The sequence below is a fragment of the Benincasa hispida genome, chromosome 8 (genome assembly GCF_009727055.1).
Source record: "Benincasa hispida cultivar B227 chromosome 8, ASM972705v1, whole genome shotgun sequence".
Taxonomy (NCBI): Eukaryota; Viridiplantae; Streptophyta; class Magnoliopsida; order Cucurbitales; family Cucurbitaceae; genus Benincasa; species Benincasa hispida.
The window spans coordinates 45,730,525-45,802,613 of NC_052356.1; the positions used below are offsets into that span (position 1 = coordinate 45,730,525).

General features: G+C 33.9%; 3 pseudogenes; all 3 read left to right on the top strand.

Annotated features, from left to right (window-relative positions):
- Nucleotides 1-6,864: 6,864 nt before the first annotated feature.
- LOC120084083 lies at nt 6,865-8,585 on the top strand (annotated as a pseudogene).
- A 480-nt stretch (nt 8,586-9,065) lies between these two features.
- LOC120084084 lies at nt 9,066-18,941 on the top strand (annotated as a pseudogene).
- A 3,981-nt stretch (nt 18,942-22,922) lies between these two features.
- LOC120084085 lies at nt 22,923-54,227 on the top strand (annotated as a pseudogene).
- Nucleotides 54,228-72,089: the final 17,862 nt, after the last annotated feature.

Consider the following 72,089-nt stretch of genomic DNA (forward strand, 5'->3'; position numbering starts at 1 on the left):
TGAGTTATGATTCAAAACATCGTATCCATAGCCTCCATCGTTCAGTCTTCCTCTTGTCCATGTGTCCACATGCCTATTAACTATTGCATAGTGTGGCCCTAACCATCGCATGTTCTTGGCCGTCCTCTATCAAGCAATAGGCCCATGCCATCAACGCATAGCCTTGTCATATGCTATAGCTTTGCTGTGCATCATAGACGCATGCCTTCATCTGTCGACGCATACTTCCATTGCCGTAAACCCCTTCGCCGCACACCTTGGTCCATATTGACGCATAAGCGCTTGACTGCATCAACTTACCATGGCTCTTTCGGCCGCATCGATGCATAGGCGCTTGGCATGAGCGCTTGCATCGACGCATGGTCGCTTGGAATGGGCGCTAGGCATCGACGCATGCCACCCTCCAGCGCTTGCCTTGACTCACGTTCTAGGTTACCTTGTGCATGCCCACGTGCCTTTACGTCAGTGCACGTCCTTGCGTCAACTACTCACGCGTGCAAGCCTATGGCCACTGCCCACGCACACTTTGTGTCCAACGATCAACAGAACTTGAAGTCAGCCCACACGCACTGTCCATAGTCAAAACATTTGTTTCACTTGGCCACCTTTTGATCCTCTCCATTTCCACACAACATCTAGAAACTTAGCACTAACACATAAACAATACTTACCATTTTGTCTTGATCCACTACATATTTCATTTAGGAATATTTCTTTAACATTTTACTACTTAGAATTTTTTCCTTCTCTTAGTCATCCACTACCCTGGATTTAGGATTAGGGTCTTAAAAATATACTCTGACTCAGTAGTAGACAGGGCAACAACCGACTGTAGAGCAACCTTCCAACTGACCACATTACCAAACAAACGAAAAATGTGACCTGATAGAGACCTTCTTTTGTCAAGGTCTACAGCATAATCTGCATCTGTGAAGTCTTCCAACAATGCTGATTTATCACAATCCCTGCTAAAACATTATGATACACTGGCACTACCTTTCAAATATCGAAGCACCCATTTAACTGCATTCCAATTCTTCTTCCCAGGATTTGATATAAACCTACTTATCATACTCATAGCATATCCCAAGTCAGGCCTAGTACAAATCATCAAATACATAATAATCAATAGCATTACAATAGGGAATATTAGCCATCTCTAACCTTTCTTGTTCAGTAACAGGACACTGAGATGAAGAAAGCCTAAAATGAGACATACTATACTTCTCAAGCAGTTTATGCATATAACTCTCCTGCGAAATGGTTAACACACCTTTCTCCCTATCTCTTTTCACATCCATGCCTAGGATTCTTTTCAGTTCACCTAAATCTTTCATCTCAAATTCACTACTCAATCATTTCTTGAGATTACAGATTTCAGAATAATCCTTAGACACCAGAATCATATCATCTACATACAGAAGTAAATAAGTATATGTACCTTTCTGAGATAGTTTTCAGTACGCGCAGGCATCATATGAGCTCCTGTGAAACCCCTGCTTCAGAATAAAGGTGTAAAACCTGATATACCATTGTCTCGGCGATTGCTTTAGTCCATAGATGAACCTGTGAAGACGACAAACCATGTCTTCCTTTCCTTTCACCTCATAGCCCTTAGGTTGAGCCATGTAGATCACTTTCTCCAATTCACCATGAAGGAAAGCCGTGGTGACGTCCATCTGTTCTACAAACATATCAAAGTGAACAGCAATAGATAAAATTAATCGAATGGACGAATGCCTCATCACTGGAGAGAAAATCTCATGAAAGTCAACTCTCTTCTTTTGAGTGTAGTCCTTGGCTACCAGTCTAGCCTTATATTTAGACTTGCTGTCACCTCCTGTACCTGGCTTGATTTTATAAATCCACTTTGACTGAATGAGTTTCTGATAAGGAGGCTTTGGAACCAATGACGATGTCTGATTCTTCTGCAACGAGAACAACTCTGCTTCCATAGCATCCTTCCATTGTTCCTTCGAATCAGATATAATAGCCTCCTAAAAAATAAGAGGCTCTGCTTCAATACTGTCAGCTGCACAAGTAAGAGCATAAGCAACTAAATCAGCATAACCATACCTCATAGGAGCTTGCCTCACCCGCTGAGGCCTGTCACGTGTAAGCTGATAGTTCTGTAGGTCACTGCTACTTGAACTTTCTTCACCAAAAGCTCTCTCTTCAATCAAAGTCCTCTACAGTTGAGGATGTCTACCATCAGAACTGGATGACTGATCACTGGAATCACCTGAACTAACTGATGGTCGTGCTTTAGAATCTACCTCAACCTGATCAACTGTCTGCTGTTTCTGTTGCTCTTTGACATGAAATAGTATCTCTGTTTCATTAAAGGTCGCATCTCTGCTGATAATACATTTATTTCTGCCCTCTTCTAAGCACCAAAGTTTATATCCTTTAACACCCTGAGGATAGTCAATAAACATACATTTCAGTGTCCTCTTATTCAGCTTCCCTTCCTTAACATGAGCATAAGCTGAGATGATCCAAGCTTGGAGCTTTTCCTATCCATATCTCCTGAGGAGTCTTTAGGCCTAAAGCAGAAGACAGACTCCTATTAATAAGATAACAGGTTGTTTGGGCAGCTTCCCCCCAAAATTTCAAGGGTAATTAAGCATTTGTCAAGAGACATCTTGTACGCTCCATAATTGTTTTGTTGAACCTCTCAGCTAAACCATTCTGCTGTGGAGTGTACGTAACAGTGAAATGCCTCGTAATTCCTTCAGATTTGCAAAATTTATCAAATTTGTGATTCACAAATTCCAAACCATTGTTTGTCCTCAGATACTTACCTTCTTGCCTGGTTCTCAACTTGCTTTTTCCATTCAAGAAATTTCCCAAAAGCTTCATCCTTCTGTTTCAGTGGATACATCCACACCTTTCTTGAAAAGTCATCAATGATGACATAAAGTATCTCGAACCTCCCATAGAAGGTACATGTATAGGACCCCACAAATCTGAATGAACATAATCCAAAATTTCTTTAGTAGAATGCTTTTGTTTCCTAAATTTCACTCTGGTAGACTTTCCCATTATGCAATGTTCACAAAATGGGAGTTCAATGTCTTTAACTCCTCCAAGCAAACCTTGTTGTGAAAGAGCTTGCAGACCTCTTTCACTCACATGAGCTAATCTATTATGCCATAACATAGATTTATCTGTTTCTTTTCAAGATGTAACAGCAGCACTACTTGAAACTGCAGTACCCTCCAACATATAAAGACCATTCCTCAAGGTCCCCTTCAGCTTAACCAAAGAACCCTTGATTACCTTCAGAACTCCATTCCTAGGTTTATAGGAATAACCTGCTTTATCTAATTCTCCTAAAGAAATTAGATTTCGTTTGAGTTCTAGAACATACCTTACATTTGTAAGAATTCTGATCATACCATCATATGTTGCAATTCGAACTGACCCAATTTCTTTTACATCACAAGCACCATTATCACCAAGCAAAACTGATCCTCCATCATCTTCCTAAAAGTCAATCAAGAAATCTCGATTAGAAGTCATATGAAACGTGCACCCTGAATCCACGATCCATCTGTTGGACACCATCAAAATCTCTGCTGAATCATACCCATCAGTAATATTTGCTGCACTAGAATTATCTGTATGCTTGCTACTTGATGCTTCCTTGCTCTTATTCAAAGGGCAATTTTTTCTAAAGCGTCTTTCTTTATGACATAGGAAACACTTTTTGCTTTTCCTTATTGACTTTGACCTGGATGTTGACTCTTTTCCTTTTCCATTCTTTTTCTCATTTCTGCCTCTGGCCAAGAGTAACTCTCCATCCTTGCGTTCCTTTTTAATCTCAAGATTTCTTGTTCTTAAGGCAATCAACACTGTATCCATGGACAATGAATCCCATCCATATTTAATAGCTGCCTTAACTTCTCGATACGATTCTGGCAAAGAATTCAAAAGAATAACTACTTGATTTTCATCCGACATCTTCTCACCGATGTTATAGAGATCAACTATAATCTTCTTGAATTAATCTAGGTTCTCTTCTAAACCTTTACTTGAGTCCATCTTATATCCAAAGAATTTCTCCTTTAGATATATTTATTTAGCAAGGACTTAGTCAAATAAAGACTTTCCAGTTTCTTTCACAACTTCGCTGTAGTAGTGGCCCCATCTACTAGCCTAAGCACTCCATTACAGAATTGTCGTCGAATAGGTCATCTCATCCATATCCCTTTTTCAGCTTCTGTATTGTTGGTGGAAGGTTATCTTCGTCTAAGATTTTGGCTACCTTTTGTTGTATTAGAATAGCCCTAATCTTTTTCCTCCATAACCCAAAATCACCTTTTCCATCAAATTTAACAACTTCGAACTGTGTAGACATTGAAGCCATCTATCAAATTAATTCCAACAAAAATAATCCCTGAACAAAGAATATGCCAGCACACACTACCACACGATCAACTGAAGCTCTGATACCATTGTGAGAGTTCCTGAACCTAACTTAGATGGCCAAATAGAACGCAAACAATTAGCAGAAATAAATCGAAAGTAGTAAAGAAGATATATAGTGGTTCGACCAGTTTGGTCTATATCCACTTTGAAAACCAGCTTGAATTAATTTATTAATGAACAATAAAGGAATTTATAAATTACAGATAATCAATGAATTCACTGTAATTTCAGTACCCACTGATACCGATAGATCCGCACACATCGTCGTCCCTGAAAACTGAGAACAGCCCGTTGCAAAACAGCTCAAAATAGTGTGCTACCCACCTCTGACTGGCGAACCACTCGCAGACCCACGCGTCTCTCTCGCTGACAAGGGTCGAACCAACCGCTGTCGGACGCAACCACCATGGCGAAATCAAACCGGCAAGACCACGCTCGAACTGGCCGCTGACTGAAACCCACGCCCATTGATCACACGTGTTCACCGGACGACAGTCAAACCCACGCCGACTGCTTCTCTTCTTCGCGCAAAAAAGCCGACCGCTACGGTTTTATGGTTTAAGTCGGCTGTTTCTCTCGAACGGCTTTCGACTCTCCCTCTGTCCATTTGGCCTTCCGATCTGCCCCCAGCGGCTACTGCCGAATCCTTCTACCAGCTGCGACGGCTTCAACACCACACCCAAAAGGAGAGCACAATTTTCTGCCTATTTTGGAGAAGAAGAGAAAATTACAAAATTGCCATGTCATTGCTCATAAATTACAATAATGTCATTGAGCCTTTAATTTTTCCAAAAAATCCAATAAAACTCACTTAAATACCTTGTTATTTTCTACAGATTGGTAAGAAAACATAGAAATCAGAACAAAAAATGGGTGAGGGAATAAGAAACATATCTTTTCTTCAAAAAAAAAAAAAATCAATTTTTGGCTGATATTTTGTGACTCTAAATACACAGATATATAGGTATAAATCAAAGATATCTCATAAGGAAACATAAACCATATATTTTAAAAAAATAAAAAAATAAAAAAAGATTGTTTACAAATAAAAAAAAGTCAACTTATTTACAAATATAGCAAAATGTCACTGTCTACTGATAGACAGTGATAGATTTTCTATCAGTGTCTGATATTGATAGATGTCTATTAATGTATATCGTTGATATATAGTGACATTTTGCTATATTTGAAAATATTTTCAATAATTTTACCATTTAAAATAATTACCCTGAAAAATTGAAAGAGATACAAGAATAAAAACATATTTTTTCCCTTTAAAAAAAGATATGTTAATTTTTGGTCGAAATGGTTTGACGGTAAAGTGCAAATACATTTGATATACTAAAGATATAAATGGGAAGAAATTTTTTTAACTCTCCTCTCCTAATTTTCTATAATCATTTTTGCAAATACTTCAAGTACTAACTTGTATTTTTCATTGGTAGGGTAATTTTTTAGCTATACATCGCAATTACTTCTAAATTTTATGTGTTTAGATTCGGGTTCGTACATGTGATCTTAAAGTTATCAAATTGTTGAAACAATTTAGTGACACTAAGATGGTAGTGTATATTTATTTTAAAAAGTTAAAAAAAAAGAAAAAGAAAAACTTAATGAATAATAATAATGTCAAAGTTAAAATGATATACATGGTACATGGTAAGTATCAAGAACTATATACATAACATTTTGATCTTTTATTGTTTTGTTATCTATGAAATGTCAAGTGTAATATTTAGAAAAACTTGACACATGTTGAGTCCCTTAAAAAGTATATATCCACAAAAAAATAAAAAAGTAAAAAATAAAACGTAACATGGCATTTGTGCAGTTAAATTAATTTTGGCTAACATTGTTTTTATAGTAGGCTAGTAGACGTTCTAAAAGGCGTCAAGTTTTGATACCAACTTGACATTTTATAAATATTTTTAAGCAATTTTTTTTTTTTAAAAAAAAGTTTTAGCCAAAACATAGTTAAATTTGTTAAGTAGTTGTTTCTCTATTGTCTAATGAACTATTATCTAATTACCTGTGATGTAATCCATTAAATTAATCTACAAGATTTTACCATCTAAGATTGATTCTAATCCCTAAAGTATCTCGTTTAAATATTGAAATGTTACAATGCATTAGAGAATTTCTAAAATTAGACTCCTAACAACCTCAACATAAGAAATAGTCATCATTTATCCAAGTTAACGTGAAACTAATTAACGTTCTTTCACTCTCGTTACACATATAATATATATACATCCATAAAGCTTATCATTTTCATTAGAAATCTAGTATTTTTTTTTAATCTTTTTTTAAACCCCTCAACAAAAAGGAAAAAAGAACGACAAGAATGTGTTCCTTCTCTTTTTCTCTCATATCTCTAATATTCAAGTTTTTCAAAAAATTCTTTACTACTAAACGAAGAAGGGTTACACAATGGTGAGTGCAGAGGCAGCAAGAACAATCATTGGCATTATAGGTAAGAAATATAATTAAATCATTGATGAATTAAGGTTTGGATCATAATCTATTTGATGAATTATAACAACAAATTGATTGCCTTTTTTTTTTTTTTTCAGGAAATGTCATATCTTTTGGTTTATTTATGTCACCAAGGTAAGATTCTATATTATCTATATTCTTTGTTTCTCAAAAGTTTATTGGTAAGATTGTTAAATTTTGAAATGAGCAAAAAAATTTGTAGCCTCACATTTAGTCAGATTGTGATGCGCAAAGCAGTGGAAGATTTCAAACCAGATCCTTACTTAACCACAATCCTCAATTACGCCATGTGTGTGTTCTATGGAATGCCCTTTGTTCATCCCGACAGTATACTCGTCGTTACCATCAATGACATCAGATTTTTCATTGAGATCATCTACGTTTCCATTTTTTTATCTACTCTCCATGGGTCAAGAGAGTAAGTTAAGAGAACAAAGTTTTCAAACTCGAAAAGCAGTCAATTTTGTTTTAAATAAAATTTAGAGTTCAATTTCTTGTGTGAATTTGTTCTTTTTTCAGAAGAAGATGTTGATCATTATTCTCATCGAAATTATCTTCTTCGCGGTCGTTGTCTTCATTACGCTCTTGGTTTTTCACACCACCACAAGTAGATCTTACTTTGTTGGCATCTTATATATTATCTTCAACATAGGAATGTATACTTCTCCATTGACCGTCATGGTATTTCACCATCCTATTAAAGTCAACATCTATAATTAAGAGCTAATTTTAAACAGAAGAAGATTGGTTGCTTTTTTTCAGCACCAAGTCATCAAAACAAAGAGTGTGAAGTACATGTCATTTACTCTCTCCCTCGCCAACTTTTACAATGGTGTTGTCTGGGCCATTTACGATGTTCCGAAATCAACAATTAAAGAAACAAAAAAAGGAACATAGAGTAGGGAAGATCGATACACAGATATACGTGGTTCACTAACAGTGTGTTAGTTACGTCCACGGGCAGAGGAAGAACAATATTATTTCGATATAATGTTTTCAGAATTACATAAAAAAACGGCACCTCTAGGTTAGAGAGTTTATATATTGCACTGCTTTATAAACCCTAGGGTCAAAATCGTAAATAACCATAAATAAATAAATATGCTGAATACAAAAACTGAATAGGTTGTTCGAAGCGCCAGCAAATAGATTCAAGGCATTTCAAAATACGCTATTCTCAAATTTGATCCTAATGTCTTGGTAAGCTTACAACGATCTTATAAAACCTAATTTCATAATCATTTGTTTTCTTTTGTTTGATAATATTGTGCTATTTTCTTATAACTTCTTTATCATGGTTTTCCTTTTTTCTAAGTAAAGATTTGAATCGTTAGCCAAGTTTTTTAAATCCATTTTCCCCCTCAAAACCTAACTTGGCTTTTGAAAATAATCCTAAAAAAATTTAAATGACTATCAAACATACCTAAACTTTTGGATTCAATAAAAATTCATCGAAACCTCTATAACGAACTTTTTGATGTAGTGGTAAATTGAAAAAGTTTTTTTTTTTTGGACAGATTCCGAATAGTTTGGGAGCTCTTTCTGGGTTGATACAATTGCTTTTGTATGCAACTTATTACAAAACCACAAATTGGGACAGCGACGACATGTCGAACTCGAAGAAGCCAATGGAGGTGCAAATGACCGACGTGTAGTATTGTGATGTTGTCTTCAACTCCTTACCTTATTTTTGGATTTTTGTGTAATCTAATTAATGGAATGTAAATATTGATATCGACATTTTTATTTTCAAGATATATCAAAATATACCTATTCTTTTCTTCATTTTTTTTAATATATACTTATCCTTACCTTTAAAAATTGTATTGTACACCTGCATCATTTATTAGTATATAAGAAAAATCTTGAAAATGTTTCTAAATTTAAAATTTTGTGTGTAATATGTTAACTTTCCAAATGTTGAATATATCATAAACTTATATATATTTATAAACACAAATATATATACATAACAAGTATGACTGTATTTCTCAGTCAAGTTTTACAGCGTCAACCTAGACTTATTAACTATATGCTTCTATATAGTCTCACTATTAACTGAATTAATCCAATTTTATAATATAAGATTAGTATTAGTGAATTACCAAATCCTAATATCTAAACCCATTTTAGATATGAAATTGTTAAAGTATATTCGAAAATTTCTAAAATTAGAATCCAAAACATTGTTAAAGAAGATAGAATGACCTTTTTATCCATGTCAATGAGTAACAAACATTCTTCACACTCTTCTTCACACATATATTTACGTCCACTTTTTTACCTTTAAAATTCCCCACAAAAAAGAAAAGAAGACAAAACTAAGTTACCATCCTTTCCTTCTCTTTTTCTTGTTTTTCTTCTCTTTTTTTCAATACTCTATAATACTTGAGTAAAATTTTCAAACCTTTGTTCAATATTAAAAGAAGTGTTATACAATGATGAGTGAAGAGGTAGCAATGACAGTCATTGATATTATAGGTGAAAATTCTAATCAAATAATCACAATATCTACCATAATTCCATAAGAATTAGGGTTTAAATTTTGTAATTGTAACAATAATTTGGTTTTTTTTTCTAGGAAATGTTATATATTTTAGTTTATTTATGCCAAAAGTTTATTACTTTGGTTGGTTTTATCATTTGGTAAGATTGTTGAATTTTGAGATGAACCAAAAATTTTAATTTGCAGTTGCATATTTACTCAAATAGTGAAGCGCGAGATAATAGAAGATTTCAAGTTAGATCCTTACTTAGTCACAATCCTCAACTGTGCCATGTGGGTGCTCTATGAAATGTCTTTTGTTCACCCAAACAACGTCCTTGTCGTTACCATCAATCACATTGGTTTTTTTCGTCGAACACATCTACGTTTCCGTATTCTTTATCTATTCTCCAGGGGGTTAAGAGAGTAAGTTGAGAGAGAATGAAGTCTCTAATTTCTCTTCTAAAATTTTGAACTCAAAGAAATAGCCTAATCTTTTTCCATAAGATTTAGGGTTTAATTTATTGTGTGAATTTTTTTTTTTCAGAAGAAGATGTTGATCATTTTTCTCGTTGAAATTACGTTCTTCGTGGTCATCGTCCTCATTACGCTCTTGTTTTTCACACCACAACAAGTAGATCTTACTTTGTTGGCATTTTATGTATTATCTTCAACATTGAAATGTATACTTCTCCATTGAAAATCATGTATGTATCCATCCATCCTCTTCCGTTATATTAAAATCAACATTTTAATTATTATACATTATCTATAATAAAGAACTACTTAAAATAATAATGAACTACTTAAAATAATATTAAGTTTGGTTTTTTTCTTAGCGACAAGTCATCAAAACAAAGAGCATGAAGTACATGTCATTTACTCTCTTCTTTGCCAATTTTTGCAATGGTATTTAAAGAAGCTTTTGACTGAAATGCCCCGGTTTTCTGTTTTTTTATAACTAGATTTGTAAACGGTCAGCTGGTATACTCTATAAATACCACCGATCCTTAAAACAAAACAAAGAGAGTTATCAGCATTTTTCCTAGTTTTCTGTAAACAACAAAACTGTACGCAATCTTCATTAGTAAAAGAACCCAGATCTTCCCGTGGATGTAGGCAATCTTGTCGAATCACATAAACACCATGTCTTATCTTTCTTCTTCATACGATTGCTTTCTTTACTGCAAATCGTGTGCCATTCAATCATCATTCAAATTGCATCAAGTAATTTCAATATCGAGTTCAATCGTGCGTCAATCTTCGCTATCGAGTTGCGTCGAGTTGATCGTTTTCACCTCCGAGTCACACCGAGTATCGTTCAAGAACCATCGAGTAAGATAGAGTATTAGTTCATTTGTCCTCGACTTCCATCAAGGATTTAACAGAGACTCATCAGATGAAGAAAGGAATTCTCATTGAGCATCGAGTAGGAAGACATCGAGCATCGAGCTTCGAGTATCGAAGATTTGGCAGAATATTTCTGAGCCTTTTCTTCATCTTTCTAGCGTTGATCTTGAGTATTTGGGCCTAGTGAAGAATGGTTAGCCCAACAATTTGTGGTATTAGAGCGTTTGAAGATCATCAAGGTCAACATTCTTGGAGCATCAAGATACTCAAGAAGTCTAGACTCAATACTTGATCACATCAGAAATGGCTATTGCAAGGTATGAAATTGAGAAGTTTTATGGGAAGGGCGATTTTGGCCTATGGAAGGCCAAAATCAAAGCTATTATTGGACAACAAAGAGCACACAAAGCCTTTTTGGACTCGTCAACTCTGCCACCTACTATTTCAGCTCAAGAAATGGAAGACATGGAGCTTACAGCATATGAGACACTGGTTTATAATCTCAGTGACAGTATTTTGAGACAAATGATTAATTAAGACACGACCTACAAGATGTGGGTCAAGCTAGAAGGTTTTTTTGCAACCAAGAATCTCCCCAACAAGATGTATCTAAGGGAGAAGTTCTTCACATTCAGGATGGATTCTGCCAAGCCTCTTTCAGATAATTTGGACGAGTTCAAGAGGATAGTTTCCGAGTTTAAGAGCCTTGGCGAGAAAATTGGCGATGAAAATGAAGCTTTTGTGTTATTAAACTCTCTACCTGAAGCCTATAAGGAGGTGAAAAATTTCTTGAAATATGGCAGAGAATTAGTTACTACTGATGCCATCATTTCAACATTAAGAACTAGAGAGTTAAAGCTTCAGTCAGTCAAGAAGAAGCAACCTAGTGTAGAGAGGTTGATTGTCAAGGGGAAGAACAAACAGAATCAGTCTAAAGGAAATAAAAACCAGTCAGGTGAAGAGTACAAACTGAAGACCAAGCTAAGATGCAACTATTGCATGAAGAAAGGTCACTTGATGAGAGGTTGCTACAGCTTGAAAAGGAAAAATCAAGAAAAAGAAAAGGATCCGAAGGGAAAACAACCAAAAGCTTTTGTGGTTGAAGGTTCCTACTTTTATTTTGATGCCTTAGCCTCCACTAGAAACCAAACCAACCGAATCAATCCTCTTGGGAAGCCGTTTATAGAGGACCTTTGAGCGGAAGCAGATCGTCCAAATCCTATTGTGATTGAACACATACATTTACAATCATACACGAACAGATTATGCATATATCTAAATTACAACATGCTTTGAAATAAAAAACAAAAAACAAAGGATTAAGAGATTATACCTTTGAAGAACCCTTCTTCAAGTAATTCCTCGATCCAACTCGTTCACGAATGCAGCAAACAAGTCACGAACTCTCCTCTCGAACAAGCAGCAAACAGTAACTCGATCCTCAAACTAACCGGACACTACCACTTGGTGACCTTGGTATTCTCGGTGTGAGAATCCAGGAGTGGTGGGCTCTGGCTAATTTTGGCTAGAGGGAAGGTTTGGTGTGGAGGAGGAAGATGTTTGAGAAAGGTATAACACTATCGTGTAGACGATGAAGTCTATCGTATAGACAAGCTTACTCGATCACATAGATAACAAGGCTATCGTATAGTATATCTGATGTCTCGATTGTGTACCCGATAGTATATCTGATGTCTTGTAGAATAATTAGATAACCATTTTCATTTTATCCCACTTTTCCATAAAACCAAATAACTACCCATTAAAGGTGGTTATGGAGAAAAATGAGTTAATTATCTAATAAATAATAAATATAAATAAATATGATAACTAACTTATCATATTATATTTATAACCTATAGTTTTAATATTGCATCACATACAATATATAAATCATAGTTCTTTTTCTCTATGTTATGAAATTTAATATAAATCATATTTATATTAAATTTAATAACTATGAATCTAATTCATAGAAAATATATTTGAATCATATTCAAATATTTATTCCTCCAATTAAACAAAAATATATCAAATACATTATATCAATTATATCATATATAATTGAATTAATTTAATTATATCATATATAATCAAATACCCTCTTATTAATTTGAACATTTCAAATTAACCCAAAAACTTATTCTCAACTTAAATCTATTGAGCTACCAAGGGGTCATTATGGACCTGTAGCTTGAAGCTCCAATGGTACGTGAATAACTGACAAAACTCTTTAATCACATTATCCACCATCTGTTAACTGTCAGGCACTCCACTAAAGACCGACTACACTCTTCGCACTACAGATATATTTTTGTGTCCATTGGATATAACCAATCAATAGTACGATGATCCTTCATAAATTGCTCGTAAGTACAGTTTGGCCAAATTACTGTTTTGCCCCTGTAGTTACATCTAACTCCTTAAGTACCACTGATCCCTCTAATGAACAATAGATCATAGTCCCACTACGAGTAAACCCTCTTGGGCCAAGAGAGGGTGTGGCGTCACATTGTTCAAGACACGAAATTAGTCCTTAAGGGAGCAATTTATCTACTTACCCTTACTTCAGGGAAGAAGTGAATTACATCTTGTGTAGCTGGGTTTCTAGCTCCTCAATCAGACGAATCCCCAAAATGGTAGGCTTGTTGAATCGACGATATGGCCACTCTCACCCATGCAAATCAAAAGACTTCCCTCATAAGTAGAAGTTCACAACTCACTTAGGATTAAGGTCATGTTACCTATGGCCATCCTAGTGAAATGAAAGTCTCAATTATGAACGACAATATATAATAAGACTAAATATTTCATGGTCCAGTCTTAGACAAACTCTTTTGTATAGAATATCCCTGCTCGCATGTCTAATATATGAATGATCAGGATCAGATCATTTGTAGCACATTACAACATTTATAACACCTACAAAGCAGACCATACTCATAATATCATCAGGATAAGGTACCCAACCTTATCCATATACTACAGATCATTTAGGTTATCACTTAAACACGATCCACTTGTATGTCTCCACGTACATGTTTAAGTTACAATGATAACCATGGATCTTAGTTTATTGGTTTGTGGTTAATGTAACTAAAATATCAAAAATTTCATAGATAGAAGTAAATAAAATATCATATATTATAAATCACAGAATGTTTGTTCATACAAGTGTTTACAAACTACAAGACCCTACGAGATTTAGGGCATCAACCCCAACAAAAATATGATTGGGTACTTGACTTCGATTGTACCTATCATATGACACCTTTCAGACCTTGGTTTAATACTTACAAGGATGTAGATGGAGAATCTGTGTACATGGGAAACAATGAAGCCAGCAAGATCAAAAGGGTTGGTTCAATGTCCTTGAAGCTAAAGAATGGATCAATCAATCAAGCTTTTAAGAAATGTGAGACATGTACCTTTGCTCAAGAGAAAATCGATATCTCTGGGAATGTTGGACTCTATTAGGTGTGAATGCAGAGAAAAATATGGAGTTTTTGAGGTGATCAAGGATTCCAAGGTTGTGCTAGTTGGTGAAAAGGTCAATGACCTTTATATTGTGAGAGAAGTAGAAATGATGACAAATGCCTACACGATTTAAACAACAAGCTTAACAGAGGCTGGCTTGTGGCACAAAAGACTATCTCATATTAGTGAAAAAGGGATGCAAGCACTGTCCAAGTAAGGTATACTGCCCAAAGGTATCAGTGAGCACCTTTCCTTTTGTGAACACTACATTCTAGGTAAAGCAACCAGACAAAGTTTCATAAAATCTCAGCATACCACCAAAGGAACATTGGATTATGTCCATTCTGACCTATGGGGACCATCTCCTACACCAAGCCTTAGTGGCTCAAGGTATTTTCTAACCTTTATAGATGAATTTTCTAGGAAGAGCTGGATATACTTTCTTAAAACTAAGTACTAAGTTTTTGGGAAGTTTATGGAATGGAAAGCCATGATAAAAAATCAAACATCTAAAAGGTTAAAATACTTTAAAACCGATAATGGGCTTGAGTTTTGCAATGAATACTTTGATAAATTTTGTAGTGAGAATGGTATAACTAAGGATAGAACGATGAGGTATACACCTCAACAAAATAAGGTTGCTGAGAGGTTAAATAGAACCATAATGGAAAGAGTTAGGTATTTTCTCTTTGATGCTATTTTAGGGGAAAATTATTAGGCAGAAGCTACAGCATATTCAGTGTACACCTTGAATAGGTTCCCTCCTACATCCTTAGAGTTTGTACACCAAAATAAGGGAAAGTTAAAGGCCAGAGCAGTCAAATGCATGTTTATATGTTTTACAGAGGGTGTCAAGGGGTTTAAAATGTGGCATCCGATTGAGAGGAAGTTCATAATGAGTGGAGACATCACCTTTAGGGAAAAGGAGATGTTTATGCAAAAGAAGAAAAAGCTTGAGGATGAAGGAGAGTCATCCAACATAGGTTTTGAGATTGAATTACACATTGAGCAGCCATATAGAGTCTAGCCAACCTAGTGACATAGGGGAACTGAGGAAGATGTAGGGGAACATGAGGAGACAGCAAGTGAGCAGCCTGATTTAAGTTAGTATGTCTTAGCTAGGGATAGACAAAGGAGAACTATTACACCTCCCGCTAGATACACTGAAATGAACTATAGGAATCTTGTTTTGAATGTTGTTGTAGCTTCTACTAACCAAGAACTAACAACCTTTGAGAAGCAACAAGTTGTGCTAATGCAAGGGATTAGATTGAAGCTATGAATGAGGAGATGCATTCATTAAAAGTGAATGACACTTGGTCTTTAGTTCCTCTACCAAAGGGTTACAAACCTGTTGCCTCTAAATGAGTTTTCAAACTTAAGGAAGGAGTATCTTGTGATCTAAAACCTTGGTATAAAGCTAGATCAGTTGCAAAGGGGTTCACTCCAAGGGACGGAATAGACTATTCTGAGATTTTCTCTCCAGTTGACTTCCATAAGACTTCTTCTATCCTTAGTTGCTCAAAATAATTTAGAATGGTATCAACTAGATGTCAAAACTGCCTTTCTTCATGGACATCTAGAGGAGACAATCTATATGACGCAACCTAAAGGATTTGAAGTAAAAGGAAAAGAAAATCTCTATTGCTTACTCAACAAGTCTATATATGGGTTAAAGCAATCACCTAAGTGCTGGTATAAGAGATTCAGTGACTATATTTCTAGCATTGGATTCAAAAGAAGTTCATGTGACATATGTGTTTATATAAATACAGGTTCTTACAATGACAAGGTTTACCTACTCATATATGTAAATGATATGTTGTTGGCAGGTAGGTCCAAAGGAGTTCTAACCCATGTTAAAAACCTCTTAAAAATAGAGTTTGATATGAAGGACATGGGAGAAGCAAGCAAGGTCCTAGGAATAGAGATCCAAAGGAACACAGAAGAATCTATTCTAAGCATCAATCAGTCCAATTACTGTGAGAAGATTCTTAAAAGGTTCAACATGAATGATGTTAAACCTGTGAGCTTACCTATTGCTCAGCACTTTAAGCTTTCCTCAGCTAACTCTCCTAAAGATTCTGACCAAGAACATCATAAACAAATGGCTGTCGTACCCTATAATCAAGCAATCGGAAGCCTAATGTATTTAATGATTTCTACCAGACCTGATCTCTCTTATTCAGCTGGCTTAGTTAGTAGATATATTTCTAATCCTGGTAAGAGACACTGGGAGGCTACTAAATGGAGCCTAAGGTGCTTGGTTTGGTCTAAAAACTCAAGGTTAGTCTATCAAAGATCAGCTGAAACAAAATTAAAATTTTATGGATATATGGATGTTGACTATACTAGTAGTTTGGACAAAAAGAGGTCCTTAACAAGTTACCTTTTCCTTTATGGTCCTAATCTAATTAGTTGGAAAGCAACACTACAGCCTATAGTAGCCTTATCTACAACAGAAACTGAATATATGGCTTTAACAGAAGAAATTAAGGAGGCATTGTGACTTAAGGGATTGTTGAAAGACTTTGGAATAGATCAAACAGTGGTGAAACTCTACTGTGAAAACTAAAGTACTATCAATTTATCCCGAAATCCACAATACCACACTAGAACTAAGCACATTGATATCAAGTATCATTTCATTAGAGATAAAATTGAGATAGAGGAGATAGAAATTTTAAAGGTTCATACTTCAGACAATGCGGCTGACATGCTAACAAAACCTATTTCAAAGCTTAAATTGTTTAAATGTTTAGAACAAGCTGGTTTCGAGCTTCCACACACAAGGTAGACAGAACGATCAGAATCAAGAAGATCAGAAGATTGCAAGGCATTGGAGACAAGGTGGAGAATTTGAAGAAGCTTTGACTCAAATACCTCATTTTTTTTGTTTGTTTATAACTAACTTTGTAAACGATCAACTGGTATACTCTATAAATACCACTGATCCTTAAAACAAAAGAGAGAAAGTTATCATCATTTTTCCTAGTTTTCTGTAAACAACAAAACTGTACGCAATCTTTATCAGTAAAAGAACCCAGATCTTCCTATGGACGTAGGCAATCTTACCGAACCATGTAAATGTTGTGTCTCATCTTCTTGCCTTATCTTTCTTCTTCATACAATTTCTTTCTTTACTGCAAGTCACGCGCCATTCAATCATCATTCAAATCGCATCGAATAATTTCAATATTGAGTTCAATCGTGTGTCGATCTTTGCTATCGAGTTGCATCGAGTTGATCATTTTCACCTTCGAGTCACATCAAGTATCGTTCAAGAATCATCGAGTGAGATCGAGTATTAGTTCATTTGTCATCGAGTTCAATCAAGGATTTAATAAAGACTCGTCAGATGAAGAAGGGAATTCTCATCGAGCATCGAGTAAGAAGACGTCGAGCATCGAGTTTCGAGTATCGAGGATTTGATAGAATATTTCTAAGCCTTTTCTTCATCTTTCTAGCGTTGATCCTTAGTATTAAGGCCTAATGAAGAGTGGTTAGCCCAACAGTATTGTATAAGCCATTTACGCTATTCTCAAATTCGATCCTAATGTCTTGGTAAGCTTCCAACTATCCCAATCAATCAAGTTATAGACATAAATTTTTGAAAATCAAATGATTATCAAATCGAGTCTAAAATTCTAGATTCAATCATACAAATTCCTCAAACCTCGTATAATTCAACATTGATTTGATTTTGATTTTTTTGTTAATGTTGTGTAAAAGTAATCCTTGTGCATGTGTTATATTAATCAATCAAATAATCTGAAATGGATACAAGTTTTTCCCTAATTAAACCCAAGTGTAGGTTTAACTAAAGTGTCCTGGTGAGTCTAGGGTCAAACATTGGGACTTGATACAGCTTAATTAAGAATGGTTGAACGAATTTAGCAATACTTCCAAAGTATCATGCATTGAGAAACTAAACTAATAGTGAGGTGAAACAGGACTAAAGAATGAATTATATGGATGGTGTACGTTTGTGGTGTGTGATGGTGATGATGTGTGGAGTAGTGAAATGATAGTATTGGTGATGGAGATGCAATCACAAACAAAGCAACATGCATTGAATTGAATGAAAATAAGTTAATAAGATAGGGTTAAGAAGGTTTACTAACATTCTCCTAAGTAATGCATAAGTATGCATTCATGTCATAAACTCATGAAATGAAGAACTCACCTCTTAGTATTTCGTGCCACATTTACCCTATCTCTAGGACACATGCTTAAGTTAATTATATGATAAAAGGTTAACTTTATCTTTAAAGCTACTTCTTTTCTTGCTTAACAAGTTCCACAACCAATTTCTCTCTTGAGTAAAGCTATTTCTACTTAAACTGAGTTGTCATATGCATTTAAGCAATAGATTAAGCACACACTAAATAAGATGAACTTTAACTTATGCAAAACCTGTGAAAATGTCAGTTTAATCCTCTCAACTCATTAATGAATTTAGTTGCTCATGATGGAGAAAAGTAGTGGAAATCATATTCATATTAAGAAATATACAGTTTCTTAATCTTAAGATCTTAACACAAATTGCAAATAACAAGAAAATGAGTAAAGTGGGGAGATGGAAGAGTCAAGCCACCGGTTGCGATCTCTTACTCCCTTTGGCTTTTATAGTGGTTGCTTCAAGGTAGTTGCAATGGATGTTGGTAATGCTCTCTCCCGTTTCAGAGAAGAAGACTGAGCTCTCACTCCGAATTTTGGCATAGCTTAGGTAATTTTTTGGCAAAATTTTTCACAGTTGAGATGAAGCTCTTTGGGCTATTTTTAGGCGCTAAAGTGAAGGTTCTTAGCTTTTTTCTAATGATTATTTGACATCTTTACATTTATTTTCATGCCCTGTTATACTGAATTCTTACGTCACAGATTTGTGCCTCTATCGTGACTACCTCAGATCAACTATCAATTTTCACTTTGATTTGATGTCCACCGCTCGTGCGCTTGTCGTTTTCCTTTCTTCATATTCCTACTTAATGCATGACTCTTCGCATGCAAGATTGAAGTTGATCTGATCTCTTTATGTGACCATGACTGCAGCTTTTGTTTCCTTAACTGAATTTGTTTTCTTCTTTTTATAAAAATCTTGCATTCAAAGATGTTAGATTTTATAATTAGGGTAATGAGTTTTATAAATGTTTGGACGCAAAATTTATCTATTTACATGAATTTAATTTCAAGTTAATGCATTTTTCTCTGAATTTTCCTAATTATTCTGAATATAGAGCTACAACAATTTGTATTTCTACAAATTATAACACCCTCATATCTAGAACAATGTTTGTTTTCAAGAATTTATTTAAAGTCTTAATGTATATCTCAACTCAAATTAATGCATTAACTTGACCTCTCAACATGCTCCAAGTTTTGAGATTCTTTAGACCAGCAATTCATCTCAAAGTCTTATTCACTCCCCTGCAGAAATATTTCCTAAACTTAAATAAGGCAAGCTTAGTCTTTAAATTCCCTTGCTCATTTCCAGGCATTTTTATTTCTCCTTTCAATAATGCGTTCATGGTTCAAAAACATAAAAGCTCTCTTTGTTACTTTTTATTTTGCTAAGTACACTTATTAATAAGTATGCATTGATCCAGATTACTCACTTTCGTTTTAGCTTGCCCCAATGGGTATCATGCGGACATCCAACTACGAGCAAGTACTTTTTTCAATTTAACTCTTGCCTTAGCTAAATTTTTCTTTTGGCTCAGGCATTGGAGTTACATAATTTTTTTCTTTTTTATTTTGTATTGATCATGGTTACCCACTTTCGTTTTGGCTTACCCCCATAGCTGCCATGCGAGTATCCAACTACGAGCAGATGCCATTGACAACTAAAGCTCTTAACACACATGTTTTTCCCTACGCTGACAGTTGAGTTTTTTTTTTTTTTTTTTTTTTTTATTATTATTATTATTATTATTATTATTATAGAATTTATTAGTAATAAACATATTTTAACCAGTTTCAACATATTAGATCAAACCTCTCCCAACCCCCAAAATTTTAAGGCAACAAGATCCTTATTGCTGAATTGAGTTACGAGCTTGCCTTAGAAAAAATTTTCATAAGAGGTTTGAGGTAAAGCTTGCACGCATAATAAATTTAAGAATTGTTTCCTAAGGGGTTGCTGAAATGAAGGCAGAATGATGGGAGCAGAAATGCGTTGAACAAAAACATCATGAATATAGTTCAACAAAGCATAGAAGTATTCGTCTTGGCATTGAGCTTGACGTGTTGATATTGATAATCAACATGAGAAAACAATTAGGATCTTAAGCACTCTAATTCCATCAATTTTAGCAAAGAAACATGCAAGTTCATATAAAGAGAATAGCGTTTTAAAGGTATATCTTTGTTGTACTATTCAATCCTTAGATTTCAGCTCGAATTTCCTTAACACCTTATAGACACCACTTAGAACTTCCCTACTATTCTCTTGGCCCTTAGATTGGAAGGTGAAGTGCAAAATGAGCTACGATTTTGGGAAGTTTGAGGATTTTTCTGGTTTTCAGGAAATTATTAGAGAAAACCCCTTTCCTCTTCAATTTTTCCATATGCATGAAAATCCTTTCAACCCAGAAAGAATTTGATTTTGATCAAATTCAACATGTCATCCACTTGTCTCATGGCTTGATACCTAAAACCACAATAAGAGAGTGAAATTGAGTGTTCAAGGTGGGAAAAACCCACTTTATATTTTTCTTTAATTTTAAATTGATTTTTAACAAAAATATCAATTTCAAATTTTTTTTAAATTCAATTTAAAAAATTAAAAAGAAAAAATAATTTTATAAAATATTAATTCCATAATTAATATTATATAAAATTCATTATTTTTTAAACAAAATTAATTTTCATAATTAATTTTGTATAAAATTAATTATCAATAACTAATTAAATAATTTTAATTAATTAAAGTAATTTAATATCAAATATTAAATTAATTGAAGATACGAATTCCAAACATGAATCTCTATCCATGTATATAATATTTAAATCATATTTATTATCTCAAGAGTCTTTAGATCCTTTTGTAAGCACTTCAAAAGCATTTAGTTAAGTAGAATTCTACATATTGGGTCTATCTGCTTGTGTGCTAGCATGATGCGTGTTTTAAATATCATTATCTATAATTAGGATTTATGTTATCATAATATATGTGGATGTTTTGATATGATTAAGCATACTTGAATACTCTTGTATTGACATTTATAAAGTGTAATACTTATGTGCAGTTCTATTGCCTTGCGAATATAAGCATGTTGCATGTTGAACATGGCATGTATCAGTGTGCCAGAACATGACGCGTAAATCGTGTGAGAGAGAGCGAAGCATGATGCTTAAATTATGTGAGAGAGAGTGGAGCATGATACGTAAATCATGTGAGAGAGAGCGGAGTATGATACGTAAATCATGTGAGAGAGAGCGGAGTATGACGCATAAATCATGTGTCATATGTTGTTGCATAACATGGTACGGTAAATCATGTGTCAGTATGTTTAGATGTGATCATTCTATTTTAAACTAAAAATGTCTTATTGTTGTGAGTAGCACAATGTGATTGGTGGTATATATTTTTCTATATATGTATGATGTTTGGTGACCCTTCCGGTGTGGGCTACTTACCAATGCAAGTTGTACTGACCTTCCACCAAATTTGTTAGGTGTTGATGATCTCTATGACCTTGGTGGTGCGGAGGAGGGGGCTTGAGAAAGATCCATATCTTGGCTTGTTAGGAGTTTAGTTATTTTGGAATATTTGAAATTCAAGACTTGTTTAACTTTATGTGGATCTCATTATTAGGAATTGAGATTTTATAATAGATTCTAATTATTTTATTTTGTGGAGATTGACATTAGTTTTAAGTATGGTTAAGTCTGGTTAAGTAGTTGCTTTAATTATTTGTGATCTGAAAATTCTTGGCAATTTTATTGAGAAGAAAATGTCATTGTGAATGTCATTGGAAGTGCGTTTATTAAAGAAAATTTTTGTCTTGGTCTGGAAATTTTTTCTTCCCATATTATTTTTACTAATACAAATACCATAAATACATACTTTCAAAAGTTTAAACACATAGTTAGGAAGACTTAAGCATAGTTAAGTAGTAAGCAAATTTAGTGGTTTATATATATCCTATAGTGGGACTATGCTATATGACTTACATTATGACATACAACAAAAAATATCAAACATCAAATGCATAAAATAAAAGCTTTCAATTCGAATCGGAATTTTTTTCCCAAACTTTTAATTAAATTAATATAAAAAATATTAATTTAATTAAACAAAAAAAAATCAAGCTTCCTTTTTCAGTAAAATCATGCTTCAAACTTGTTTATCCTGTATGTTTATTTTTTTCCTCTATTTTTTTTAAATTCCAAAGTCTGAATTTATTGGCATCGGCCTTCACACACTTCCACATTCAGATTCGATCTCTTCAATTTTAAAATTAGACGAAATAAGAAATAATCATAATTTATCTAGGGTAGTATGTAACTAATTAACATTCTTGCTCTCTCATTACACATATAATATATATACATCTATAAAGCTGATCATTTTCGTAAGAACACGTAGTACTTTTTTATATCTTTTTAACCCCTCACTAAAAGGCTAAAACCAACAGAAAAAGAGACAAAAAGTTACCTCTTTTCCTTTCCAAACACAATGGTGAGTGCAGAGACAGCAAGGACAATCATTGGCATTATAGGTGAGAATTATAATCAAATCATTGATGAATTAAGGTTTGAATTTGTAATTATAACAACAAATTGATCGCTTTTTTTTTTTTCAGGAAATGTCATATCTTTTGGTTTATTTATGTCACCAATGTAAGATTCTAATTTATCTATATTATTTGTTTTTCCAAAGTTTATTGTCTTTTATTGATTTTGTCATTGGTAAGATTGTTAAATTTTGAAATAAACCAAAAATTTGCGGTCCCACATTTACTCAGATAATGAGGTGCACGCTGGTAGAAGATTTCAAGCCAGATCCTTATTTGGTCACAATCTTCAATTGCGTCATGTAGGTGTTTTATGAAATGCTCTTTGTTCATGCTGATAGCGTCCTCGTCGTTATCATCAACGGTATCGGGTTTTTCATCGAACTCATCTACGTTTCCATCTTTTTTATCTACTCTCCATGGGTCAAAGAGAGTAAGCTAGGAGGATAAAGTCTCTAATTTCTCTTTTAAATTTTTCAAACTCGAAAAAAAGTAAATCGTGTTTAAATAAAATTTAGGGTTTAATTTTTTGTGTGATGTTTTTTCTTTTTTCAGAAGAAGATGTTGATCATTATTCTCGTCGAAACTATCTTTTTTGCGGTCGTCATCCTCATTACACTCTTAGTTTTTTACACCACCACAAGTAGATCTTACTTTATTGGCATTTTAGGTATTATCTTTAACATCGGAATGTATACTTCTCCATTGACCGTCATGGTATTTCACCATCCCTCCTCTTCTTTTATATTAAAATCAACATCTACAATTAAGAGCTAATTTTAAAAAGGAGAAAATTGGTTGTTTTTTTAACCGACAAGTCATCAAAACAAAGAGCGTGAAGTACTTGCCATTTACTCTCTCCCTTGCCAACTTTTGCAATGGTGATGTATGGGCCATTTACGCTATTCTCACATTTGATCCTAATGTCTCGGTAAGTATACGAGCAATCTCATAAGAACTCATTTAATAACCATTTGATCTTTATCATGGTTTTCATTTTTTTAATTAAACATTTGAATTTTTAATCAAGTAAAATCTTTTTTTTTTTTTAATTTTCAAAACTTAACTTAGTTTTTTAAAATATTCCAAAAAAACTCAAATAGTGATCAAACCGACCTAAACTTTTGGATTAAATAAACATTAATCAAATCCTCTATAATTTAACATTTTGGTTTAGTGTAAATTCATATATTTTTGTTTCTTTCTTTTTTTTTTTTTTTGGCGGATTCCGAATAGTTTGGGAGCTCTTTCTGGGTTGATACAATTGATTTTGTATGCAACTTATTACAAAACCACAATTTGGGATGGTGACGACATGTCGAACTCGAGGAAGCCAATAGAGGTGCAAATGACTGACGTGTAGTTTGCGATCATGTTGTCTTCAACTCCTTGCCTTATTTTTGGAATTTTGTGTAATCTAATCAATGGGATGTAAATATTTATCTCCACATTTATATTTTCTAGATATATTAAAATATATCGATAAAATATCTATATCGACATATTCTCTATAATCAAAGAAAGATTATATAAAATAATAATTAAATTGTTTTCCTGTCAAACTAAATTATATATCTAATTATCAGTATATTGTTAGTATAATTACTTTAAATCTATATTAAATATATATAATCCTAGGATCATTCATGCTAAATTGTCAAGAATGACATATTCGATTCCATTGCAAAATTGATGGTAATTATACGGCAGCTATTGTCTTCCTCAACCAAAACTCTAAATGCCCTAAGTGGGATCTCTCTCTTGATCGGTCTTGATCGGATTAAAGATAAACTGGGTACTTATTGTTTTGGTCTATTGGAGACCATAGCCCTAAGGTCTCTAGTTCAATTAAGTTTCCCATTAAACCTTAATTAACTAGGAATGAGCTTTTATCAATTAAGTTCATACTCAATTAGGAATTTAGGGTCTTAATTAATTGGATCACATAATATGATCCAATCTAATATAATAACCCAATCTGATAAATTATTATTCCACATATATAGTCCATACTTTAATTAAACATATTTAAATACGTCTAACAATCTCCTACTTGGGCTATGTCTATGTACCTAATATAATAAAATCACATAAACCTTAAGCAGGCATAAATAGGTTATAGGTTATTTCAATAATAGTTTCCCTTTAATTCAATCTGGTCCAATCAAGGTTGATTTCGTCACTACCCTTGTTACTAAACCTTCCTTGATCACCAATTTCAATACATTCAATGACATAGATCAAGTATGGATGGATAGCATGGAAAGTACATGCAAAGTTATCTCAATCATATCTGTTTCCAACTGGTCCAAATTTCTTAGTGAGATCATTCTTAAAACTTTATGTTAAATCGCATTTGCTAAACCACATGCATGACAAAAAAGTTTAGATAATAAAACATAAATCAAATTTATTCTATATAGAAAATAAAAAAATAAAAATGTCGAAAAACTTCCTCAATAACAAACTCTCACTAAACTATGGAATCAGAAAACTGACTAATATCCATGTGAGCAACATGCTCATGAAAAACTTTAGGTGGTAAACCTTTAGTCAATGGATATGCTACCATAGAGTTTGTTCCTATGTGTTCCATCAAAATTTGACTATTTTGAACTCTTTCTTTACCAACCAGAAACTTCACGTCTACATGCTTTGACTTTGTATTGCTTCTATTGTTGTTGGAATACATCACCGCCAACTTATTCTCACAAAAAAAAAAAAAAAATTGTGGTCTTTCTATATCAACCACTATTCGCAGCTCAGTGACAAAATTTTGTAACCATATTACATGATTGGACGTCTCATAAGTGCTACAAACTCCGCAGCCATGGAGGAAGAAACCACAAGTGTTTGTTTAATACTGTTCCAAGATACAACTCCTCCAGCCAACATAAAGATATTGAAGTACCGATGAAGGTCCTTGAGTAGAAACGGGGATCGAACCCAAATCCGAAAATTACAGAGCATTCAATTTTACAAAATCAAACAAAATTTTATGCATTATATAAAAGGTACAACATGCTGGAAAAAAAAAAGAGAGAGAGAAAAGAGAAAACTTATCCTTGAAAATAAACCTTCTTCACGTAATTCTTTTTCTCCGAAATTGCAACAAATTCAAAACCGTAAATGGCCACCACTACTTGGTTTCCTCTGTATTCTCTGGGATGAGAATCCAGAAGTTTTGTGGGCTCTGTGATTTTGGAGAGAGAATGAGAATTAAGTTATTTCTCTCCCTTAATTTCAAATAGTAAATAAATTTAAATTAAATAAAATTAAAATTAAAATAATTTTATTTTAATTAATTAATATTATATATAATAACTAATTTATTATACATATATACATAACTAAATGTTATATCACGTATAACATATGGGTTTCTATATTGTATAAAATACAATATAACCTATAGTTTCAATTCTCTCGCTAGTGGCATTTAATATAAATCAAATTTATATTAAATTTAATTATATGAATCCAACTTATATAATTAATATTTGAATCATATTCAAATATTTATTTCCTCTCAAATAAACTTTATAATGTATTAAATGCATTATAGTAATTATATCATATATAATTAAATTAGATTAATTATATCACATATAATTAATTCCCTCGATTAATTTGAACAATTCAAATTCATCCAAAATTGATTCTCATTTAATTCCCGTTGAGATACAAAGGGGACCTGATTGAAGCTCTAATGGTACTTGAATAATTAATTAAACTCTTTTAATTAAATTACTCAACATCCATTAACTATCGAGCACTTCACTAAAGACGACAGTTGCACTCTTCGCACTACAAATATATTTTTGTGTCCATTGGATATAACCAGTCAATAGTGCGATGATCTTTCACAAATTACTCGTAAGTACAATTGAGCCAAAATTACCATTCTGCTTCTATAGTTACATTTAACTTCTTAAGTACCAATAATCCCTCTAATGAACATTAAGTCATAGTCCAACGATGACCAAACCTCGAGGATGTGACACCATATTGTTCAAGCTCCAGAATCAGCCATTGAGGGAGCAATTTATCTACTTACCTCAACATTGGGGAATGAGTGAATTTCGTCTTTTGTAGTTATGTTCCTAGCTCCCCAATCAGTCTAATTCCTAAAATGGAGGCTTATTGAGTCGACAATCTGGCTACTCTCACCCATACAAATCAAAGGACCGTCTTCATACGCAAAAGTTCACAACTCACTCAAGATTCAAATCATGTCACCTATGGTCATCCTAGTGAAATGTAAGTCTCTATTATGAACGGTGTTATATAATGAGACTAGTCATTTCGTGGACCGGTCTTATACAAACTCCTTTATATAGAATACACCCGCTCACATGTTTCCACATGAATGATCAAGATCAGGTCACTTATAGTACTTTACAACAATTGTAACATCTTCAAAGTGGGTCATACTCGTAGTGTCACCAGGATAATGTATCCAGCCTTATCCATCTACTACAGACCATTTAAGCTACAGAAGATAACTTTGGATGTTAGTTTATCAGTTTATGGTTTTAATACCACTAAATATCAAATAAACATCTCACATTTTATTAAATAAATAAATTTTTTATACAATATAATTACAAACTACAAAACCCTATGAGATTTACGGTACCAACCCCAAAGATATAATCTAAAGTGGATCACAAAGTATCTTGGCATCCAACATAATCAGAATCAAAATACCAAATCTTTTGATATTCGATAAGTAAGCATATAATCTTTTGTTCTCTGTGAATACCTCATAACCCATTTGTCTTCTTTCCAATGATCCATCCCTGGGTTGCTCAAATATCTGCCTAACACTCTAACTATGAACGTAATATCTAAACGTGTATATACTCCAGTATACATTAGACTTCCAATAGCCGATGCATAAGAAACCTTCTGTATCTCCTTAGTCTCGAGTACGATCTTGGGGCATTGACCTAAATGAAATTTATCACCTTTAGTGACCGGGGTATCTCTTGATGCACAATCTTTCATGTCAAATCTACTCAAAATCCTTTCAATGTAGTTCTTTTGTGACAATTTCAAAATACCTTAGTAACATGAAATAAATTCTTTTTGAATGACCTCATAGCATTTCAATTCCTAATACAAAAGAAGTATCACCAAGTGTTGGGTTTTATGTCCTAAAACTCGTGGTATATAAACAATGGAGCCTATTTTAAAAATTCAATAAAGGTGTTATTGAATAGATCTATTGCTTGAATAGAAATCCAATAAACCTAAAAGTCCCTTGACTATTGGATGAGTACTTGAACTTTATGTGGAGACATAAAGGTGGATCAGGTTCGAGTAAATAGTCAAAATGATCTATAGTACATGGATAAGGTTGGGTACCTTATTCTGGTAACACTATTGGATGCGGCCTGCTCTGTAGTTGTTACAAGGAGTTGTAAAGTGCTACAAACGAAGTGATCATAATTTATTCATGTTGGACATGAGGAGTAGGGGTGTCCTTGTGCAAAAGAGTTTGTATAAGATCGGACCACGAAATGAGTCACTCTTACTTTATAACGTTGTTTACTATTTAAGACTGACTATTTCAAAGCGATGACCTAGGTAACTTAGCCTTAATCCTGAGCTAATTATGAACTCCTGTTTATCTGGGATTTTTCTTAGTTAACGAATGGGGGTTAGATCGGTCTAATGAGTTTAGCTGATTAATCTCGGATCGTTGGAGCCCATGATTTGTAGGTCCATGAGGTCTCCCTACTAGCTCGAAAATGGATTAGCTCTATAATAGTGTGATAAGTTAATTTGAAATGTTCAAATTAGAATCAAACGAAAATTGGAGAAAATATATTTAAATATATGAAGATGAATTTATGTAAAAATTAATTTAATATTAGATATTAAATTAATTAGAATTATTTAAATTGTTTGAATAATTATTTATTAATTTTATTAGAAAATTAAATTTTGAAATTAATTTGTAAAATTAATTTTTATTTTAGAAATAAATATGGTTTTAAAATCAAAAATGGATTTTGGAAATTGAAAATTACACAAAAAAACTTGAAAATGGGTTTTTCAAAGTTCATCTTCAAATAATTTACAAGGAACCCAACTCCTCCTTTGTTTTACTTCAAGCATGAGCTGCATCCCATGTAACATATCTCTTTGCATGATATGCTGCAATATATTGAAGAGAATTGTAATGAAGAAAGTAGAGAGAACCGACTGAATTTTTGCTGAAAAATTCGGATGAAGAAGGTGTTCTTCAATGGGTTTTGTTCAGTGAGTTTTCTCCATATTCCCTTTGATTCCAGCTTATTTTGAGTCCTACAACTTAATCTAGAGCACCAGAGGATAGTAGGGAAGATCTTCTGGTGATCTACATAAGGATTCAAGGATTTTGCAGCTGGAAATGGAGATTTCGTTGGTTCGGCAAGGTATGTTCATGAAACCCATTATACTCTGTTTTTAGCATGTTTCTTTTCAACTAAAATTAATGAACTAGAGTGCTTAATGAATCTTGATTTCTTCAGCCATTCAAAATAGCTGTCTTGACATCCATTTGCCATATTTCGTAGTCATAATATGTGGCAATGGCAAGAAGTATTCTTATTGATTTAATCATGGCAACAGGAGAAAAAGTTTCTTCATAATCAACTCCTCCGCTTTAAGTAAAACCCTTTGCCACGAGCCTGGTTTTATAGGTCTGTACCTTGCTAGTTTGGTCTCGTTTTCTCTTGTAGATCTACTTACAACCTATAGGTGTAACACCTTGGGGTTGATCTACAAGTTCCCAGACTAAGTTGAAGTACATAGACTCCATTTCATCGTCCATGGCTTTTATCCATTATTTCCTGTCAACATCTTCCATTGCCATCTTAAAGGTTAATGGATCCTTTAAACCATCATCTTGTATGATGTTTTGAGTTTCTGTTAAACCCATGTAGCGTTCAGGTTGTTGAATAACCCTCCCACTATGACGAGGCATCCCCAACTCTTGAGATGGATGTGACGGGACAATAATCGTTGTTGATGGACCAGTTTGATCAACAACTCTTGTTGATTTATCTGTAGTATATTTAAATAGTTCTTGTAATATTAGTTTACTGCGAGATAGATGATTCTTAATATGATCCTCTTCCAAGAAAGTTGCATTTGTGGATACAAACATTTTATCTTCTTGGGGATCATAAAAGTATCCTCCTTTTGTTTCCATGGGATATCCTACAAATAGGCATAATTTCGAACGTGTTTCCAATTTCTTAAGATTCTGTACCAACACGTGTGTTAGACAACCCCAGATGCGGGAAGTAAACTTGCTTTGCATTCTTTCCATAATTGATATGGTGTTTCTGAAACACTTTTGGATGGAACAACGTTCAGAATATAAACTGCAGTCTATACTGCATATCCCCAAAAGGATTGAGGTAATTGAGCATAACTCATCATAAACCAAACCATGTCCAACAAGGTTCGATTTCTTCTATCTGTAACACTGTTTTGTTGTGGTGTTCCAGGTGCTGTAAGTTGGGATTGAATTCCATGATCTACTAGATAGTTCTGGAATTGTAAATCCATATATTCACCACCTCGATCAGATCGAAGTGTTTTAATTCTTTTACTTAACTGATTTTCAGTCTCAGCCTTAAATTCTTTGAACTTTTCAAGAGTTTCAAACTTGTGACTGATTAAGTAAATATAGCCATATCGAGAGTAATCGTCAATAAAACTGGCAAAGTACTGATATCCTCCTCAAGCTTTAACATTCATCGGACCACAAAGCTCTAAATGTATAAGTTCAAGAGGTTCTTTGGCACGAAGACCTTTGTCAGAAAAAGATCTTTTCGTCATTTTTCCCTCAAGACATGATTCACATGGAGGTAGGGAACTATCTTCTAACTGATTTAGATGACCGTTTTTTACAAATCTCTCAATCTTGTTGAGATTAATATGACCAAGCCTGAGGTGCCAAAGATAGGCGTTAGGAGAAATTTTCTGCTTCTTATTATGAGTTTCAGCCGTTTTAAACATCTCTATATTTAAAATAGCTTTTGCTTCCGTTGGTTGTAATATGTATAAGTTATTTGCAAGTCTAGTAGAATAAATATGAACACCTCTTAAATAAATAAACACTTCATTATATTCAAAAGATACACTGTACATATTTTCTAAAAGACAAGAAATGGAGATCATATTTCTTTTCATCTTAGGTAAAGAGAACACATTCTTGAGTAAGATAAAAGAATCTCCAAAAAAACTACTTCACATCTCCCACTGCTTCAGTTGAAATGACTTCACCTGTGCCCACCTTGAAAGTCATCTCATATTCAAAAATTCTTCTCCAAGAACTAGTTTCCTGTAGAAAAGTACAAACATGATTAGTGGCGTTTGAATCTAATATCCAGGTAAGGTGAGAATTTTCCACTATACATGTTTCAACAACTAGTAAATCATATTTATCTTGTTTATTCTTTTCTGCTTTCTTTTCAGCCAAATATTTTACGCTTCCAATGCCCAACCTCTCCACAATGGAAACATTTTCCCTTGGGAGTTTTGTTTTTGTTTTTCTTTGCAGCGGTTTTCTTTTTCCCTTTTCCTTTCTTTTTCATCTGTACGGTTTTATCTTTAGAAGAAGAAGAAGGACCAGCTTTCTTATCATCAACAGGTTTCGTACTAGACGTAGACCCTTTGTAAAACTTTTTTGGTTTAGAAATAACATTTATTTCCTTTTCCTTGAGTTTCATATTGATTAATAAGTTTGCAATTCATTCAACAACGTGTTAAGTTATAAGTGATTTTGTTCATGATAGCATTTATCCTGAATGACAGATAGCCCTCAGGAAGAGATTCTAGTATCATGCTCACCTGACTTGTTTCGTCTATCATAGCCCTGTGAGCCTCTGCGATGTTAAAATAGACCATCATGTCGAGAACATGTTCTCTCACGTTGGTCCCATCCTTCATATGTGTCACATACACATATTTAATGGCTTCATGTCTAACAGACGATGACGGTTGCCTGAACATCTCCTGTAATGATGCCATGATCTCACGAGTTGTGGGCATGACCTTATGTTTCTTGTTGAGTACATCAGGTATACTCGCCAAGATATAGGCCCGGGCTTTTTCGTTCGCCCTTACCCACTTATCATAAACATCCTAAACATTTCGGGTCATCGTTGAACTAGGAACTGGAGGACACTCCTCCGTTAACACAAACCTCAAGTCATCAACTACTAATATTGTATTGATATTTGATTGCCAATTGTATAATTGAGTTCGACATTGCTGAAACATTTTAAACAAATTCTATTAAATATACATCTAAATCCATTTTAGCAAAACTAATAAAGTACCCAATAAATCTTTATTTATTTGCAACGATACTTAAGTGATTTAGAACAAGTGCTACCGTGGGGCAGTCAAGAATTCTATCACAGAAGCAAGACAGTTCTTGACCAAATACTATTATCTAGAATAACTCATATCCCAATAGTTCTTTTGGTTATTGTTTTCGCTCCAGATATTTATTAACACTTAGTAATTCTTGTAAGTGTGACCCGCCATTTTCAGATCTTATAGGATGGTATGAATATGCCTCCGAGAGACAAGACAATATCCAAGACGGAACTATAAGACCTTATTCATTTTACTGAAGCTTGGGTTGTTCTAAATCCTATGTTACAACCCTTCATAGGGATCGCCGCGGTTAATGACTAACTAGTGCCGCATAAAAATGACAGCAGGCACAACGTAGGAATCTCACGGTTCAAATTAATGGAGGAGATCGTAGGAAAATGTTGACACATTTCCTTCACCCACTTACTATGAACCACTTTTCTCATTCACCTTATTATTGACCCATGCAAACACTTTCCGCATGGAGCAGTCGAGGTAAAATCAACAAGAAGCCGAGCATGGATCTCACGGTGTGAACTCTTGAGGACGTGGGAGCAAATAAGTATATATCAAATATATTGTTAATCTCCCACTGAAGTATTCTAAATGTTTGGGTAATTTACTTGGGCATGACGACTAATTTCATACAACCTAAGTCTAAGTGGTTTATCCAAATATGACTCTTATAATTGGATTTAACCTACAATGTCTAGGTGATAAATCATTTTATTACCTCACATCACTCACGCAAGCTCATAAATTAGTTAATAACTCTCAATTGTTCGGTCATAATCCCTAGGTAGAAGGTGTTCCGTAAACCGTCTTAGACAGGTTTATGAACCGATATGAGTTTGTAATCGTATTAAGGCAACAATCTATTTTAACGATTAAAATTATTGTTAACCTAAGTGAGCATGCAACTGTTATTTGTTATGGATTTTAAACATCTAACCAATTTTATAACAACTTACAAAATTTAGACATGCTTAAACGTCCACAACATTCAACAAAGGTATCTAATATAACTATTATATTAAACTTAACCCTAACATGCATACTATATATTATAACAATTATAACATACTATCAATGCATATAACATGCTTCTTACGGTGGGGTTTTAAATCTACATAGCATACTGTATGCATATACATGAATTTATTTAATCATCACATACATCTCATGCATAAACAATTGAATACTGACTGGTATGGTTTTTGTTTTGGCATAAATAAGCAAACAGACAGCTAACTATTACAAACAGCTTTATAATCGTCTTTGAACCGCTCGAACCACTCCAAACCGAACCCAAAACAACTTGAACAGGGTTGAACGAGTCTGAACCAGACCAACAAAGCTTGAACCGGACCAACCACAACGATTTGAGGCTGAATCAGATTGAACCTTGAGTAAACCGGTTGAACCCGGTTGCTCTCGGTACAACCTCAATATGCTACTAAGGTGATCATGTAATGCCTAGATGTAATCGTCTGGGGTTGTGAGGAAGTACACGATCGTATAGTATTTCCTAAAACCTAAATGATCGTTTAGCTCTATCGCATAGGACTAGACGATTGTTTAGTTCCATCGCAGTGAGATCGCTTAGCTCTATCGCATAGTACTAAGCGATCGTATAAAACCATCACCCAGCGCATTCAAGTTGTCGTTTAGTATCCGCCCATAACTAAACGATCGCATAGCTCCATCGTATAGAACATCATCACGTCATATAGCATTTATCTACACGATCGCTTAACTCCACGACCAAACAAACGCTCAATGCTATCGCATAGCATTTCATCGCATCGTTTAGCATGCATCGTTGTTGAACAATCGTATAGTGCCATCGTTTAGAAAAATCAACGAATCGTCTAGTTCCCACAACAAAAACTAAATGATCGTGTAATGCTATCGTATAGCAAATAAACGTATCACTTAGCTCCCGCAGGTACACGATCGTTTAGCATTCAACATCACAACGACCAGCGCATATTACTATCGTTTAGCTTTTCTTCTCATCGTGTAACGTCTAGAGCTAAACAATCGTTTAACAACTTGACCTCAGTAACATATTTAAGCATAAGCTGAAAAAACTCGAACAGCAGCTCGACCTCTTTTGCTTGTTTCTTCAATTACATCTTAATTTCAACTCCAATGACTCCAAATAAATTACAGACTCTTGCTAACACATAAATGCTCATCAAACAAGAGCCAATTACAAATTTAGTTGAGAAATTAAAAAGAATTAAAATGCCAAAACAAAGAAACCCATAGCAGTGCATCAGTTTCATATATCTCATGAAAAAACACCCACCTTGCCAAAATTAGACCGGATTGAAAGCTTAAAAGATTGAACGAGTAAAACAACATGCAGCAGAAATATCAAGGATCCATAAGCTTTCTAATTCACTAATTTTAGCAAAAGCTAAAGCATGCTCTTCTCAAAAAGTGGGTTTTTTTAACATACCTTTGATGAACCTTCAAAAAAACGCCTGTTCAGCCGCTGTCTTCTCTTGTTATCAACGTGAACCACCTCAAAGCCTAATATACTATGCTCTTAGAGCTTTAGGCATCCCTACTATGCTCTTGGAGCTTTAGCCAGAGTTGTGGGACTCAAGAACAACTTGAAGATGTGAAGAAACCAGAGAAACTCACAGCAGCACAGCTAAAGAAGACAACTTCTTCTTCAGAGCAAATTTTCTCGAAATTCTGTGATTATCTTCTAACTCCAATCTTCTTTATATACTAGGATGGACATGCAAAGAGATGGAGTGCATGGCTTGTGGCTAATGCTTGGAGAATCAAAGTAGAGAAGATCATGGTTTGTGTGTGAGCATAAAGATGATAATAATGGAGAAAACTATTTTTCCATTATGTAAACATGCAAAACGATTTTCCATTTTCTTCTTTTAAAAAAAAATGATATTAAATCATTTTAATTCAAAATTTAATTTTCTTAAATTAATTTCATAAATTAATTAATTTAATATAAAATATTAAATTAATTTTTGCACAATAATCATCTTTATATATTTAAATCATATTTAAATATTTATTCTCTTGTTCCATTTAATATGAAGGTTTCAAATTAATCTCTCAAGCTACCCTAAAGTTTATCCATGTACAAGCTAGTAGAGGGACCTCGCAGACATACAGATCATGAGCTCCAACGATTCGAGATTAATCGGTTAAACTCATTAGTCCGATCTAACCCCCATTCATTAACTAATGGAACACTCCACTATAGCCCATAGTTAAACTCCCCTCACTGTAGATATATTATGTCCACTTAATAACCATAATCAGTACGTCGATCCTTCACAGGTTGTTTGTAATCACAGTTAGGTCAAAAATACTGTTTTACCCCTGTGGCTACATCTTGTTCCTTAAGTTTACTGATCCTCTAATGAAAAATTTTGATTCATAATCTCTATGAATCAAATATTTTCTCTATCATGAGAAGGCGGGGCCCCGATTGTTCAAGATCTGGAGTCAGTACTTAAGAGAACAACTTATCTGCTAATCCTAAATAGGGTAGGAGTGAATTCCATCTTACAAGGCTATGTCCCCAACTATTCATCCAGTCTTATCCTCAAAATGGTAAGATTATTGAGCAGTGTTGTTGGACTACTCTCACTGTTTGCAGATCAAAGGATAATCCCAAATAAACAGGAATTCATAGCTAGCTCAGGATTAAGATCGAGTTAACCTAGGTTATATAATAAATGAAATAGTCAGTTTTAATAGTAAACGGTCGTTATAAAGAAAAGTGACTATTTTCGTGGTCCAGTCTATATGCAAACTCATTGCATAGGATGCCCCTACTCTCATGTCTCAACATGAACGATTTGTGGATCACATCATTTGTAGCACCTTACAACCTCTTGTAACAACTACAGAGTGGGCCGCATCCAATAGTGTTACCAGGACGAGATACCTAATTTCATCCATATACTTATTAGACCATTTAGGCTATATACTGTTAACTTGATCGTGTTTATGTCACTACATAAAGTTACAACATTCAGACTATAGCCAAGGATGCATTTATTGGATTTTCATAATAAGATGCAAAATCAACAAGTCATTGTCATTGATTAAATAGAATGTTTAACATGAACTACGAGTTCTAGGAAATTTCCAACAGTCCTATATAAAGAGTTTGTATAACCGGACCACGAGATGACTAAACTTTGTATATAACGCTGCTGATACTAGAGACTTACATCTCACCTAAATGACTATAGCTGACACAACCTCATTCCTGAGTGTTTTGGGAACTCCTACATTTGAGGACAGTCCTTTGATTAGTATGGGTGAGAGTGGCCAAATTGCAAACTCAACATGCCTACCTTTTTTGGGGACTTGTCTGATTTGGGAGCTTGGAACTCAATCCACAAGATGGAATTCACTTCTTTCTTGAAGTAGGGATAAGTAAAAAGATTGCTCCTTTAAGGGCTGATTCCAGGGCTTGAATATAGTGGCCACAACTTCTCTTTTGGAAGAAATGACTCAGTCATAGTAGGACTATGACTTATGTTCATTAGACGGATCAGTGGTACTTAAGGAGTTAGATGTAACTACAGGGGCATAACGGTTATAGGCAGAGCTGTACTTACGGTCGATCTGTGAAGGGTTGTCACACTGCTGATTGGTTAAGATGGACACATAATATATCTGTGGTAAGAAGAGTTCAGCTGTCGGCCTTTAGTGGAATGCCTGGCAGTTAACGGATAGTGGATCCCGTGACTAAAGAGTTTAGTTAGTTATTCACGTACCGTTGGAGCTTCGAGCTACAGGTTCATAAGGTCCCCTTGGTAGCTCAATGGATTCAGTTGAGGATCAGTTCTTGGTGTTGATTTGAAATTTCAAATTGACAAGAGGTAATTTGATTATATATGATATGATCGGTATGATGTATGGGATACATCTAGTGGAGGATTAATGTAAATGAGATGTATATTAAGTGCAATGGAATAGAAAAAGAACTATGGTTTATATGTTTCATGAGATGAAATATTAAAACTATAGGTTATAAATATAGTATGATAAGTTGGTTATCATTTATATTTATAATAATATTAATTATTGGATAATAAAATCTTTTTCTCTAATAACCAATTGAGTGGGAGGTTATTGTGGTTCATGGTAACTGTGAGATAAAAGGAAAATTGTTTTCCTTATTTTAGTAAATTTTTGTCAAATTTTTTTTTTGAGATTTTCTCTCGGAAAAAGAATCTCACGGAAGTTGTCAAGTAAACACGGATTTACTAAGCGACAGCTTGACAACACGGATTTATTAAGCGACAGCTTGACAAAAGGTAAACGATTGTGTAGTATTTATAGGTGACAGATACGTAACTAAGCGACGATCACTTAGCTTTTGCTAGATAATCGCTTAGCTTTTGCTAAACGATTGGGCATTGACATATACGATAGGTTTTAGCCATCTCCTACTTACTTAATCGTTTACTCGATTATTGTATCCTTCTTCTGCTTCAATCCAAATCCACACAGAGCCCATCCTCTGGATTCTCACACTGAGAATACCAAGGTAGCCTTCTTGGTGGTCTCATACTCAACCCGATGCCATCGAGGTTCTATGGAGGCCGTTCGTGCTGTTGAGAAGTTCATGATCGAGGCGATCACTAAGTTCAAGTGCGCAGTTTTCATGCTATGTAGCAGTCATGTTGTTCGAGCGTTCGAGGTTGCTGTGTTCGAGCGTTCGTGAGCAAGAAGCGTGGTGATGAGTCTACAAATGTTCGTAGCATTTCTCCTTGTTCATTTGTATTTTCATGCTGTAATTTCTATATTGATTGTATAACCACATGTTTCTGGTTTTGACTATAATTCTAATGTTCATACATGATTGTCATTTGGAATGATCTATTCTGGTACTCATGAAAATCCTCGTGTTCAATTTCCTTCAGGATGATGATCAAAAGTTGTTTAATTATCTAAGGTAAAAGTTACTCTTGGGCAAACCTAAAAGTGACTTAGTTAAAGTACTTAGCCGTGTTTTTTCCAAGTAAACTAAACCCTAGGTTATAAAATACTCAGTGGGAAGAAGAGATGTATCTGATATGTCTATGATTCTACCCACGTTTCTTCCTGTATGTTCACACCGTGAGATTCATGCTTGGCCTCGTGGTGCCCTTAGAGCATCCCCTTTCGGATGGTGTTTGCATGAGTCAATATCAAGATGGACAGAGAGAGTGTTTATAGTAAGTGGGTGAAAGGTGTGTGTCAACACGTCCTATGGTCTCTATCATTGGTTCACACCGTGAGATTATTCTGTACTTCCTTGTGGCGCTCTGCGAGTGTCCCCTTTTGGATAAGTTTTGTGCAGTTGGTCAAGATCAAGGTGAACTCCAGAAATGGATAGGGTCGCTTTAGGTTTTTCCCCAATCGAACTTTTTTCCTTTGGATTGGCGCTTGGGGTGGATCTTTAGGGCCTAAAATGGCCGGTCACACTTACGGGATATTGTTAAGTAAGTTAATGGTCTCTTGGCCAAATCAATGATGGCTAGTCGTTGTAGGAGCAAGAGTTGTTCTAGTATTAATGACTGGTTGAGAACTTCTCAATTCAGAGGAGGGATAATTGACTTCCCTTCAGCGACTTTTGTCCTAAACCTTTGAAGTGTTATTACGAAACTAGATGTCACAGGGTTCATATTTGTTTTACTAAAACCTTATTGGATGTTGTTTGTTTTACAACGGGTATTTGCTTAAAAACCTAACATAGGTCAATGTGTTTTTCTTTTTAGTAACTCGTTAGTATTTTCGTTTAGTGCTTTTAATATTACTGACTATATACAGTGGAAAGAATCATGTGAAACGTATTTCGTGGCAAACGACCTCAAATTTGTCATGGTTGAGGAGTGTCCTCAAGTCTTGACCCTTGATGCACTGCGAAGTGTTCGCAATGCATATGAGGTGTGGATGAAGGCTAATTCGTTGGCCCGACTTCACATTTTGGCTAACATACCCGATGTTTTGGCCAAAAGGGGTGAGATCATGGTCATTGCACGCGAGATCATGGACTCACTACAAGATTTGTTTGAATGTCAGTTCTTGCTTTTCAAGCATAAAGGGATGGATGACAAACTCAGTAGTGTCAGTTGTTCTGACACTGATCCCACTACTCTCCAAAAGAGAAGACAAGACAGTAATTTGATTTATTGGTCTTGGAGACGTGTTTAGTAGAGACTGATGATTCTGCCTGGATCTTAGATTCGGGTGCTACCAATCATGTTAGTTCCTCTTACCAAGGATTCAGTTCTTGGCACACATTGCAGCAGGGAAAGATGACTCTACAAGTCTGATGAGGTTGTTTCAGCTGTTGCTGTAGGCAGGCTGAAGTTATTTTTGACAAGAAACGTTATCTGATACTGGATAATTTTTTCGTAGTTCCTCATATTAAGAGGAACTTAATCTCGATTTCTTGTCTTATTGAACAAGGGTATACCGTCTCCTCTTCTGAGAATAAAGTTTTTATTTTTAAGAATGGAATGGAAATTAGTTATGGTTCAATGAAAAGTAACTTATATGTACTAAAGCTGTTAGTCATACAAGCCTTGTTTAACACTGAAATGTTCAGTATGACAACAACAACTAAAAGACCAAAGGTTTCTATTAAGCAAAACGCCCATCTTTGGCATCTAAGGTTAGGTCACATCAACCTCAATAGGATTGAGAAGTTGGTGAAAAGTAGACTTCTAAAGAGTTTAGAAGAAAATCTTTACCGATATGTGAATCAGGCCTCGAAGGCAAGATGACCAAACAACCTTTTACTGAAAAAGGTTACAATGCCAAGGAAGCTTTAAAGCTTGTACATTCAGACCTCAGTGGTCCAATAAATGTTAGAGCTCGGGGTGGGTATGAATATTTCATCTCTTGTAATGTAAGTCTGAAGCCTTTGACAAGTTCAAAGAGTATAAGATTGAAGTTGAAAACTTGTTAGGTAAAAAGATAAAAACACTACGATCTGATCGTGGTGGAGAGTATATGGACCTCTAATTAAAGAACTATATGATAGAACATGGGATTGCATCTCAACTCTCGGCCCCTGGTACACCTCAGCAGAATGGTGCATTAGAAAGAAGAAATAGAACCTTGTTGGACATGGTTCAGTCTATAATTAGTTATGCTCATCTTCCACACTCATTTTGGGGTTTTGCAGTGCAGACTGCATGCTATATCCTAAACAACGTTCCCTCAAAAAGTGTTTTTGAAACACCATTTGAGCTATTTGATACATGTGCTAGTGACTAACCGAAAGAAAAAGTTGGAATCGCATTAGAAGGTTTGCCTCTTTGTATGCTACGTTAAGGAAACGAGAGGTGGATATTTTTATGATCCGAGTGAAAACAAAGTATTTGTTTATACAAATGCTATCTTCTTGGAAGAAGACCACATGAGGGATCATAAGCCACAGAGTAAGCTCGTTTTGCTTGAGATCTCTAGTGAGACTGAGACTGCTGAGGGTTTCCCAAGAGTTGTTGAACAGGCCAACAGATCAACAAGATTTTTTGAGGTCAGAACATCTAGTCAACTCGCTCAAGAGTTGAGACTGCCTCGACGTAGTGGGAGGGTTATGAACCCACCAGGTTGCTACATGGGTTTGACTGAAGCCCAAAACGTCATTTCGAATGATGGGGTCGAGGATCCGTTGTCTTTTAAGAAAACAATGGAAGATGTTGACAAAGATGAATGGGTTAAAGCCATGAACCAGGAAATGGAGTCTATGTACTTCAATAACGTCTGGAAGCTTGTTGATCCACCTGATAGGGTAAGACCTATTGAGTGTAAATGGATCTATAAGCAAAAGAGAGGTATAGATGGAAAGGTGCAAACCTTTAAGGCTAGACTTGTGACAAAGAGTTATACCCAGGTCGAGGGAGTTGTCTATGAGGAAACTTTCTCACCTGTTGTCATGCTTAAGTCTATTTGGATTCTCCTGTCCATAGCCACATTTTATGATTATGAAATATGGCAAATGGACGTCAAGACTGCCTTTCTTAATGATAATCTTGAGGAGACCATCTATATGACTCAACCAGAGGGGTCCATAGTTCCAGATCAAAATAAAAAAGATTGCAAGCTTAATAGGTCCATCTATGGGCTGAGACAAGCATCTAGATCATGGAACATCATATTTGACACTGCGGAAAAGTTGTTTGGCTTTGATCAGAATGTTGATAAGCCTTGTGTTTACAAGAAAAACATCAACAACTCAATAGCTTTCCTAGTACTGTATGTGGATGATATCCTATTTATTGGGAATGATGTAGGGTATTTGACTGACATTAAGAAATGGCTAGCTGCCCAGTTTTAAACGAAAGATTTAGGTGAGGCACAGTATGTTCTAGAGATCCAGATCATTTGGGATCGTAAGAACAAACGGTTAGCCTTGTCTCAGGTATCATTCATTGATAAAATGTTGATCAGGTACAGGATGCAGGATTCCAAGAGGGGTTTATTACCCTTCAGGCATGGAATGATTTTTTCTAAGGATCAATGTCCTAAGACACCTGAAGAGGTTGAGGAGATGAGATAGATTCCCTATGCTTCAACTGTAGGAAGCTTAATGTATGCAATGTTGTGTACCAGACCCAATATTTGCTATGTAGTAGGGATTGTCAGTTGGTATCAGTCCAATCTAGGATTTGACCACTGGACGGCGATTAAGATGATCCTCAAGTATCTTCTGAGAACGAGGGCCTACATGCTCGTTATTGGCTGAGCTATACTTACGAGCGATCTGTGAAGGGTTGTCGCACTACTGATTGGTTAAGATAGACTCATAATATATCTGTGGTAAGAAGAGTTCAGCTGTCGATCTTTAGTGAAGTGCTTGACAGTTAACAGATGGTGGATCCCGTGACTAAGGAGTTTAATCAGTTATTCATGTACCATTAGAGCATCGAGCTATAGACCCATAAGATCCCCTTAATAGCTCAATGGATTCAGTTGAGGATCAATTATTGGTATTGATTTGAAGTGTTCAAATTGATAAGAGGTATTTCGATTATATATGATATGATCGGTATGGTGTATGGGATACATTAAGTTGTGGATTAATGTAAATGAGACTTACATTAGAAAAAAAGCTATGGTTTGTATGTTTCATGAGATGAAATATTAAAACTATAGGTTATACATATAATATGGTAAGTTAATTATCATTTATATTTATAATAATATTAATTATTGGATAATTAACTCTTTTTCTCTAATAACCAATTGAGTGGGAGGTTATTGGTGGTTTTATGGTAACCCTAAGATAAAAGGAAAATTGTTTTTCTAATTTTAATAAGGTTGAAAATTGTTGTTTTGAGATTTCCTCTCTCGAAAATATACCCACAGGAAGTTGTCAAGTAAATTGGATTTACTAAGCGATAACTTAGAGTTAGCTAAACGACCGTGGAGTGTTAATAGGCGACAGACACTCAGCTAAACGATGAGCTAAACGATCGCATAGTTTTTGCAAGATGATCGCTTAGTTTTTACTATACGATTGGGCATCGACCTATACGATAGGTTTTTCCATCTTCCACTAGCTCAATCGTTTATACGATTGTGTTTCCTCTGATCTTCTGCCTCAAACCAAGTCCACACAGAGCCCACCATTTGGATTCTCACACCGAGAATACCAAAGTAGCCTTTTTGGTGGTGTCATACTCAACTCAACATTGTCGAGGTTCTATGAAGGTCGTTCATGTTGTTTAGGGTGTTCGTGACCTAGGCGATCACTTAGTTCGTGCAGTATAGCGGTCGTGTTGGACGAATGTTCGTGGTTGCTGTGTTGTTGTGATCGAGCGTTCATGATCAAGAAGCTTGGTGATGAGTCTGCAAAAGTGTGTAGCATTTGTCCTTGATCTTTTGTATATCATGCTGTAATTTCTATAATTAATATATAACCGTATGTTTCTGTTTTTTATTGTAATTGTAAAGTTCATATACATTGTAATTTGGAATGATCTTTTTGCTGCTCATGGAAATCCTTGTGTTCAATTTCCTTCAAGCTACACAAGAAGAAATTCACTCATTCCCCAATGTCAAGGCAAATAGATAAATTGCTCCCTTAAAAGTCTAATTCTGGGGCTTGAACAATGTGGCGCCACACCCTCTCCTAGCCTGATTGGGGTTTGGTCATAATTAGACTACAATTTATTGTTAATTAGAGGGATCAGTAGTACTTAAAAAGTTATATGTAACTATAGGGGCAAATGGTATTTTTTGTCCAACTATACTTACGAGCAATTTGTGAAGGGTCGCTGTACTGTTGATTGGTTATATCCAATGAACACAAAAATATATCTATAGTGCGAAATGTGCAACTATCGGTCTTCAGTTGAGTGCTTGACAATTAACAGATAGTGAATAATTTAATTAACAATTTTAATTAATTATTCATGTACCGTTGGAGCTTCAAGCTACAGGTCCATAAGGTCCCCTCGGTAGCTAACGGGATTTAATGAGATCAGTTTTTGGATTAATTTGAATTGTTCAAATTAATTGAGGGAATTAATTATATATGATATAACTAATTAAAGTTTAATTATATGTGATATAATTGCTATAATGTATCAGTATTTAATTGAGAGAAATTAAATATTTGAATATGATTAAAATATTAATTATATGAATTGGATTCATATAATTAAATTTAATATAAACGAGATTCATATTAAATGTCATTGTTGAGAGAATTAATCTATAGGTTATATTATATGAGATACAATATCAAACATTTGATATAACATATAGTTTAATATATATTATATGATAAAGCAGTTATCATATATATATATGTGTGTGTGTGTGTGTGTGTGTGTGTGTGTGTATGTATATATATATGTGTGTGTGTGTGTGTGTGTGTGTGTGTGTATGTATATATATATGTGTGTGTGTGTGTGTGTGTGTGTGTGTGTGTGTATATGTGTATATATATATGTGTGTGTGTGTGTGTGTGTGTGTATATATTAAAGGTTTTTTTATTAAAATTAATTTTTATCATTTTTATTTTAATAAAAAAAATTAATTATGTGAAGGAGTTGTAACTCCCTTCCCACTTTTTACTCTCTCAAACGTGCGAGTGGAGATCACTCATTCTTTGTAGTTTTGTGAAAACTGAATACAAAGGTTTTTGAAAAACACATAAAGGTTCTGTGATCTTTCCCCTTCCTTCTTTTTCTAAATTTTCTCAATCAATCTTTTCCCTTTCATAAATCCAAAATAGTTAGAGCCTCACACCCTCCTGGATTCTCACCCATAGAATACCGTGGAAACCATTGTGGTGGTGTTCTTTAGTTCGAGGGATTTTTCAAGTGAAGAATCATTCTTCAAAGGTAAGGGTTTTGAACCCTATTTTAATTATATTTTAATCAGCTTCTGGATGTTGTAATTTTCTGGGTTAAATGCATAATTTTATTCTGTGTCTGTAAAATTTGGAAAAATTGGGACGATCTGCTTCTGCTTTATTGTCCCTTCACAGGGTGCCTTCAATATAAAGGAATATGACGATTGTAGAATACAAGAGTTGTATGACCCAACCTAGAACATATTTGACACTGAGGACAAGCTTTCTGGTTGTGAGAGGAAGGGCTAGAGTTTGTGTTTGAGGGTACAGAGGGAGAAGGTAGAGTCATAATTGTATTAGCAAGGAAGAGAGATAAACCAAGTTGAGTGAGAGAAAAACCAGATTAAGGAGAAGAAAAACAAGGGGCATTCGAAGACTTACCTAGTTGTGCAAATTGGAACTTCTTTGTATTTTGAGTCAAATCAAATGAAGCCAAGTTTGCCTGAATTAGGTTGAGCTGATCAGTGGTTGTTTATTTCTCCAATCTAGCTTCATATGCAAGGAGAAAACTATGAACATCAGCAATGGATGGTCTATCCATGTGATTTTGAATAGAGGTTACGAATGGGATTTACTCAGGTCCAATCCCCTCATGTACATAGCCCGAATGGTTACGGTAGGACAACGATCCTCTAATTGCTGAAAACTTATCAACAATATCTTTAATCTAAGTTGGATACTGATGATGGGCAGAAATACACGTCATCTTAGACCTTTTATTTAGAATTATTAGGGTTTTTAATTAGAATATGCAGCGAATATGTTAAGAATTCATGAGAAAATAAGTTTGTGTCGTTCGGCATTAAGAATCTCGGCTAACCCAATATTATGCGTTCAATTGTCTATCTTTGTAGCTAATGTAGAAAGCGGACGCAAAAGCCGGGCTATCACAAAGATGACCGCATGCGGAGAATTTCTCCATCGCAAAGGCAAACTCATATGTTCGACGCATGGATGTTGTGGTCATCAACCACATGCATCCATTGCATAAAAGTTGTGATCGTCAAGCGATTACGGTCATCGCGTAGAAGTTGCAGTCATCAAGCGAATGCGGTCAGCTACATGATGATAACCATAAAAGCGGGATGAATGCAAGGTTGGTAGAATGGAAACATATCTCGGGATAATCAAAAGATGATGTTGATATTTCATCTACCACACCATTAGTAGTAGAGATTCAGAAAAGGACCATCGTGCTGCGAATGTCAGAATAAAAGCAGGTCCATTAATGTTGTTGGCGATCCAGCTCTATAAATAGAAGTTGATGAGCAGAATTTCATTTTATCCAAGGTTTTTCGCCTAAGGCTCCCCGCCTTAGAGTGGATCCTTGTGATCCAGACGAAAGCGTGAGAAGAAAGCTTGAGAGTTCTTCATCTCCTTCATCCATTCCGAGTGATGACCGGAGCCTTCGCCGGAGTTAGAGCTCTAGAGAGTCAGCTCCACCACCCATCCATGGCACCACCAGCAGCCTTGACACACATCTGCTGGAAGCAAGACATTGCTTCCAGCTGGTCCTTTCATTTTCTTTTATTTTCTTATATTGTATTGTATTACATTTTGGCTTAAGGAATTAATACATTGTGTGATGAATGCATTTCTATATTTCCTTCAATTTCATCTCCATCTTCCTTTACCTAACATCTTTAACATTCATTGCATCATTGAGTAAGATTGCTAAAGTATTGCATACTTAATCATGCGACACAGAAATATGAAGCATGTAGCAAACCATCGGGAGGTGTGCATTGCGTGAGTGTTGTGAGAAAACTTTATTTGCTTAGTGTGAAGCTATAGCAATGCTTGTCTATAGGCGGACGCAATGCTTGTCTATGAGTAAAGTCAGCAATAGCTAACTGTCCGGGAGGGTAAGTGGTTGGTTGCATTAAGCAATGTAAGCAAGTGATCACTAGAGATAGGAATAATCTTACGTCAACTAGGCTTTTGCTGTTACCTTGTCTTATGTATGCGTCTAACACACCTTTAGTGCTACTCGAGAGAGAGTCTAAAGAAAGAACCTAAGACTTGAGAGAGTTAGGTTAGAATTGATGCTTGGGAGAGCTAGATTAAGATTCCATAAGCAAGAATGGAGACTTAGGAATAAGTTCCGTTTACTAATACACTTCATGTGCATCTCCATCGGGCGTGTATGGCATGATCGCATTAGTTTGCGTTGGCTGGGGTTGCCCTTGCGATCAAGCTTAAGGTTGTGATGAAGACATCCTCACATTTTATCTATTTTTCCATACATTATACTATGCATCATCAGTTGTCGTGTCTCTACCTCTCATTCGTATTCTCATCACTTAATCTGTTAGTTAGGAGTAGGAGTAGTTTGTAACTTAAATCCCCCATCATTCTTTTATTCACCCATCGTAAACACATCACCGCATACACTTAGCTACAAGTCCCTGAGTTCAACCTCGAATCACCCAAGAAACTTACGTTCGCGTTATACTTGGTGTGAGCGCAAGAAAACTTATGACAAGAACGCAAGGTCATCACATATAAGAGTAACGCATATTTTCATTCTAACGCATGACCACCGATGCATGAGTATAAATGCATAACCTAAGGCATGCATCGCATATTGCGTCCCTTTAATTTTAGTCCTCATATACTGAGTAACAGATAACTTTTCTTACCTTTTGCAATTGAGAATACAAGCCCATAGTCATGGTAGTAGATGAAGATTCATAAATTATGCGCAAATCTTCCCTAATATCTCTAGTAGCGTCAAAACCCACGATTTCACCTATCGTGTCTTCAATTAGAGAAGCATAAAACCAACTTATAATAGTTCGATTACAAGGTTGCCATGTAAGGAAGTAGGGATCAGGATGAGTCTACTGAGGATCATGAAAATGAGGAGGAGGTGGGAAGCTACCATCGATAAAAGATTCAAAACCATGGCCTAGGATTAGATTGAGGAGTTGATTCTTTCACAAAGGTAATTTGTATATGAAAGTTCCTTTTTTCTCATCGTGTCCCTAATTAGCCTCACGGGGGCCCTCTTATCACGATATTCTATTCCAACCCTATCATGATTTTTAAAAGCATCTATTGTTACTTTCCCTACTATCAAGTTTTAAATTTTCAAAATAAAATTGATTTATTTTTGGTCTTTAAGTTTTGAATCTAGATTCTATTTTGTTTTTAGGTTTCAAAATATTATATTTTTTAGTCCTTAAATTTTGAGTTGATTTCAATTTAGATTTTTGGTTTCAAAATGTTACAATTTTACCCTTTAAAGTTCGAGTTTTGTTTCAATTTGGTCCCTAGGTTTCAAGATTTATACTTTTAATATCAATTTTTCACTAAATAGTCACTTTCAGTCTTTGACATCAATGTCTATTATGTTGGGTTTTATGTCCTAAACTCGTGGATTGTAAACAATAAACTTATTTTAAAATTCAGTAAAGTGGTTATTGAATATATGTTGCTTATTTCGTTGTAAAAATAAATCCAATAAACTAAAAGACTCATGACTATTATATGAGTACTTGAACTTTATGTGGAGACATAAAAGTGGATTAAGTTCGAGTAAATAGTCAAAATGATCTATAGTATTTGAATAAGGTTTAGTGTCTTATTCTAGTAACACTATCGGATGCGGCCCACTCTGAAGTTGTTCAAGGAGTTGGAAAGTACTACAGACGAAGTGATCCTAATTCGTACATGTGATGACATAAGGAGTGGGGGCGTTCTGTGCAATTAGCTTGCACAAGATCGGACCACGAAATAAGTCACTCTTACTTTATGACACTATTTATTGTTTAAGACTGACTATTTAAAACAATGATCTAGATAACTTGACCTTAATCCTGAGCTAACTATGAACTCCTGTTTATTCAGATTATCCTTAGATTTGCATAGGTGAGGGTTGGCTCAACAGTGTCATCTCAATAAGTCTCCCATTTCAGGGGTAAGATCGGGTAGATAGCTGGGGACATAGGGTACAAAAAGAAATTCACTCCTACTCGTTTTTAGGGATAGTAGAGAGGTTGTTCCCTTAAGTGTTGACTTCAGGTCTTGAACAAGGGGTCCCACCATCTCATTGGCTCGAGAGGGACTCGGTTTGATGATTAGATCACAAACCAATTGTTCATTAGAGGACCAGTGGGACTTAAGGAACAAGAGGTAATCTTGGGGGTAAAACAACTTTTTGACCCAGTCGTTATTATGAACAACCTGTGAAAGGTTAACTTACTAATCATGGTTTTATTGAGTGGACACAATATATCTATAATGAGAGAAGTGCAACTACAGACTTTAGTGAAGTGACCTCAGTAGTAACGAATGAGGGTTAATTCGGTGTAAAGAGTTTAGCCAATTAATCTCGAATCGTTGGAGCCCATGATCTGTAGGTTCACTAGGTACCCTACTAGCTCACAAACGAAGTAGCCTTAGAGTAGCGTGATAAGTTGATTTGAAATGCGTTTATTTTGGAATTAAATGAAATTAGAGAATCAATTAATATTTAAATATAATTTAAATATTCATTTCATGAATAAGGTTTCATGAAGGTGGAATTGGAGTTAAAGTAATTTAATTTAATATTAAATTAATTAAATTATTTATTTAATTAATATTTATTTATTTTATTAGAAAACTAATTATCAAATTAATTTTGTAAAATTAATAAAATTTCAATTTTAAATTGAGGAATTAAAACTAAATTGGATTTTGATTTTGGAAATCAAAATAAAAAAGTAAATTAAAGGAAATTTAAAAATGAAAAAAAATCCCAAAAGTGGGATTTTTCCACTTTCAAATTGTAGTAGCTCACACATAATTCCACTTTTTTTCAGTTCAATTATTTAAGCATGAACTGTGATTCATGCAAGGATTCAGTTTACATGATCTTCATGCAATAAAGCTCAGAAGGTCTGAATGGAAAGGGGATGAAAATCACTGAAAATTATTGAGAATTTTTAGAGATTGAAGGTCTTTAACCAAAGCAAACCAGTGACCTCTTCTTCTTTGTTCCCTAACTCAAGCTTGTTTTGAGTTCCATGATTCAATCTAAGGCACCAAGAGAATAGTAGGAAAGACCTTGTGGTGGTTCACATCCAAAGGAAGGGAGGATTGCAGCTGGATTTTGTGATTCAAAGGTACTTCGAAGGTTAGTGTTGAAACTCTGTTTTTAGTTTATTAGCCTACTGCGTTTGAAGCCAAAATTAATGAATTAGAATGCTTAATGATCCTGTTTTGCTTTCGTTGCTTGCTTCCTAGATCCAATGAATTTAAAATAATTATGAAGTGAAATTCTAAAATTAATTTTAATAGTGAAACTTAATTAACTATATTTCTCTTAATTCTTTTAAATTAATTAGTAGACATGAACACTAAAGGTTAAAAGTGGAATATTTAGCAAAAAACTTGAGGTTTAAAATATGAATCTTGAAACTTAGGGATCAAACAGAAACAATATTTAACCTTCAACGGTAAAATTGTAACATTTTTAAACAAAGAAACTAATTTGAAATCAAACTCAAAACTAAGAATTAAAAGTGTAATATTTTGAAAGCTAGCGATGAAACAGAAGCTAAACCTAAAATCTAACGACCAAAAATGTATTTTTCTCAAAAATAAATTAATTTTCACTTTTTATTTTAAAGACAAAAAATAAGAACATTCATTATATCTTAAAGACAAACAAAACAAACATAAACAGATTGTAACTCTTCACAATAAGTAAACAAAGTATAAATGGATGAAAAAATGAAAAAAAAAAATCAAATGTTAAATTAAAAAATAAATATATATATTTAGCAGCCGTTTGAAGAAAATAATTTTTCTGACAAAAAAAGCACAACCCAACACAAATTTTGAGTGGTTGTATCTTTTCCAAAGACACAATTTATAAGAACAAAAAATCTACACTAATTTTATAAATAGTTTCCAGAGTGCCGAAACTTTTACTAATATTTTTGTTAGGTACCCTAGTCTAGCATTTACTTCTAAATTCTTACTTTAATGTCTAGAATTGGTAGTTACTATCTATACCAATAAAATATACTTTCATTTACGGTAACTCAATCATAAGAATTTAAAAGTTAAGTGTAGTTGGTTTGGAGCAATCTTATGTGGGTGCTCTTGGAAATTTTCTTAAAAAGCATGATAGTAGGGATGAAACATGCTGAAGGGTTTGTGAAGAACTACATCAAGCTCTATTTGATAATCATTTGATTTTTTGTTGAAAATTGAACTTATAAATACAAAATTCACTCACAATTTTCTTTGTTTTGTTATCTATGTTACGAAATCGACAAATAAAGAATACAAAAGAACGTAAAAGAATAGAAAAGATTAACATATAGATTTACATGGTTCATTAACAATATGTTATCTATGTCTAGGAGGAAGAGGGAAAACAATTTTATTAGAGTGAATGTTACAAAAAAAAATACATAATCTATGGAATGAATAATGGCTATAGGGTTAGAAAGTTTATATAGTGCACTTCTCTAAACCCTATGTGGAGAAGGAAAAAAATTAAATAAATAATTAAACATCTCAAAAACCAATTCTGATTAGGATTCAAGGCATTCCAAAAATTCTCTCACAGATAATAGATATACCAGATGCAACATAAAACACATTGTAAACATAATCAGACTTCTCCCTCATGCCTCAAAGTATCTCATAAGAAACCACTAACAATTCAAAACATTCAGCAAGTCCAAGCAATGATGTACTAGAAAACTAAAGCAAACTTCCGATGCAAATCACAACATCTAGGTTGAAAATAGAGACCCACGAAGAATTAAAACATAGAGAAATTCTAGGCTAGAAATAGAACCCACAAAGAACTAAACATTAAAACTTATAGGCTGGAAAGAGAGATCCTCATAGAGTGATCTAAAATAAAAACCATGAACGACTAATTTGAAAAAGAAACAAAGATCCACAAAAGTCCGTACAAAAGCGGATTTACCATAATTGCAAATAAACCAAATTGAACCAATTTGAAGCAAACCAAATTGAACTAAAACAAATCAAATTAGACCAAACCAAAAAACCAGACTTGACTGAACTAGACAAATCACCAAGTTATTTTTTTAATAGAACCGAACCGAATCTGGTTCAACCAAAATTGAACCAGTTGATATTGAACCGAACTAATTGTTAAAGTGAACCAAACCAGCTGGATGTACCATGCTAAACCCCACATCAATGAAGAGACTAAATGATGAATTGAGAAAATGAATCTAAACAAACAAAACCATTGGTATCAGAGTCATGCTCCACTAGAATCCTCAAGTGTCAAACAAAGAAGTGGAGCCTTGGAAAACATAATCATGACCAGAGTATTCGTTCGTGGTTGATCCTTTAGACGGGCATTGTGCTCAAGTGTAATTTGAATGGATGTTTACTTCATGGTTGAGTTAGCACAGAGATCAAATGACAATTTGAAGGAAGGCTCAATTGGTCCTTTATTCGAGGGGACGATTGTTGGGTGGGAATACGATCAAAGTTCCACATCAGTTAAATAAGAGGATGATCATGGATTTAAAAGGGAGGACAACTATCTTCAATAGTATGAGGACAATTATCTTCAATAGTGTGAGGCATTTGGTTTGAAACCAAAAGCAAAATCATGAGGGTTTATGCCTAAAGTGGTCAACATTTTTCCTTACTAAAGTTTCAAGTTTTTATTTATTTTATTTTTATTAATTAACTTAGTAATTAACTATGTTAGCTAAATTAAGTTTTTTCTCTTTTACCACAAAAAATTTATATTTTCAAAGAAACCACATATTTATTTTTAACTTCATTCAAACTTTTTTATTGAATTTTTATATCATTTCACCTCAAACTTGAATTGATATGAGTTCTCTAATATTCCTCTCATTTTCTATCAAACTATATCTACTTGCAGAGTTTTCCCTTTACATTATATTGTGTTGTATTTAATATTATTTTTTTCGTTTTCCTCTCATGTTCAGTGTTATGAACCTTGCATAAAAGTAATGTTGGATATATATAGTGAAAGAAAGTGAAGGTTTGGTGAAAATTTGAAACATAAAATGAATTTAAATGTGTAGATTAAATTCATTGTTTAGAAACTTTCAAATTGAATTGAAACTTCAAACTAAAACGATGTTTCATGTACAAATTTAATATGTATGAAAGTTAAATTTGTAGTTTTTTCAATTTGAATGAGATATGTTTGATTTTTGTCAAGTAACAACTCAATTGAGTTAAATTTGATAACTGTTTCAATTTTTGTATTTTTTTTTATTTTATTATGGAACTAACAACTTGGTTCTTCATTTGTAGTATCACATTCTAAATTGAAGAGTTCTCTCCCTTCTTTTTTTTCTTTATTTTGTTTTTGAGTTAAGTTGAGAGTAAGTATTCAAGAGTTCTGCCAGATTCGAGTAGTTCGGAGTTGCAGTTCTATGGGAGTTAGTCTTTGTATCCTGCTGAGACGATCACTGTAGTCTGCTTGCAGTTCGTGTAGAGCGAATAATTGTCTTCAAGACAACGCTTACCAGAAGCGTGCCTCAACTACTTTTTGAGTCTCCAAAGGTTTTGAAATTCTTTCAAGTCTTTAGTTATTTTCATATCCAAGCCTTGTTACACCATCTAACTTTTGTTTGATTTTACATATCATATATTGAGTGTATTGTTTCTAGTAATTGAGGTGTAATCAGTTTGCCAATTCATTTTTCCAACAATCGGAAGATAATTAATATATTTGAATTGATGGCTACAAACTACTCTACCAATGTCGCTACTTTGACCATCATTGGATCACCCATTGCAAACCTCATGTTGAAAAACCAGAGAAGTTCAAGGGAGACAATTTCAAGAGATGGCAATAGAAGATGATCTTCTATCTCACCACATTGAATCTTGCTCATATTTTGAGGGAAGATTGCCCAATTATTCCGCTAGAAGTTGTAACTCCTAAAACAGAAGTTGCAAAACAAGCATTGATGCATACTTCTTGTGCTATAATTATATTCTTCGTGGTCTTGAGTACACTTTGTATAATGTCTATTTCAATGCCTACAATACATCAAAACTATTGTGGGAGGAATTAGACAAGAAATTCAAGCTAGAAGATGCTGGAACTAAGAAATTTCTTGTGAAAAAATTCTCAGATTATAAGATGATCGATACCAAGTTGGTAGTCAATCAGATGGAAGAATTACAAATTATCATTAGTGATTTGCAAAGTGAAGGATTGGACATCAGTGAGTCATTCCAAGTTGCTGCTGTTATTGAGAAGTTGCCTCATTCCTATAAAGACTTCAAATGCTATCTCAAACACAAGCGAAAAGAGTTATCCATGGAGAACCTCGCAGTGAAACTCTGTATAGAAGAGGATAATAGAAAAGAAGATAAAACTCTGCTAGAAGTTGAAGCCAAGGCTCACATTACTGAGGTTTCAAAACATAAATCCAAGAAACATAATTTCAAGAAGAAAAATGCAAATCATGGGTCAAGGAATGATGCTAGCAAGCGCATTCAAAGAAATTGTTGAGTTTATGGTAAGAATGGTCATACTGCTTCAATGTGCAAGCACAAGAAGGAACAGAGTTTCAACAATCGAGCCAATGTCGTAGACAATGACGATTTGATTGCAAGCACAAGATGATCGATACTAAATTGTTGAGTTTTATGCCCTAAAACTCGTAGATAATAAATGTAAATAATCGATGGTCACCAATAAAGAGTTATGGATGTTATTTCAATAAGTGTTATTGATTGTACTGTATTCATTTTGTCTTATTAACCCTAAATCCAGTAAACTAACATCCTAGGCTATCTTATGAATCTTGAACTATATGTGGAGATTGTTGGGGTTGATGCCCTAAATCTCGTAGGGTCTTGTAGTTTGTAATTGTATTGTACAAACATTTTATTTATTTAATAAAATATGAGATGTTTTATTTGAAATTTAGTAGCATTAAACCCACAAATCAATAAATTGACATCCAAGGTTATCATTTGTAGCTTAAACATGTATGTAGAGACATATAGGTGGATCATGTTTAAGTGATAACTTAAATAGTCTGTATTAGATGGATAAGGCTGGATATCTTATCCTTGTGACACTACAATACGACTCGCTTTGTAGGTATTACAATTGTCGTAAAGTGCTACAAATGATCTGATCCTGATCATTCATGTGGAGACATGTGAGCAGAAGTGTTAATGACTAGTCTTATTATATAACGCCATTCATAATAGAGACTTACATTTCACTAGGATGACCATAGATGACAGGACCTAAATCATGAGTGAGTTGTAAACTCCTACCTATAAGGTTCTTTGATTTATATGAGTGAGAGTGGCCAGATCATCGACTCAATAAGCCTACTATTTTGGGGATTCATCTGATTGAGAAGCTGGGAAGATAGCTACAAAAGACAAAATTCACTCATTCCCAATATTGGGGTAAGTAGATAAATGACTCCCTCAAGGGCTGATTTCAGGGCTTGAACAATGTGGCGTCACACCCTCTCTTGGCCCAAGAGGGGTTTGGTCATAGTTGGATTATGACTTATTGTTTATTAGAGGGATCAATGGTACTTAAGAAGTTGGATGTAACTATAGGGGCAAAACGGTAATTTTGGTCCAGCTATACTTATGAGCAATTTGTGAAGGATCATCGCACTGTTGACTAGTTATCTCCAATGGACACATAAATATATCTGTAGTGTGAAGAGTGCAACTATCGATCTTTAGTGAAGTGACCGACAGTTAATGGATGTTGAATAAGTTAAATAAAGGAGTTCAATTAATTTTCAAGTACCATTGAAGCTTCAATCTACAAGTCCATGAGGTCCCCTCTATAACTCAAAATGGATTTAATGAAAATCAATTTTGAATTAATTTGAATTGTTAAAATTAATTAAGGGAATTAATTATATGTGATATAATTAATTTAGCTTAATTATATATGATATAATTAATATAATGTATTTGATACATTAGAATATAAAGTTTATTTGAGAGAAAATAAATATTTGAATGTGAGTCAAATATTAATTATTTGAATTGGATTCATATAATTAATTTGAATATAAATGAGATTTATATTAATTACCATGCATTAATGAGAGAATGAAAACTATAGGTTATATTGTATTTGATACAATATTAAACTATAGATTATATGTTATATTTGATATAACATATAGTTTAATATATATTATATGATAAGGTGGTTATCATATAAATATATATTAAATAGTTTATCAAAATAAATTATTTTAGAAAAGTTTTTTGGGAGTTTAACTCCCTCCCCCGTTTTCTCTCTATTCGTGTGTGTGTGGGAAAGTGCAGAGTAGTTTTTTATATTCATTCTTCTTGGGTTTTTACAAAAATTGCTCCTTGTAATTTTGTTTTGACCAAGGAGAACCCACATACCTCTCTTCTGCTCTTATACTTTCCCTCTCTCCCCCAAAATTCATAAGGCTCACACAACTTCTATGATTCTCATCCTGAGCTCACACAACTTCTATGATTCTCATCCTAAAAGAGAATACAGGAGGCTCCAATTGGTGGTGGCCATCTTGGTTTGAGGGATCATTTTCATTCGTGACGATTTGGAAAGAAAAGAAAATTTGTGAAGAAAATCGGGTCTTCAAAGCTAAGGATTTCTAAGCCCTAATTCTTCCTTTTATTTTTCTTTTGGCATGTTGTATTTTCTGTTGATTTTGCATAATTTGTATTTTGTAAAATTCGATTATGTGAAAAACCAAAAAGTTGGGACGATCTAGTCCACTCAAGGCCTTCACAGGTTTATTCAGAGACATATAGAGATGAATGTTCAAGATATAGACTAAAGGGTCTGTAGTATAGGGATAAGGTTGGGTACCTTATCCTGGTAACACTATGGATATGTCCCACTTTGTATTTGATACAAACGCAATGATCTAACGCATTCGTATAGGTGACATAAAAGTGCGAATACCCTACGCAATGAGTTTGCATAAGACCAGATCACAAAAATAGTAACCAGTAGATGTAACGTCGTTGACTAATTAGGTTTCTATTTAAAATGATGACCTAGGCAACTTAGTTTTAATCCTGAGTATTTTATAAACTCCAGTTTACGAATGATCATCATTGGATTTGTATGAATGAGAATGGCCAGTTCGCCGACTCAAAAAGCCTACCATTGTGAGGACAAGATCGAGAGTGGAATTGGAAACATAATAATACAAGATGGATTTCACTTATTCCCGACTTTAGGGTAAGTAGATGAGTGTTCCCTTAAGTGCTGTCTCTGGAACTTGAACAAAGTGCTTACCCTCTCACTTGTTCAAGAGGGGTTTTCTATTTAAGTGTTGAACTATAAAAAAGTTGTTCATTAGAGGGCTAGGGATACTTAAGGATACAAAGGTAACCTAGGAGTGAAACAGTAATTTGATCCAGTTGGTGTTACAAACACTCATGAAAGACTAACTTGTTGTTATTGATTTATATCCATGGAGGCAAAAATATATCTAGGGTGAGAAGAGTGCAACTGTGGATCTTCAGTTGAGTGTACCCACAGGTAACAAATATTGATTGATTTATGGGAGCAAGTATTTTAAGGAGTTCAATTATAATTTAATGTGAATTGGATTCATATTAAAACTATAGGTTAAAATTAATGTGTATTTGATGCACATTGGACCTATAGGCTATGAGAGAAATATAATTGAATATGATTCAAATGTAGGCTAAATTAAATATTTGATATTTAATTTGGTAACTATTTAATTGGAGAATTAAATAATTCTTTAATTTAATTTAATTTAATTGATTTAATTGAATTAATTGAATTAAAACTATAGGTTATGTGAGAGATGTTTCATTTAAATATGATTTAAATGAAATATTAATTAAATTTGATTTAATTATTATTAATTATAATTTAATTAATTATAGTAATTAAAAAGATAACTCCCACATAGGAGAATTATCTGAAATGTGGGTGATCCCACGTTCCTCTCTCTCTATTGATAAAAAAGCTCTATGTTTTTTATCACAGAAATAACACAACACACAAAAGAGTTCTGTAATTTTTTTTTTTCTCTCAATGTCTCCTTCTCTTATCTCAATTATTTTTTGTTTCTCACAAACCACACCTCAACTCTCAGATAATAGGATTGTAGTCTTATGGTGGCGTTGATTCAATCCAATTGGAGAATTGCCAAATTTAATCAAGGCTTCTATAAAGGTAAAATTTCTATCCCTTTTCTTTGTAATTTCAATACATGCTTAACCTAGGATCTATTTTACAGTAGGTTGTAACTTTCTTAGTCTCTGTAATTTTTCTGAATTTTCCTATGTATGGGTATTTCAGAAATCCTAAATCAATAATGAGTTTGGTTTTGTGATTTCTGCTATGTCAGGGCTTTCATCCTTACAATTGGTATCAGAGCCATCTCGTAGAATTGATTTAGGTTTCTAAAATTTTCACTGGGTTTCTGGTGGGATTAATTGCATTGTGAATGTCAATTTTTGCGAGTGAATGTTTACGGTAGTTTATGGCCATAGATTTTCATATTTTGATTCAATCAAATTTGTGAAGGCCCATGCGTTTTGGGCATTTATCATGAAATTTGAAGTCTTCTATAAATCTATGTCTAGAATTAGGGTTTAATTTAATGAAGATCAAGACCAAATTTGGCAAAAACGAAGAACAATCGAAGAATTTGCCTAGAAATGCAACGATGCTCACAACGTTGCAAAACCTACGATAATGCAACGCTAGGGCCGTGTTGCATGTGGTTTACCGGCGATCCAGGGTGGTTTGGTCTGGTTCAGTTGGATCAAAGTAGTTTGGTCTGGTTCAGTTGGATCAAAGTAGTTTGGTCTGGTTCAGTTGGATCAAAGTAGTTTGGTCTGGTTCAGTTGGATCAAAGTAGTTTGGTCTGGTTTGGCATTGGGTTGCCTTGGTTTGTGGTTTTGGGGATCGGTTCAAAGCGATTCGGGTTAGTTCGAGTTGGTTTGGTCCAGTTCTAGAGCGACATAAGCTTATTTTAGGATAAAATTAGCATAATTATTATAATTTATTGTTTTATTTTATCGTAGGGGCTAAAATTACCAAGTTTGCTATTTAAATGCTTTATGGATGTCATTTAGATAAATCCCACCATAGGTTAAGCATGATCATGCATTTTTAATATGTTATAAGTATTATAATGTATGGTTTTAATGCATGATGTGGATATGATTTCATAAGTTATTTAATGTATTATGATATGTTAAATATATGAAATTGGAAAAGCATGATGCATGACATTACTTAGGTAAATATACAGAGTTATATTTATTGATGCCTTGTATATGCTTGGTAGATTTTCATTGGTTTTTTAATATAAATGTTATGTTAATAAAGTTGAAAATCAATTTGCATTGAGCATGATACATCCATAATTTGATATAATTGTTATATTAAAGTCATGAAATGCATGTAATGTGGTTTTCTTGTTAATTAGAATTTGATTGTTACTCAAGTAAACCACACAAAGCATAGTTAGGGCTAATAATTAATTTTTTAATCATTATAAAATTAATATTTAGTAACCGTCAACCTATGATAAAGAGTTGAATGCAAACTAAGGATCTTAAGGAATTGGATTTAATTTTAAAATGTTTAAATTTAATCTGGATCTTAAATCACATTAATTCTAATAAGATTAGAATTACATCCTATTTGTTTTAATAGATTTAAAATATGTATAATAGGACAGACATGACTTTAGATTATAAGGGAACTCTATTGGTGAAGTTCTATCTAGGTTGAGGGTACTTAAGATGACGGTTTACGGAACCTCCTACTTGGGAACTTACCCAGAACTTGAGTTGAATTAACCTTAATCCTGTTAGCATGCAATGTCACTAGGTTAATTAAATAGTTTAATTCACCTAAAAAATTAGAGTAAAGACCTTATGCTAAAAGTTATAAGAGGCATAAACTTTGATAGATTCATTAGTCGGAGTTTAACTAAGTATAATAAAACCTTAAAATAGTAGAATATAGTGGGATAAAAATGGTGTATGGGACATATCAATTTTTAGCTCTCACATTCCTAAGAGTATACACCGTGAGATCCATGCTCAGTTTGGTGTCGTCTTAAGTACGACTTCCTTTCGAAAAGTATTTGCATGGGTCAATACCAAGGTGAATAGGGAAAGTGTTCATTTTAAGTGAGAGAAGGACACGTGACAATGTATCCTACAGTCTCCTCCATTACGTTGCATTGTGAGATTCCTATGGTCCGCTTGCGTGTCGTTCTGGAGTGACCATCCCTTCGAAGGGCCTGATCATAAAATTTAGAACAACACAAACTCCAGTAATTGATAAGGTTTCGTAGGTTAATCTTCAACAGTTGTCTTTCCTTATGGTAGCCTATTGAAGTGAATGGGAGGGTCACACTTATAGGATGAATTAAGCTAGTTAATGAATCGAAAAACGGTAGCTAAGAGCTATGGGAATTAGAGTTATTATGATATTAGTAATTAGTTGAGATTGTCTCAATTCAGAAGAAGGGTAGTTGATCATCCTTCGGTGGTTGTTGTTCTAAACCTTTGAAGTATCGTTGCAAAAACTAAATTAATAGTTTAATTAAGATTCTGTGAATGTTTTTTTTTTCCTGAACTGATTGGATACTTCTTTTTTTTTTTTTTTGTAATGGGTTAAGGCAAATATAACTAATATGGTTGATTGTTTGTTATTTATTTTAGCATGTCTTCCATAATAATTTTCTTGCTTAGGAACGAAAAACTAGTGAAAATTGTGCATGTGAAAATCTAACTTGAATATGATTATAGTTATAGATGATCTATAGTTCGTCTGAATGGAGGAATGTCCTCCAATCCCTACTTGTAATGCATCCCTAGCATTAAGGGATGCTTATGACCACTAGACGAAGGCCAATGACAAGGCCCGAGTCTTTATCTTGGCAAGTCTGTCTGATGTTCTTACCAAGAAAGACGAAGCCATGATCACTGTATGTCAGATCATGGAGTCTCTCTAGGAGATGTTTGGACAACCATCCTCACAGATCTGGCACAAGGCCCTCAAGTACGTTTATAATGCATGGATGAAGGAAAACCAGTCAGTGAGAGAATATGTTCTCGACCTAATGGTCTACTTCAATGTCGCCAAAATGGACGATGCAGTCATCGACGAGCAAAATCAAGTGTTCTTTATTTTAGAATCTCTTCTAAAAAGTTTCCTTCAATTTCGTAGTAATGCGATTATGAATAAAATAGAGTGTATCATGACTACGGTCTTGAATGAGTTACAGACTTATCTGTCTCTTATGAAATGTAAGGGATTGATACAAAGATGAGCAAATGTTGCCAATTCCAAGGAGTTCCATAAGGGTTCATCCTCTGGAACTAAGTTTGTTTCCTTATATTCTAGTTCTAAAAAGATCCAAAAAAAGAAAGAAGGGAAGGAGAAGACTCTCGTTGTTAGGAAAGGCAAAGCCAAAACAAGGTGGCCAACAAGGACAAGTGTTTCCACTGCAATGTAGATGTGAAGGAGTAATATAACATGCAACGAAAGACTTCAGAATCAATAAGCACTTAAACTACATTTAATTTGAATTTTAAACATGTTGTTCATATCACATGCATAAGAGGGTTTGAAATACGTATTACCTTTGAAGATCTCTTCCAAAAATTCAGCAGAAATTCGGTAAGATAAAGCTTGAATCTTCAAGAAGACCACCATCATGATCTTCTCCACTATGCTCAAGCAGGAATGAACAAGTGAGGGTTGAGTAGGGTTTTCAGGTTTTCACTTCAGCAAGTAAAACTCAGATTGCTTGATCATCTTTCTGCATGGAGCTTCTATATATTGATAGAATTCATGCAAATTCAATAGGCTCATGGAGGGCACCACCTACTTGATGATCATCACAAAATTGAATTGGATTTGGGTGATAATCCATCAAAATGAAGTTAATGGATTTTTCCCAAAAAATGGAAAAATCCACTAACTTGAAAATGATTTCTAAAATCATTTTATTTTATTGTTTAAATTAGTTTTATAAATTAATTCAAAAATAATTAATTTAAATAAAACTAATTTTTTTAATTAAACTTTTTAATTAAAATAATAAAATAATATTAATTTAATATCTTAATATTAAATCAATAAAATATCAATTTCACCAATATAAATCAATTTTATATTTAAATATTAATTGATTTTCCAATTTTATTTAATTTCAATTAAATTAAATGTTTTTAATTGTATCATATACAATCAATTGAAAACCCTAAAATTGAATTTGAACATTTCAAATTCATAACCCTAATTTCATACATCAATTTGTTATTCCAATTTAAGAGCTAGTAGATGGACCTAATTGACCTACAAATCATGAGCTGCAACAACCTATAATTAATTCGTTAAACTCTTTAATCGAATTAATTACTATTCGTTAACTATCAAGACACACCATTATAGCTCAATAGTTGCACTCTCTTCACTGGAGATATATTTCTGTCCATGTAAACCATAATCAGTAAGTCGATCCTTCACAGGTCGTTCGTAATTACACATGGGTCAAACTTACCATTTTACCCCTGTAAATACATCTTGTTCTTTAAGTTCCCACTAACTCTCTAATAAACAATTTGATTCATAATATTACATATGAATCATGTCCCTCTCTATCATGAGAAGGCACGGCCCCGATTTTTCAAGACCTGGAGTCAATACTTAAGAGAACAACCTATATGTTAACCTTAAAAGGGGTAGGAATGAATTCCATCTTGCAGGGCTATGTTCCCAGCTATCCATCCGATCTTATCCCCAAAATGGATGGCTTATTGAGCAGTGTTGTTGGACTACTCTTACCCATGCAGATCAAAGGATAATCCCGAATAAACAGGATTTCATAAGTAGCTCAAGATTAAGATCGAGCTATCCTAGATTACTCTAGTATGAAATAGTCAGTTTTAACAGTAAACGGTCGTTATAAAGAAAAGTAATTATTTCGTGGTTCAGTCTATATGTAAACTCATTGCATAGGATGTCCCCACTCACATGTCTCTATATGAATGATCTGTGGATCATATCATTTGTATTACCTATACAAAATGAGCCGCATCCAATAGTGTTACCAGGATGAGATACCCAATTTCATCCATATACTTATAGACCATTTAGGCTATATACTAGTAACTTGATCCTATTTATGTCACCACATAAAATTCAAGTATTCATACTATAGCCATGGATATGTTTATTGGATTTTCATAAAGAGAATGCAAAATCAACAACTTTATTGAATAAAATACTCAATAATTTTTTATTGATAAATAGAATCTTTAACACAAAATTTAGAACTGTGAGTTTTAGAACATTCCCAACAGGATGGTCACTGGAAATGCAATCCCCAAGTACCTCGATGAGAAGAAGAAAGAGAAGGAAGATAAATATGATTTACTAGTTCTAGGAACTTGTTTAGTGGAAAATGACCATAATGCTTGAATACTTGATTTGAGAGCCATTAATCATGTTTGTTCTTCTTTGCAGAAAATTAGTTACTTCCAACGGAAGCTGCTAAATTGTTTTTAGAAATAGATACCTAATTTTGAATAATTTGTACATAGTTCCCAAAATTAAGAGGAGCCTTGTATCTATTTATTGTTTAATTGAACAGTCTTATTTAGTTTCTTTTTCATCTAATAAAGTGTTTGCTATGAAAAATGGTGTGACTATTGTTAGAGTTGATGCCCTAAATCTCGTGGGTCCTGTAATTTGTAATGTATTATACAAAAATTTTATTTATTTAATAAAATATGAGGTATTTTATTCGACATTTAGTAGCATTAACCCACAAAACTAATAAACAAACATAGAAGGTTATCTTCTGTACCTTAAACATATATGTAGAGACATATAGGTGGATTGTGTTTAAGTGATAACCTGAACGGTATGTTGTAGATGGATAAGGCTAGATACCTTATCTTGTTGATACTACGAACGCTTTGCAGATGTTACAATTATTGTAAAGTTCTACAAATGATCTGATCCTGGTCATTCATGTAAAGATATGTGAGTGGAGGTGTTCTATATAAAAGGGTTTGTATAAGACCAAACCACGAAATGAATAGTCTCATTATATAATACCGTTAATAGTAGAAACTTACATTTCACCAGGATGACCATATGTGACATGACCTGAATCCTGAGTGAGTTGTGAACTCCTGCCTATGAAGGTGGTTCTTTGATTTGCATGGATGAGAGTGGCTGGTTCGTTGACTCAATATGCCTACCATTTTGGGGATTCATTTGATTGCGGAGCTGGGAACATAGCTACATAAGATGAAATTCGCTCATTCCCTAATATCGAGGTAAGTAAATAAATTGTTCCCTTAACAAATGATTCTAAGGCTTAAACAATGTGGTGTCATACTCTTTCTTTTCCTGGGAGGGGTTTGGTCATAGTTATACTATGATTTATTGTTCATTAGAAGGATCAGTGATACTTAAGAAGTTAGATATAACTATAAGGGCAAAATGGTAATTTTGGCCCAGTTGTACTTATGAGCAATTTGTGAAGGGTCATTGTACTGTTGACTGATTATATCCAATGGATACAGAAATATATCTATAGTGCGAAGAGTGTAGTTGTCGGTTTTTAGTGGAGTAACCGGCAGTTAATGGATATTGGATAATTTAATTAAACGAGTTTAATTAATTTATCTAAATACCATTGGAGTTTCAATCTACAAGTCCATAAGGTCCCCTCTATAGATCAACTGGCATTATTAGGAATTAATTATGGATTATTTTGAATTATTCAAATTAATTGAGGGAATTAATTATATGTGATATAATTGAGATAATGAATTTGATACATTATAATATAAAATTTATTTGAGGGAAAATAAATATTTGAATATGATTCAAATATTAATTAGATTCATATATTTATATTAAATTTTATATGTTATTGAGAGAGTTTTAAACTATAGGCTATATTATATTTGATATAATGTAAAATATAGATTATATGTTATATTAGATATAAAATAAAAATTATTTCAAATGGTAAAATTTTTGAAAATATTTACAAGATATAGCAAAAATTTTTAACTATCAACGTCACTGATAGACATTGATAGAAATCTATCGGTGTTTATCAGCATCTATCATTGTTAGTTCTAAAATTTTGCTATATTTTGTAAATATTTTGGTTCATTTTTCTATATTTAAAAACAGTCCTATATAATATAATATAATATATATGTTATATATTAAGATGGTTAATTTATGATTATATATTAAATAAATTAGTTTTAAAGTTTAGTTTTTGAAATTCAATTTGAGGGAGTTATTTCTAACTTCTTCCCTATTTTTTCTCTCAATAAAAATCGTGAGTGGAGTGGGTTTTCAGATGGTTCTTCTTCTTCACCCAAAAGCATATAGTAGGTCTGTGCGAACAGTGTGGCCAATATCCTCACGGAAGTTTCTCCCTCTCAAATATTTTTTCTCTCTCCCAAAATCAACAGAGCCCACAAAACCTGTAATTTTCATACCCTGAGGAGAATATAGAAGTCTCTCTTTTGGTGGTGTTCATTTTTTAAATTGATTTTATTGTTGTTCGTTGAAGTGTTACTGACTAATTGGAAGAGGAATTCATGAACAATTTGTGTCTTCAAAAGTTAATAAATCTAAACCCTAATTTTTCTCTTCTTTGCTTTGTTCTTAAGCATGCTATATATTATTGTTAAAATGCATAATTTAGGATTTTGTATTTTCATGATTCCATGAAATTGAAAATTGGGATGTTGATTAATGCATGTGAAATGTATGTTGTTGTAATTTTGGATGTTTTGGGATTGGACTATAGGTTTTATTGCTTTTATTTACAAATTATTTTATAAGGGCCCGTTGTTTTAGGCATTTAATTACAATAGAGTCTATAATTTACATTGTCAATGTCGTTCATGATGATTCCGATGAATTTTTGGAGAAAACGAGACCAAAATCGAAGAAAAATTAGAGAAAATCGCCACTATACAGTAGGCGACTATACATCAGTGTTGCGACGCTCCGAGACAGAAGTTTCACACGGTTCAAGTGTAAGTTCGGTCAGTTTGCATGTAGTTCGAGTGATTTGCGCGGTTTAAAGGGCTAGTTCACTTATTTTGGTCCAATTCAACTATTATTTTTAATGTAATAGTTAGTTATCTAATTAATTAAATTAGTATAAAATTTATATTAATTTAATTAATTGTTTAGAGTCCAATCCCGGTCTAATTATTGCTCTTTAAATTATGCATTTGATGTATGGTTTATTTTTATTGACTTATATATCCTAATGTATGTCATACAGTAAAATCCCACCATAAGTTATGTAATTTTTCATGCATCATAAACATTATAAATGTTATAATAGTATTACATGACTTAATTTTATAGCATGCTCATGCATCATATAATATAAATATTATAAAATATGTTTGCATGCATCAATAACATAGTCATGCATCATTTATATTATAAATGTATGGATGTATGGATGTATGGATGTATATATGTTATTAATATTTTTTATTACTTTATTGTATAATTGTTATGTAGGTAATGAAAATTAAAATTGAGGCTGCATGAAGCATGACATTACTTTAGAGAATTTTGTGAATGTTATAATTTTACTAAGTACGTCATAATGTGCAATATTTGACTTTAATTTATTTCATTTATTTTATAATTGTTATAATTAAATGTAATTATAAATTAAAATCAATAATAAAGAATTGCATGCAAACTTAGGTTAAAATCATTTTTAGATAGTTTAAAAAATGATTCACAAATCCCTTTCGAATTACTAAACATGCTAACGAGTCTTAGTCTAGCTCGATCCGAATTCTTTGATTAACTATTAACTCGAATGAGTGAAATCGTTACGAATGCAATAAACTAGAAAAGAAAGTAGACTCAATGTAGTGAACGGGGTGATAGAGACTACTATTGACAGCTCGGAATGATTTGAATAGGATCACATAAATGCTTTGAAAACGATTCTAAAACGAAAACTGGTTTGGAGCATAAAATCCAGAAGGATGGAGGCTTTTTTACCTAATCATAGAAGGAAGCTCATATCTTTTCCTAGGTTCTAGCTCACGTACCTCTTTTATTTGGACATTTGTCCTTTTTGCTTGCCCTCCTTTTTTTTGTTTGATAGACTTATAGCAGAAGCTTAATAGAATAAGTGTGAAAGTCTAGTTGTCACTCGGAGCCACTCTGTCAAAAAAAACAAACCGTTAGTGAATTTGTTAGAAACTGTGTTCGATATCAACAAAGAAAATAGGGAAGGATAGTTATAGAATAGCTCAAACAGAAGCAAATTGTCAAGAGGAAGTAGTGTTGTCAGCATACAGAGTCGACTTTTTAACCATTCGATTCGCGAGCTTAGTCACCCCTCCCCTATGGATGGTTTCATAGCTTCTATCAAGTCAGGAGTGAACGAAGGAAAGGTGGTTGGTTTTAAGGAAGCCTTCCATTGATTCTGCATTTACGCTTTGTTTAAGCAACATTTAATGTCTAATCCGCTTCTATAAAAGGCTTAGGATTGACTATTTTTTTTTACACAGTTTGGTTTGATGGGTCCATTCTTAATGCCTTCTAAGATCCTTTTATATGGTTGTGTGAGCTTAATAGCATTAAGATTGAGATTGTACTTCAACATCGAAGTTGTCAGATATCTAGGTTGTGTATCGCTCGTAAAAGCCACCCTTCGCCACTGATCATGTGTAAGATAGATGGGATCATCTGTAAAATCTTCATGAAGTGCTTTTTCAAGTTTGATTTCCAGCTCACATTGTAAATATAATAGTTTCTTAGTAATTCTAAAATCTTGACTTTTGTTTTCATTATCATTGTGTTTCTGCATTAATGTTACCAGATCCTCTCTGCGTACTAAATCCGGAATCAATGTTTCCGAGATCGTGGCGATCATATCTTGATACTCGGGAGATCCCATGCGAAGACAAGTAATTTCCTTCGACAATGATAGGGAATCCCTATTCAGACCAACTGAGTCCGCGCCTGCTGCAATTATCAGTCCTTGGTCAACTTGATACTAAACTAGATTGAGCTCGAGAATCTCTTTTTTTCTTCTAGCTCTAATGCTTGAAGTTACGTTCCGGGGATTCATATTAGCTTTTCAAGACTTAATACATGCAATTAACAAGAAGTTCCCTGCGGGGCTATTCCCCAGTTCCCGGAGGGGGTCAGTTTACAGCTCCCTTCTTCTTATAGTCGAGTATATTATATAACCTCGAAAGGAGAATGAATACCATTTTAGTGGTCTCTGTTCTCTTGAATGGGTAGGCTTAGTAAACTAAGGAAGCTTGATCCGCTTAAGGCTCATATGAGGTAGGATAGAGAATCAAATTTCGCCGTGAGATGAGTCTGGGGACCTTTAGGACTAGAAAAAAACTAAGTAGAAGCTATAGGGTGGGCTTTAGCACGGATTACTAAGACTCTATTCTAATTATACTGAAATAGAAAGAAGTTAGTTCAAACCCTAGGCTTAGAGTTGAGCTAGACCCATAACTGACTTCAGAATGATTTAGAGAGCAGTGAATCAGGCTTTCGAAGTGGTGGCAAGGCTTGAAAAGAAAGGAACTACTGCTACACTGGCAACTACACTTGGAGATCATGATTCAACATTAGAAGTATATTGATTTTTCCCCAATAACTGAATACTTTTGTCTATAAATACTGCATATTTGATTCGATCCATAAATTTTCTTCCCTATAAGCTCAAATCTCAATAAGAATGCTAGTTCTTACGGTTCATATGTTATGATATGAATATACCACACCAATTCGTTATGTATTGATGATGAGATTTTATCTATACAGAGCCAATTCTAATAGACTTAATGGAGGGTCCCATTGGCGTGCATCCAGTGCGCTTTAACAATTCAGCCATCGATGCTTAGCGGGGATCCTCGTGTATGGTGAATAATCAAATTTCAATTGAAATGAAATCTCTAGGATAAATCAATGCAATTTAGGAGGACTCAATGAAAGGACATCAATTCAAATCCTAGATTTTCGAATTGAGAGAGATCAAGAATTCTCACTATTTCTTAGATTCATAGGCCCAATTCAATTTAGTGGGATCTTTCATTCACATTTTTTCCGTCAAGAATGTTTTATAAAACTCTTAGACTCCCGAATTTGAAGTATCCTACTTTCACGCAATTCACAGGTTTCAAGAAGCAATCGATATTTCATGATCAAGGATGTAGTACTATTTGTAGTAATGATCCTTATATATTGTATTAACAATCGAGAGATGGTCAAAAGAAAAATCTCTATTTGACAGGATTTCTTCCTATACCTATGAATTTCATAGGAGCCAGAAATGAAACATTGGAAGAATCTTTTGGCTCTTCCAATATCAATAGGTTGATTGTTTCGCTCCTGTATCTTCTAAGAGGAAAAAAGATCTCTGGGAGCTGTTTCCTGGATTCGAAAGAGAGTACTTGGGTTCTACCAACAACTAAAAAGTGTATCATGCCTAAATCTAATTGGGGTTTGCGGTGGTAGAGGAAGTGGATCGAAAAAAAGGATTCCAGTTGTAAGATATCTAATCAAACCATTGCTGGAATTGAGATCTCATTCAAAGAGAAAGATATCAAATATCTGGAGTTTCTTTTTGTATATTATATGGATGATTAGATCCACAAGGACCATGATGGGAATTTTTTCTCCAAGGAAGAGGCGGAACATAATTAACTTGAATTCGGGATAGCTATTCGAAATCTTAGTGAAAAAACTGAATTTGTTATCTCATGTTTGTTTTTCGTGAAAAAATACCAATTGAAGTGGAGGGCTTCTTCAAACAATAAGAAGCTGGGTCATTTGTTTAATCAAATGATATTGAGCATGTTTCCCATCTTTTCTCGAGAAACAAATCGGTTATTTCTTTGCAAAATTGTGCTCAATTTCATATGTGGCAATTCCACCAAGATCTCTTCTTTAGTTGGGGGAAGAATCCACACGAATCAGATTTTTTGAGGAACATATCGAGAGAAAATTTGATTTGGTTAGACAATGCGTGGTTGGTAAACAAAGATCAATTTTTTAGTAAGGTACGAAATGTCTTGTCAAATATTCAATATGATTCCAAAAGATCTAGTTTCGTTCAAGTAATGGATTCTAGCCAATTGAACAGACCAATGCAAAGATCATTTAGATTCTATTAGTAATGAGGATTTATAATATCACATATTGATCAATTAAAGAGAGATTCAACAACTAAAAGAAAGATTGATTCTTTGGGATCCTTCCTTTCTTCAATTGGAACGAACAGAGATATAATCGGATTGATTCCCTAAATGCTTTGCTAGATATTCCTCAATGTCTCGATTATTCACGGAACATGAGAAGCAAATGAATAATCATCCACTTCCAGAAGAAATCGAAGAATTTCTCGGGAATCCCACAAGATCCATTCGTTCTTTTTCTCTGACAGATGGTCATAACTTTATATGGGTTCGAATTCTATTGAGAGGTCCACTAAAGATCAGAAATTGTTGAAGAAAGAACAAGATGTTTATTTTGTCCCTTCCAGACGATCGAAAAATAAATAAAAAAATCAATATATTCAAGATAATTATGTATTTACAAAATACCGTCTCAATTCATCATATTTCATTAGATCCGGGATGTGATATGGTTCTGAAGGATGAACTGGATGTAGACAGTTCCAATAAGATTTCATTCTTGAACAAAAATCCATGTATTTATTTATTTCATAACCGAGACGGATCTGGTGTATCATAAGGGATTTACCTTTTCTATTGATTCCTACGGATTGGATCAAAAACAATTATTGAATGAGGTATCAACTCCAGAGATGAATCGAAAAAGAAATATTTATTGGTTCTACCTCCTATTTTTTATGAAGAGAATGAATCTTTTTATCAAATGATCAGAAAAAATGGGCCTGAACCTCTCCCGGGAATGATTTGGAAGATCCAAAACAAAAAATAGTGGTATTTGTTAGCAACAATATAATGGAGGCAGTCATTCAATATAGATTGATTCGAAATCTAATTCAAATCCAATATAACACCTATGGGTACATATGAAATATATTGAATCAATTTTTTTTTTAATGAATAAATCCGATCGTAACTTGGAATATAAAATTCAAAGGGATCAAATAGGAAATGATACTCCGAATCATAGAACTATAATGAAATATACGATCAACCAACATTTATCAAATTTGAAAAAGGCTCAGAAGAAATGGTTCAATCCTCTTATTTTTATTTCTCAAACCGAGAGATCCACGAATCAGGATCCTAATGCATATAGATACAAATGGTTCAATAGGAGTAAGAAATTCTAGGAACATTTCATTTCTGAGCAGACGAGCCATTTTCATTTTCAAGTAGAGTTCGATCGATTGGGTATGTATCAATATTTGATTGATTGGTCTGAGGTTATCGATAAAAAAGATTTGTCTAAGTTAGTTTGTTTCTTTTTGTTCAAGTTTTTTTTTGTCCAAGTTTCTTCTTTTTTTGTCTAACTCATTTCCTTTTTTCTTTGTGAGTTTTAGAAATATCCCCATTCATAGGTCCGAGATCCACATCTATGAATTGAAAGGTTTGAATGATCAACTCTGCAATCATGATTTAGAATCAGTATGTCTTCAAATCATTCATTTGAAAAAATTGAAACCCTTCTTATTGGATGATCATGATACTTCCCAAAATCAAAATTCTTGATCAATGGAGGAACAATATCACTATTTTTGTTCAATAAGATACCAAAGTGGATGATTGACTTATTCCATACTAGAAATAATCGCAGGAAATCCTTTAATAACACGGATTCCTATTTCTCAATGATATCCCACGATCAAGGCAATTGGCTAAATCCCATGAAACCATTTCATAGAAGTTCATTAATATCTTCTTTTTATAAAGCCAATCGACTTCAATTCTTGAATAATCCACACCACTTATACTTCTATTGTAACAAAATATTCCATTTTTATGTCAATTATATGGAAAAGGCCCATATAAATAATTATGATTTCACATATAGACAATTCCTCAATATCTTGTTCATTCGCAACAAAATATTTTCTTTGTGCGGCAGTAAAAAAAATGCTTTTTTGGAGAGTGATACTATTTAACCAATCGAGTCACAGGTATCTAACATATTTATACCTAATGCTTTTCCACAAAGTGGTGACGGAAGGTATAACTTGTACAAATCTTTCCATTTTCCAATTCGACCCGATCCATTTGTTTATCGAGCTATTTACTTGGTCGCAGACATTTCTGGAATACCTCTAACATAGGGACAAATAGTCAATTTTGAAAGAACTTATTGTTA